General features: G+C 44.1%; 5 protein-coding genes and 1 non-coding gene across 6 annotated transcripts; 4 read left to right on the top strand and 2 right to left on the bottom strand.

Moving 5' to 3' along the window:
- Positions 1-37,483: 37,483 nt before the first annotated feature.
- On the top strand, positions 37,484-39,241 carry LOC125511114. The gene is made up of 2 exons (XM_048676402.1): positions 37,484-37,745; positions 38,999-39,241. Exons 1-2 carry the CDS (start codon positions 37,558-37,560, stop codon positions 39,084-39,086), a joined length of 276 nt encoding a protein of 91 aa, XP_048532359.1. The 5' UTR covers positions 37,484-37,557; the 3' UTR covers positions 39,087-39,241.
- Positions 39,242-41,165: 1,924 nt separating this feature from the next.
- LOC125511113 (splicing factor 3B subunit 6-like protein) lies at positions 41,166-41,805 on the bottom strand. The gene has a single exon (XM_048676401.1). It carries the CDS (start codon positions 41,721-41,723, stop codon positions 41,334-41,336), a length of 390 nt encoding a protein of 129 aa, XP_048532358.1. The 5' UTR covers positions 41,724-41,805; the 3' UTR covers positions 41,166-41,333.
- Positions 41,806-41,959: 154 nt separating this feature from the next.
- Positions 41,960-45,151, top strand: LOC125511112 (peptidyl-prolyl cis-trans isomerase CYP22). The gene is made up of 7 exons (XM_048676400.1): positions 41,960-42,304; positions 42,407-42,430; positions 43,188-43,275; positions 43,538-43,630; positions 44,327-44,359; positions 44,527-44,583; positions 44,793-45,151. Exons 1-7 carry the CDS (start codon positions 42,114-42,116, stop codon positions 44,901-44,903), a joined length of 597 nt encoding a protein of 198 aa, XP_048532357.1. The 5' UTR covers positions 41,960-42,113; the 3' UTR covers positions 44,904-45,151.
- Positions 45,152-47,468: 2,317 nt separating this feature from the next.
- On the top strand, positions 47,469-47,629 carry LOC125511910. The gene has a single exon (XR_007285180.1). It is a non-coding gene; the product is annotated as a U1 spliceosomal RNA (small nuclear RNA).
- An 858-nt stretch (positions 47,630-48,487) lies between these two features.
- LOC125511111 lies at positions 48,488-49,325 on the top strand. Its single transcript, XM_048676399.1, has 3 exons — positions 48,488-48,772; positions 48,850-48,928; positions 49,037-49,325. The coding sequence occupies exons 1-3, from the start codon at positions 48,634-48,636 to the stop codon at positions 49,182-49,184; spliced, it is 366 nt and encodes a 121-aa protein (XP_048532356.1). The 5' UTR covers positions 48,488-48,633; the 3' UTR covers positions 49,185-49,325.
- A 253-nt stretch (positions 49,326-49,578) lies between these two features.
- LOC125511110 lies at positions 49,579-52,604 on the bottom strand. Its single transcript, XM_048676398.1, has 3 exons — positions 52,419-52,604; positions 50,105-50,208; positions 49,579-49,997 (listed from the first exon to the last, which is right to left on the bottom strand). Exons 1-3 carry the CDS (start codon positions 52,600-52,602, stop codon positions 49,719-49,721), a joined length of 567 nt encoding a protein of 188 aa, XP_048532355.1. The 5' UTR covers positions 52,603-52,604; the 3' UTR covers positions 49,579-49,718.
- Positions 52,605-71,471: the final 18,867 nt, after the last annotated feature.

The following is a 71,471-nucleotide window of genomic DNA, read 5'->3' as shown; positions in this document are numbered from 1 at the left end:
AGGTTTTCATGGACGATTTCTCCGTTTATGGATCCTCTTTTGATGATTGCTTAAGCAACCTTGATCGAGTTTTGCAGAGATGTGAAGAAACTAATCTTGTCTTGAATTGGGAGAAATGCCACTTTATGGTTAATGAAGGTATTGTCTTGGGGCATAAAATTTCTGAAAGAGGTATTGAAGTTGATAAAGCTAAAGTTGATGCTATTGAAAGGATGCCATGTCCCAAGGACAGTAAAGGTATAAGAAGCTTCCTCGGTCACGCCGGTTTTTGTAGGAGGTTCATTAATGACTTCTCAAAAATTTCTCAGCCTCTGACTAATCTATTACAAAAAGATATTCCTTTTGTCTTTGATGATGATTTTGTAGAAGCATTTGAAATACTTAAGAAAGCATTGATTTCTACATCTATTGTTCAGCCACCTGATTGGAATTTACCCTTTGAAATTATGTGTGATGCTAGTGATTATGCTGTAGGTGTTGTTCTAGGGCAAATAGTTGATAAGAAATTAAATGTTATTCAATATGCTAGTAAAACTCTAGACAATGCCCAGAGAAATTATGCTACCACTCAAAAAGAATTCTTAGCAGTTGTATTTGCCTGTGATAAGTTCAGACCTTATATTGTTGATTCTAAAGTAACTATTCACACTGATCATGCTGCTATTAAATACCTTATGGAAAAGAAAGATGCTAAACCTAGACTTATTAGATGGGTTCTCCTACTACAAGAATTTGATTTGCAAATTATTGATAGAAAGGGAGTTGAGAACCCCGTTGCAGACAACTTGTCTAGGTTAGAAAATGTTCTTGATGACCCACTACCTATTGATGATAGCTTTCCTGATGAACAATTAAATGTCATAAATGCTTCTCGAACTGCTCCATGGTATGCTGATTATGCTAGTTACATTGTTGCTAAATTTATACCACCTAGTTTCACATACCAGCAAAAGAAAAAGTTCTTCTATGATTTGAGACATTACTTTTGGGATGACCCACATCTTTATAAAGGAGTAGATGGTATTATTAGACGTTGTGTACCTGAGCATGAACAGGAACAGATCCTACGCAAGTGTCACTCCGAGGCTTATGGAGGACATCATGCTGGAGATAGAACTGCACATAAGGTATTGCAACCCGGTTTTTATTGGCCTACTCTCTTCAAGGATGCCCGTAAGTTTGTCTTGTCTTGTGATGAATGTCAAAGAATTGGTAATATTAGTAGACGTCAAGAAATGCCTATGAATTATTCACTTGTTATTGAACCATTTGATGTTTGGGTCTTTGCTTATATGGGACCTTTTCCTTCCTCTAATGGGTATACACATATTTTAGTTGCTGTTGATTACGTTACTAAGTGGGTAGAAGCTATTCCAACTAGTAGTGCTGATCATAACACCTCTATTAAGATGCTTAATGAAGTTATTTTCCCGAGGTTTGGAGTCCCTAGGTATTTAATGACTGACAGAGGTTCACATTTTATTCATGGTGCCTTTCGTAAAATGCTTGCTAAGTATGATGTTAATCATAGAATTGCATCTCCTTATCACCCACGGTCTAGTGGTCAAGTAGAATTGAGTAACAGAGAGCTCAAATTAATTTTGTAAAAGACTGTTAATAGATCCAGAAAGAATTGGTCCAAGAAACTTGATGATGCATTATGGGCCTATAGAACTGCATATAAAAATCCTATGGGTATGTCTCCGTATAAAATGGTTTATGGTAAAGCATGTCACTTACCTCTTGAACTAGAACATAAGGCATATTGGGCCATAAAGAGCTCAATGATGATTTCAAACTTGCTGGTGAGAAGAGGTTATTTGACATTAGCTCACTTGATGAATGGAGAACCCAAGCCTATGAAAATGCCAAGCTGTTTAAAGAAAAAGTTAAAAGATGGCATGATAAAAGGATACAAAAGCGTGAGTTCAATGTAGGTGATTATGTATTGTTATACAACTCTCGTTTAAGATTTTTTGCAGGCAAACTTCTCTCTAAATGGGAAGGTCCTTACGTTATTGAGGAGGTCTATCATTCCGGTGCCATAAAAATCAACAACTTCGAAGGACAAATCCGAAGGTGGTGAACAGTCAAAGAATTAAACATTATATCTCAGGTTATCCTATAAATGTTGAAACTAATATTATTGAAACCGTAACCCCGGAGGAATACATAAGGGACACTTTCTGGAACGTTTTAGACTCCAAAAAGGAATAGGTACGTGGTACGGTAAGTACACCCACTCCAAAATAGTTCTAATGGCAATATTTCTTCGTTTTGGAATATTTAGAAAAATAGGAAAATAAGAAGCAGACTAGAAGGGACACGAGGCTCCCACGAGGGTGGGAGGCGCGCCCTACCCCCTGGGCACGCCCCTGCCTCGTGGGCATCTCGTGCGCTCTCCGGACTCTATTTTCTTGCACGATACTTCTTTTGGTCGGTAACAATTCATTATATAATCTCCAGAAGGTTTTGACCACCGTATCACGCAAATATCTCTTGTCTTTGTTTTGATCTGTTTTCTGTCAGGGTTGTCAAGGCCAGGCATCATGTCGTCCCCCTCCTCCACAATGGTGACAACGATGCTTGGCTAATGAAGATAGAGCTGAAGAGGGAAGAACCTATGGAGATCAACAAGGATGAAGGGATCAAGAAGACCACGGAGGACCAAGTTCCGGTAGTAGAAGACATCCTTCAACTTGATCAAAATCTTCTTACCCCAACTGAGATTGAGGCTTTCAAGATGATTGAGTTAGCCCATATACAAAACAAGTATCTCACACGTGAAAATATTTTGTTGAAGGAGCATATCATCGCACTCAAGGGCATTATCCGCAAGCTGGAGGACCTCATACGCTCGATGTGCGACTATCCATCATCAACAACTCCACCTTCTTCACCAACAAAGAAGAACTGAGTATCTGGTATGGGCACTCCCCTTGGCAACTGCTAAGCTTGGGGGAGTGCCCCGGTATCGTATCACCATCACTTTTATCTTTACCGTTTTTCTTAGTTCGATCCTTTTAGTAATATCTTAATCTAGTAGAATAAAAATTTAGTATGATCTAGTTGTGAGTTTTGCTTTATGATCCCTCTATGTAATCAAGTCCATGAGCTATATAATAAAGATTAGTGTTGATTCAAGGGCTTGATTATTTTGCTATGATCTTGAGGGAATTAAATAAAATAAAAGAGGAAAAAATAGAAAGAAACAAAGAGATCATATGGATCTTATGGAGAGTAATGAGCTCACATATAAAGAGTATGATGAATAAAAGTTGTTGAGAGTTGACAAACATAGTTTTGGTGATCATTGCAATTAATAGGAAGTAATAAAGAAAGAGAGGTTCACATATAAATATACTATCTTGGACATCTTTTATGATTGTGAGCACTCATTAAAGTATGACATGCTAAGAGTTGATGTTGGACAAGGAGGACAACGTAATGGGTTATGTTTTCTTACATTTGAGATAAATTATATTGTCATGGATCATCCAACATGTTGAGATTGCCTTTCCTTCTCATGCTAGCCAATTCCTTCGCACCAAGTAGAGATACTACTTGTGCTTCCAAATATCCCTGAACCCAGTTTTGCCATGAGAGTCCACTACATCTACCTATGGATTGAGTAAGATCCTTCAAGTAAGTTGTCATCGGTGCAAGCAATAAAAATTGCTCTCTAAATATGTATGACTTATTAGTGCGGAGAAAATAAGCTTTATACGATCTTGTGATATGGAAGAAATAAAAGCGACGGACTCCATAATAAAGGTCCATATCACAAGTGGCAATATAAAGTGATGTTCGTTTGCATTAAGATTTCGTGCATCCAACCATAAAAGCGCATGACAACCTCTGCTTCCCTCTGCGAAGGGCCTATCTTTTACTTTCATCTTCTACCTTACATAAGAGTCATGGTGATCTTCACCCTTCCTTTTTACATTTTATCCTTTAGCAAGCACAATGTGTTGGAAAGATCCTGATATATATAGCTAATTGGATGTGAGTCTTCATGAACTATTATTGTTGACATTACCCTTGAGGTAAAACGTTGGGAGGCAAAACTATAAGCCCCTATCTTCCTCTGTGTCTGATTAAAACTTCATACCCATAAATATTGCATGAGTGTTAGCAATTGTGAAAGACTAAAAGATGGTTGAGTATGTGGACTTGCTGAAAAGCTCTTATATTGACTCTTTCCTATTGCTACCTCTTGAGCACTTGCGTTGGTTTTCCCTTGAAGAGGAAAGGGTGATGCAACAAAGTAGCATAAGTATTTTCCTTAGTTTTTGAAAACCAAGGTATCAATCCAATAGGAGGCCACGCACGAGTCCCTCGCACCTACAGAAACAAATAAATCCTCGCAACCAACGCGATAAGGGGTTGTCAATCCCTACACGGTCACTTACGAGAGTGAGAGCTGATAGATATGATAAGATAATATTTTCAGTATTTTTATGATAAAGATGCAAAGTAAAATAAAAGGCAATAAAAATAACTAAGTATTGGAAGATTAATATGATGGAAAATAGACCCCGGGGCCATAGGTTTCACTAGTGGCTTCTCTCAAGAGCATAAGTATTCACGGCTGGTAAACAAATTACTGTTGAGTAATTGACAGAATTGAGCATAGTTATGAGAATATCTAGGTATGATCATGTATATAGGCATCACGTCCGAGACAAGTAGACCGACTCCTGCCTGCATCTACTACTATTACTCCACACATCGACCGCTATCCAACATGCATCTAGAGTATTAAGTTCAAGAGAACAGAGTAACGCTTTAAGCAAGATGACATGATGTAGAGGGATAAACTCATGCAATATGATATAAACCCCATCTTGTTATCCTCGATGGCAACAATACAATACGTGCCTTGCTGCCCCTACTGTCACTGGGAAAGGACACCGCAAGATTGAACCCAAAGCTAAGAACTTCTCCCATTGCAAGAAAGATCAATCTAGTAGGCCAAACCAAACTGATAATTTGAAGAGACTTGCAAAGATAACCAATCATACATAAAAGAATCCAGAGAATATTCAAATATTGTTCATAGATAAACTTAATCATAAACCCACAATTCATCGGTCTCAACAAACACACCGCAAAAGAAGATTACATCGAATAGATCTCCACAAGAGAGGGGGAGAACTTTGTATTGAGATCCAAAAAGAGAGAAGAAGCCATCTAGCTAGTAACATGGACCCGAAGGTCTGAGGTAAACTACTCACGCTTCATTGGAGAGGCTATGGTGTTGATGTAGAAGCCCTCCATGATCGATGCCCCCTCCGGCGGAGCTCCGGAACAGGCCCCACGATGGGATCTCGTGGATACAGAAAGTTGCGGTGGTGGAATTAGGGTTTTGGCTCCGTCTCTGGTAGTTTGGGGGTACGTAGGTATATATAGGAGGAAGGAGTACGCCGGTGGAGCAACAGGGGGGCCCACGAGGGTGGAGGGCGCGCCTGGGGGGTAGGCGCGCCCCCCTACCTCGTGGCCTCCTGGTTGATGTCTTGACATAGGGTCCAAGTCCTGTGGATCACGTTCGTTCTCAAAATCACGTTCCCGAAGGTTTCATTCCGTTTGGACTCCGTTTGATATCCTTTTTCTGCGAAACTCTGAAATAGGCAAAAAAAACAGCAATTCTGGGCTGGGCCTCCGGTTAATAGGTTAGTCCAAAAATAATATAAAAGTGTATAATAAAGCCCAATAATGTCCAAAACAGAATATAATATAGCATGGAATAATCAAAAATTATAGATACGTTGGAGACGTATCACCTATGTTATGATAAATTGCAATTGCCTCAATGACTGAGATTAGAGTTTGCTGGTTCTCAATGAAGTTTGTGATTCATACTTGAAATTGTGATTGAATTGTTACTTTAGCATAAGAGATCATATGACAAAATATATATGTATATGTTACCGTTCTAAGAATGATCATGATGCCCTCATGTCCGTATTTTATTTTTATCCACACCTCTATCTCTAAACATGTGGACATATTCTTCGATTTCGGCTTTCGCTTGAGGACAAGCGAGGTCTAAGCTTGGAGGAGTTGATACGTCCATTTTGCATCATGCTTTTATATCAATATTTATTGCATTATGGGTTGTTATTACACATTATGTCACTATACTTATGCCTATTATCTCTTATTTTACAATGTTTACATAAAGAGGGAGAATGCCGGCAGCTGGGATTCTGGGCTGGAAAAGGAGCAAATATTAGAGACCTATTCTGCACAGCTCCAAAAGTCCTGAAACTTCATGGAAGCTATTTCCAGTATATATAAAAAATACTGAGCGCAAGAAGTTCCAGAGGGGGGCCACACCCTGGCCACGAGGGTGGGGGCATGCGTGGCCACGAGGGGGGCCACATCTTTGATAAACGAGCTAGTCAAGTAGAGGCATACTAGTGACACTCTGTTTTGTCTATGTATTCACATATGTATTATGTTTCTGGTTAATACAATTCTAGCATGAATAATAAACATTTATCATGAAATAAGAAAATGAATAATAACTTTAGTATTGCCTCTAGGGCATATTTCCTTCACAACTGTGGTCAACAAAAGTAATATTAAGACACCTAAACCCCCTGAGCAAGTTAAAGTTGAACCTAATGTTGCTATGGTTAAAGATCTCTTGGCCGATAATATTGATGGGCAGGTTATTTACTTTTGTGATGAGACTGCTAGAATTGCTAAACCTGGTGCTAAAGATAAACATAGACCTGTCGTAGGTATGCCTATTATTTCTGTTAAAATAGGATATCATTGTTATCATGGCTTGTGTGATATGGGTGCTAGTGCTAGCGCAATACCTATTTCCTTATACAAAGAAATTATGCATGATATTGCACCAGCTGAGATAGAAGGTATTGATGTTACCATTAAGCTTGCTAATAGAGATACTATTTCACCAATTGGGATTGTTAGAGATGTTGAAGTCTTGTGTGGGAAGGTTAAACACATCATTCTCCTAATGATGTGATCCCGTTAATCAAATGAAAACTCATGTCTATGGTTAGGGAACATAACCATCTTTGATAAACGAGCTAGTCAAGTAGAGGCATACTAGTGACACTCTATTTTGTCTATGTATTCACATATGTATTATGTTTCTAGTTAATACAATTCTAGCATGAATAATAAACATTTATCATGAAATAAGGAAATAAATAATAACTTTATTATTGCCTCTAGGGCATATTTCCTTCACAACTGTGGTCAACAAAAGTAATATTAAGACACCTAAACCCCCTGAGCAAGTTAAAGTTGAACCTAATGTTGCTATGGTTAAAGATCTCTTGGCCGATAATATTGATGGGCAGGTTATTTACTTTTGTGATGAGACTGCTAGAATTGCTAAACCTGGTGCTAAAGATAAACATAGACCTGTCGTAGGTATGCCTGTTATTTCTGTTAAAATAGGATATCATTGTTATCATGGCTTGTGTGATATGGGTGCTAGTGCTAGCGCAATACCTATTTCCTTATACAAAGAAATTATGCATGATATTGCACCAGCTGAGATAGAAGGTATTGATGTTACCATTAAGCTTGCTAATAGAGATACTATTTCACCAATTGGGATTGTTAGAGATGTTGAAGTCTTGTGTGGGAAGGTTAAATATCCTGCTGATTTTCTTGTTCTTGGTTCCCCACAAGATAGCTTTTGTCCCATTATATTTGGTAGACCCTTCTTGAATACTGTTAATGCTAAGATAGACTGCAATAAGGATATTGTTTCTATTGGTTTAGAGGATATGTCTCATGAGTTTAATTTTTCTAAATTTCATAGACAACCCCATGATAAAGAATTGCCTAGTAAAGATGAAATTATTGGTCTTGCTTCTATTGCCATGCCTCCTACCGATCCATTAGAACAATATTTGCTAGACCATGAAAATGATATGTTCATGAAAGAAGGGAAATAGATGAAGTATTCTTTAAACAGGGACCTATTTTGAAACACAACTTGCCCGTTGAAATCCTAGGGGATCCTCCTCCACCCAAGGGTGATCCCGTGTTTGAGCTTAAGCCATTACCCGATACTCTTAAATATGCTTATCTTGATGAAAAGAAAATATATCCTATTATTATTAGTGCTAACCTTTTAGAGAAGGAGGAAGAGAAATTATTGAAAACTCTGAAGAAGCATCGTGCTGCTATTGGATATACTCTCGATGATCTTAAGGGCATTAGTCCCACTCTATGTCAACACAAAATAAATTTGGAGGAAGACGCCAAACCAGTTATTGATCATCAACGACGGCTGAATCCTAAGATGAAAGAAGTGGTAAGAAAATAAGTATTAAAGCTCCTTGAGGCAGGTATAATTTATCCCGTTGCTAATAGTAAGTGGGTATGTCATGTCCATTGTGTCCCCAAGAAGGGACGTATTACTCTTGTTCCTAATGACAAAGATGAATTCATTCCTCAAAGAATTATTGGGTTATAGGATGGTAATTGATTTCCACAAATTAAATAAGGCTACTAAAAAAGATCATTAACTTTTGCCTTTTATTGATCAAATGCTAGAAAGATTATCCAAACATACACATTTTTTCTTTCTAGATGGTTACTCTGGCTTCTCTCAAATACCTGTGTCAGCTGATGATCAATCAAAAACCACTTTTACTTGCCCTTCGGTACTTTTTCTTATAGACGTATGCCTTTTGGTTTATGTAATGCACCTGCTACCTTGCAAAGATGCATGATGGCTATATTTTCTGACTTTTGTGAAAAGATATGTGAGGTTTTCATGGACGATTTCTCCGTTTATGGATCCTCTTTTGATGATTGCTTAAGCAACCTTGATCGAGTTTTGCAGAGATGTGAAGAAACTAATCTTGTCTTGAATTGGGAGAAATGCCACTTTATGGTTAATGAAGGTATTGTCTTGGGGCATAAAATTTCTGAAAGAGGTATTGAAGTTGATAAAGCTAAAGTTGATGCTATTGAAAGGATGCCATGTCCCAAGGACAGTAAAGGTATAAGAAGCTTCCTCGGTCACGCCGGTTTTTGTAGGAGGTTCATTAAGGACTTCTCAAAAATTTCTCAGCCTCTGACTAATCTATTACAAAAAGATATTACTTTTGTCTTTGATGATGATTTTGTAGAAGCATTTGAAATACTTAAGAAAGCATTGATTTCTACACCTATTGTTCAGCCACCTGATTGGAATTTACCCTTTGAAATTATGTGTGATGCTAGTGATTATGCTGTAGGTGTTGTTCTAGGGAAAATAGTTGATAAGAAATTAAATGTTATTCAATATGCTAGTAAAAAAATCATAAGCAAGCTTTCGGGACGAGACTCCGCCGCCACGAGGCGGAACCTTGGCGGAACCAATCTAGGGCTCCGACGGAGCTGTTCTGCCGGGGAAACTTCCCTCCGGGAGGGGTAAATCATCACCATCGTCATCACCAACGATCCTCTCATCGGGAGAGGGTCAATCTCCATCAACATCTTCACCAGCACCATCACATCTCAAACCCTAGTTCTTCTCTTGTATCCAATCTTTGTATCCAAACCTCAGATTGGTACCTGTGGGTTGCTAGTAGTGTTGATTACTCCTTGTACTTGATGCTATTTGGTTTACTTGGTGGAAGATCATATGTTCAGATCCATTATGCATATTAATACCCCTCTGATTATGAACATGAATATGCTTTGTGAGTAGTAACGTTTCTTCCTGAGGACATGGGAAAAGTCTTGCTATTAATAGTCATGTGAATTTGGTATTCGTTCGATATTTTGAAGAGATGTATGTTGTCAGCCCTGTGGTGGTGTCATGTGAACGTCGACTACATGACACTTCACCATTGTTTGGGCCTAGAGGGAGGCATTGGGAAGTAATAAGTAGATGATGGGTTGCTAGAGTGACAGAAGCTTAAACCCTAGTTCATGCGTTGCTTCGTAAGGGGCTGATTTGGATCCATATGTTTCATGCTATGGTTAGGTTTACCTTAATACTTCAGTTGTAGTTGCGGATGCTTGCAATAAGGGTTAACCATAAGTGGGATGCTTCTCCAAGTAAGGACAGTACCGAAACACCGATCCACCCACATATCAGATTATCAAAGTACCAACGCGAATCATATGATCGTGATGAAAACTAGCTTGACGATAATTCCCATGTGTCCTCGGGAGCGCTTTACATCATATAAGAGTTTGTCCAGGCTTGTCCTTTGGTACAAAAAGGATTGGGCCATCTTGCCGCACCTTATTTACTTTTATTACTTGCTACTCGTTACCAATTACCTTATCACAAAACTATCTATTACCGATAATTTCAGTGCTGGTAGAGAATACCTTGCTGAAAATCGCTTATCATTTCCTTCTGCTCCTCGTTGGGTTCGACACTCTTACTTATCGAAAGGACTACGATAGATCCCCTATACTTGTGGGTCATCAATGGACTCTGCATTATCTCCATCACATCCGAAGCATATCACCTACGCTGACAAAGGCAAAAGCAAGGTATTGGGTCTAGGTAAGGTTGCAATCTCAAAGGATCGACACATGGACAAAGTCATGCTTGTCGAGTCCTTAGGGTTCAACCTCATGTCTGTCTCAATGCTTTGTGATCTTGATATGGTTGTTGTCTTTGGCAAGTATCGTTGTGTTGTGATCATGGAAGCTGACAATTCCAAAGTCTTCGAAGGCTTTATGAGAGGAGATTTGTATATTGTTGATTTCTCTACAGGACCACAACCTGCTACATGTCTACTTGCAAAAGCTTCAGAAGGCTGGCTATGGCATTGGCAACTTGGTCATGCTGGGATGAGGAACTTGCACACGCTCGCGAAGAAGAAGCATGGCATTGGCATCGAGGATGTCAAATTCCTCAAGGACCATTTGTGTGGAGCTTGTGAAGCCGGAAATATGACCAAGGCCAAGCATCCCTCAAAGACCATCATGACTACCACTCGTCCATTTGAATTGCTTCACATGGATCTCTTTGGCCCTACTCACTATGCCACATTTACTAATGATGCATCTTTATATGGCTTTGTCATTGTTGATGATTATTCTCGATATGCATGGGTGCATATCATCACTTACAAAACTGAAGTGCTGGAAGTCTTCAAACGATTTTTCTCGAGGGCTTCAACCAACTTTGGTGTGAAGATCAACCACATCAGAAGTGATAATGGAACTGAGTTCAAGAACACTGGTCTTGATGACTATCTTGATGAACTTGGTATCACTCATGAGTTATCTGCTCCATATACTCCTCAGCAGAATGGCGTCGTGGAGCGCAAGAACATGACTCTTGTTGAGATGGCTTGCACTATGCTTGATGAGTACAATACGCCTACTCCCTTCTGGCCTGAGGCAATTGATATTGTGTGCCACATCATCAATAGGGTATATCTTCACAAATTCTTCAAGAAGACTGCATATGAACTCCTCACTGACAAGAAACCCAATGTGAGTTATTTCAAAGTCTTCGGTGCTAAATGCTGGATTAGAGATCCTCATCATAGTTCTAAATTTGCACCGAAAGCACATGAAGGTTTTATGCTCGGTTATGGTAAGGACTCGCACACCTACAGAGTCTTCAACACCTATCACCACAAGGTTGTTGAAACTGTAGATGTGCGGTTCGATGAAACTAATGGCTCGCAAAGAGAGCACCTACCTCCCGTGACAGATGAAATACCTCCTGAGGAATCCATCAAGTTCAAGACTACTGAGGATGTCATTCCTACCAAAGAATCTGCTGAAGAAGTTGTTCTAGAACATGAAGAACGTCATGTTGATGCACCTGAGGAAGAATGGTGCTGAAGAAAATGCTGATCAAATTCCTCAACGACAACCAGCTCATCCTCGCGTTGCAAATGAAGTGCAGATTGAGAAAATCATCAGCGACATCAACATCCCAGGTCCTCTCACGCGCTCAAGAGCTTTACATTTATCTAACTTTTGTGGGCACTTTGATTTCGTCTCTATCACAGAGCCCAGTAAGATAGATGAAGCATTTCTGGAGCCTGAGTGGATTCAAGCTATGCAAGAGGAATTACATCAATTTGAGCTCAACAACGTCTGGAAAATGGTCAAATATCCAGATCCTCACAAGCACAATATCATTGGCACAAAGTGGATCCACCGCAACAAGCAAGATGAACATGGCCTTGTGGTGAGGAATAAGGCACGACTTATAGCTCAAGGCTACACATAGGTTGAAGGAATTGATTTCGATGAAACTTTTGCACCTGTTGCTAGACTTGAGGCTATTCGCATATTGCTTGCTTATGCTAACCATCATGATATCATCTTATATCAAATGGATGTGAAAAGTGAATTCCTCAATGGTAAGCTTGAGGAAGAAGTATATGTTTCTCAACCCCTAGATTTTGAAGATCCAAAGCATCCTGACAAAGTCTTCAGACTCAATAAGGCCCTCTATGGCCTCAAGCAGGCCCCTCGGGCGTGGTATGATACTTTGAAGGAATTCCTCATGAAGACAGGCTTCAAACCTGGTTCACTTGACCCAACTCTTTTCACTAAATCTTATGATGGTGAATTGTTTGTGTGCCAAATATATGTTGATGATATCATTTTCGGCTGTACTAACCAACGTTACAGTGATGAATCTGCCTATATGATGAGTGAAGAATATCAAATGTCTATGACGAGAGAATTGAAATCTTCTTAGGTCTCCAGATTCGTCAACAGCGCAATGTCATATTCATATCTTAGGAGAAATACCTCAAGGATGTACTGAGGAAATTCGGCATGCAAGATTGCAAAGGAGTCAAAATCCCTATGCCCACAAATGGCCACTATGCACTAATGAAAATGGTATTGACTTTGATCAAAAGGTATACCGCTCCATGATTGGTTCTTTATTGTATTTATGTGCATCTAGACCAGATATTATGCTTACTATTTGCATGTGTGCCCGATTTCAAGCTACACCGAAGGAATCACACCATAAAGCTGTGAAGCATATTCTTCGATATCTAGCTCACACACCAACACTTGGATTATGGTATCCCAAGGGCTCGGCTTTTGATCTCATTGGATATTCAGACTCTGACTATGCTGGTGATCGTGTGGACTGCAAGTCAACATCAGGCACATGCCATTTCCTCGGACGATCTTGGTCTATTGGTCCTCGAAGAAACAGAACTACTTATCACTGTCTACTGCTGAAGCTGAGTACATTGCTGCTGGTTCTTGCTATGCTCAATTGCTGTGGATGAAGCAAACCCTCAAGGACTACGGCGTCAACATGAAGAATGTGCCTCTCTACTATGAGAATGAGAGTGCCATCAAGATTGCTCATAACCCTGTTCAGCACTCAAAGACAAAGCACATTCAGATTCTTCATCATTTTCTTCGTGATCATGTGTTGAAGGGCGACATCTCTATTGAGCATGTGAAGACTGAAGAACAACTAGCCGATATCTTCACTAAGCCCTTGGATGAGAAGAGATTTAGCAAGTTGAGGTGTGAGCTAAATATCTTAGAATCTTCGAATGTCCTTTGAAAAGGACACACATCCTAACACTTATGCAAAATTGATGACTTAGATGTGCAACACACAAAGTAACATTTTTCTTCAATCAATAAAGACTATCCCTCTAAGTGTGAAGAAATTAATGAAGAATTTGATTCTCAGAACCCTACGATAATTGTACGCGGTGTCTGAAATCATCATTCTTATACGGTGGGTCACGCCACCACCAAAAGTTGAAAATCTTCAATCTGAGTTTTTCCTCAACTTTGAAATTCCTCAGTTGTTCTTTTTCTTCAACTTTGCAATGTCTTCACTCTTTCCGATGTTGTTTTTCATTAATTTACTATATTTTTACGAAAATCACTATATTTTACATAGTGTGTTACTAGATTTTGTATGTACCGTTACTGGGGTGTAGAATAAGCTATTCTACGCTCACGCTTAGAATAGCGTTACCCTCTATGCTATTACTTCAGCATTCACTTATTGCTATTACTTCAAATTGCTTGTTCTGCTAAGTGAATGTGATCGGACCCTTCCCCCTCTATGCTAAACTCAACCTAGTCTATTCACAAATTCTTCATGTGCGTTCTCTTTGAAACTCGTTCAAAATCTTCACTGTGTCCTTGTCACCTGAAGAAATTGCGAACAAAACTTTAAACTTATCTTATCTGAATTTTCGGCTTTTGCCGCTCAAACCGTTCCACTTCCACGATATATTATCCTATTCACCCACGATCGCACACGATTGTCACCTCTCAGTACATGGGTGACACATGTCTCGCGAATGAGAAGGGTCAGGGGCACGTTCAACCAATTTCCTCGGGAGAGCAGTTTCTCACTTCGACTATAAATACCCCCTCCCTTCCTCACTTCGTTTTTACTCCGCTCGACCTCACTCCCTCGCTCAAGCTCTCAAACCCTAGCGCCGCCATTACTTCCATTGTCACCAATGAGTAAGAGATTCATTGCCTCGACCTCGTCACCGCCGTACTCACGCCGGCTGCAGATTTCTTCACCCTGCCGCCGCCGTAGCTGTCATCCTCTGCCAAGTTAGGGCGTGGAAGATCTGAACTGACGAGCTTCCAAATCTACACTTCACAGTTCGTCGTGTTCTTCGTCAAGGGTAATTAAAAGTTACTTTTACTTCCCTTGTTGATTCTGGTGTTTTCTTCAAATCTTCAAAAGGTGTTTATTCCTCAACTCTTCACACACTAAACACCTCACATGTCATCGGTTCTTGATCTATTTCTCTAAGCAAATTTTCAAGATTCCTCAATTGTGTGGATTTTCAAATGTGTACAACTCTGGAACCTAAGTCAAAGAACGCTTAGTGAAATTCCTCAAGACTCATCCGGTCAAATTCCTCAAACTTGTTCTTTTTGCAAAAACTTCTAAGAACGCATATGACCTCTCCAAATTCTTCACACCTATACTATGTTCACAGGTACACATGTCCGCTACTGAATCTCTAGGTTCTCATCAACTTAACTCATTTGCAGCGTTCATCGAAGAAAAGTTGCATACCTCTTCAAAGAACTCAATAGTTCAAAACCCTTAGCTGAAGAAAATGGCTGGCAGAAAGAAACCTCAGAAGGGAGGAAAGAAGCTGGAAGTCAACACAACTTTGAGATCCCTGAAGACATTTACAAGGATTATTGCACTCCTGATGAGGCCACACATGGAAAGGAAACCAAGAATGAGCGCAAAGTGCGCATCCAAAGGATAGAGAGGAGATGGGCATGGGAATGGAGAGAGTACAGGTATGTTACTCCAAAATATATGAAGAAATTCGCTCTTCACCCTCCTTGCCCAAGACCTCCATTGGCACCTGGCCAAGCGCGGTGAGGACTATCCTGATGAATGGGCCAAGCGTCAAGCTAAGTTGGCCAGAGTAGCAAAAGAAGCAGTGAGGAAATTCAATGAAGACTCTGCTGCTGCTGCTGCCACTGCTGAGGCCTCTACTAGCAAGCCGAAGAAGGACATGCCTAAGAATCCCACACACAAGCCCAGTGCCTCTTCTTCTTCAATGCCCTCACGACCAACTTCTGCTAAGCCCTCATGGTCAATTACTCAAGCCGCCCCAGTTCCTCAAGTTACAAAATCCTCAGCTCCTCCTTCAAAGTCCTCAGCACCTGCACATCTCGCCTTATGCCAAAGGACAACAAGCATCTCTATTGCCTCAGGAGCCTCTGCAAGTTCATCAGCTCCTCTAAACTCTTCAACTGGCCCCACTCTGCTGAAGACCAAGGCCACTGCAGGACGAGGCACCAGACCAAGTCCTCAAAAGAAGCAGGTCACCTTCCAAATACCGTCCGATGACGACGAAGCTGATGATGAAGAACTCACTGAAATCATCAGAGATAGGCAGCACAGGGCCACTAGAGCCAAAGGCAGTAGTGTGCCATTGATGCTGGATCCAAAGTTGATCCTCGACTTCATCGGATTGTGGCACAAGGACCCCAACACACCTCTGCCTGAGATGAACCTCACTCCTGGTCAAAGTCATGTGTTGACTCACTTCATTGACGAAGAAAAATGGAAATATGAACAGGGGAGGAAGGTGAAGAAAGTGCAGTACAAGAAAGAGCGCTTTCTGAAGCAAAACTTCTTGAAGCTTTCACCTGAAGAACTTGTGGCCCTGCAATCAGAGATCAAGAATCTAAGTGATGAATTTGATCGCTACTATGCTGACTAGCTTGGATCCAAGGTCAGATTTGTCAAGATAAAACTGAAAAATCCACTACCAATGTTGCAGCCCCAACGCAACAAGAATTTCCTCAGGCTGAAGCATCTGCTCAGCCTACTGAAGAAAATGCCAGCATCGCTGATGATAATCAGGCTGCTGAAGAAAATGCTAGTACCAGGGCTGATGACTACATTTCAGCCGTTGATGAAACTGCCAGGGCAACCACTAGTGTTGCGCCTAAAGAAATTGTCAGGCCATCTGAAGCTTCAACCGCTGTGCCTGAAGAAACTGCTTATGCCAGGGCAACTGCATCAGTTGTGCCTAAGAAATGGAACCAATTTCCTCTGCTCCTCCTGCACCTGCACCAAGTCCAATTCTTCCTTCTACATCAGAAGCGAAGAAGACCAAGGCTGCGGAGCGTGCAGCTGTGAAGAAAAGGAAAACATCAACTTCATCAGACTCTTCAGCTCCGAAGAAGATGAAGAAATTGGCCAGCTCGTTTGAAAATCCGATTGATGTTGTTCCAGTCTCAAGCATGCCATCAAAGGAACTCGTTCCTTTTGATGAAGAATATGTGATCCCAAGCGGATCCGATGAAGACATTCCTTCTGCTGCTTCTTTAGAGCAGTTGGATGAAGAAATTGAAGTGGATGCAATCCCTTCAACCCTGGTTGTTTCATCTCCCATGCCTCAGGTTACTGCTGAAGAGGCCGGCCTTGAAGAAATGAGTGGAGAAGATGAGGATGTGGACATTGGGTGCACAACGCCAGTACTGAATGATGACTTTTGGGAAAGTCAGCACCCCAATTCTCCTTTGTTCACTCCTCCGCAACAAATTCCTCAGTCCCCAGTGACTACTAAAGTTCAAATGGGTTCTAAAGAACCACACCCCACTCCATCCATCCCTGAAGAGATTCCAGCCACTAGTGCTGATGACATTGCTGCTGAAGAATTGAAGACCCAGGCTGCCACTGAAGAAGAAACTGAAATTCCTCAGCCCTCGGATCCTGAGATTGCGATTCCTGAGGTTGTGATGCAATTGACTGACACTCCTCACCCCAAGCCAAAGGATCCTTTCTCAAAGAAGCAAAAATTCAAGGCTGATGACTTCTTCCACGAGCATGTTTTCTTCACGGACTACAACCCCTATGACTCTGCTCATCTTAGAAGGAAGCGCTTCTGGACTACCAGCCAAGCAAACTTCTATTCTTCGCCACTTTTCAACAAAGATAAAGTCTTCGACCATGAGCATATTCCACACGTGGACCTGGAATCACTGCCTTGCTACGCGCCAGTCCTCAGTGTTCTTCATGACGCTGGGCTGCTCAACTTTTGCACTGATATTATTGATTGGAATGAAGAGCTAATTCTTCAATTCTATGCAACGCTGCACATCACAGGAGACTTTGAAGATGTGAACTCTTGGGTATTGGACTGGATGACAGAGAATACTCACTACAAAGCACCGGCCTCTAAATTGCTTCATGCCCTGCCTGTCAGTCCTCCCCTTGAAGGCGCTCGCTGCATATATCATGAACCCGAACGTACCGCTCACTACATGCAAGTGTTGATGAAGCCGCTGAAGCCCGATCAAGACCCAAGGACCAAATTCCTCGTGAAGGAATTGCTATTTGTACCTAGAACTGTCTATCGCATTTTGACGAAGACATTGAGTCCAATTAAAGGCCATGATTCAAATGATGAAGAAGTTGTTGGCATCATGAAGAATCTGCTATTCAATATCATACATGGCATTCCCATCAACTACCATGACTTCTTCATGAGGACTCTGGCAAATGTTGCCCTCTCTCCATTTGAGTTGAAGCCTTATGCTCCTTGGATTATGAGATTCCTCAGAACAAGGTCTTCAATCAACTACAAGGCTGATCTTTAGAATCATGTCAGTTACTTGCCCCCCATAGAAGTCCTCAAGCGGACATTTTCCTCATCTGATGAAAAGGGCAAGGCTACTGCTATTATTGATGAAGGCATTCATCCATTGGATGGCCTGTTCCGCAAAGCTGCATCCTACTCCACCAATGATGACTCTGCCACTCATGACTCTGCCGCAAATGCTTCTAAGAAAAATCCTCAAGACACAGCTCCAAGGGTGATGACTGATCGTGAGCTTCTCCTCAGTCTTCACCAGAAGGTCGATCTTAACCACAAACGGGTTAAGCGTCAGTTTCATTCTATTCTTCACAACATGACTGCTACACACAATGCAGTGAAGAAAAACCATTACTACCTCCATGAAGTCTTCGGTCGCACCTGGGTTGTTCTGTCACATCTGTATGGTGAAGATGATCTGAAGCAAATGGGTTTCAAGCAGGACTTTGAATGGTCTCAGCCACCGGCGAAGAAATTCAAGAATACCAAAGTTCCTTCCTTGGTAGCCAGCTCATATTCTTCACCACTCGCGACTGATGAACATGAAGACTTGAACGACACTGCGGCAGGCCCTACTTCAACAACCGACCCCAACAATACTGGCGCTCCTTCATCGACTCAGTGATGATATTCTTCAGGGGCGTTAGTCCTCATTTTTCGTCCCTTTTGGTCGATCGATGACAAAGAGGGAGAAATTTGAGTTAGTCTTCAAGCGAGTCTACTTATATGGGCGTTTTTTCTAAGTTACAACTCTCGTTCTTTTGAAGACTTTGCCAGATCGAGTTGTAAACTTAAAACCCGATGGTGGTCTGATACTTTTGCTATGTTCTTCTGCATGCTTATTCCTCATTTTTGTTAATGCACGCATGCTGAATTACATCAGTCACCATATTTCATCATGCATTTCAAATTCGTCATATTATATGTTAAATGTGTGCATGAATTACAAGATATAGGGGGAGATCTCCATGACTCTACTCTTCAAGTGTGCATTGATTCAAAAGAAAATTCCTCACTATGCACACCTTCAGGGGGATTTCTTCTATATCTTGCAAATCAAATTCCTCAATATCAGTATTTACACTTCATGTGTTTATCACCATTGAAAACTTAACCTATATTGTCATCAATCACCAAAAAGGGAGAGATTGTAAGTGCATCTAGTGCCCCTTAATGATTTTGGTGTATTGAAGACTTATAGGTTAAGGGACTGGTGCGTTTGTGAGTGTACACAGGTCTATAAGTCTATGAGGAGTTTGATATTTATAGAGAAAGTCGACCCCTAAAAATGAAGTTCTTCAACTGAAGACTTTGGATTTCTGAAGACTTTGAAAGTGAAGAAATTGATGTGACCATGAAGACTTGGTATTCATTCGAGGAACATGAAGCGTGAAGACTTCTATTTTCGTAGTTTCATTTTTCTCTTTCTTGAGTCATAGGAAACACCGTACTGTTAAAGGGGGTCAAGGAAATACGAAGGAAAAGTTTCCAAGTGATGCTCAACTCAAAATCCTACACCTACCAATCCCTTCGAGTGAAGCCATTGGAAATCTCATGCAGTTCAGTCAACTTCTTCAATGATAGAGACGAAGTTCTTCTGGTCTCTGAGGAATTTGTTCCGACTGAGGAGTTAGGAATTCGCCAGTGCGGATTGCCTACAAGTGAGGAACATGATAGCCCTGAGGAATTTGATAGTCAAATTTCCGACCGTTGCTGTGCTACGTGCCAGCTGTCCCAAAATATCCTTCCACCTAACGGTCATATCATTGAAGGGCATTTATGTCTTATCATGTCGGGCTGCTCCCTAGGCTGTAAATAGCCGCCCCCTACAACCACTAGCTGGTTGGCTACTCCGAGAGAAACTGACACTTGTGATTTGAGAGCATCCCATCCTCCGAGGACTTTGAGCGAAAATCATGAAGTGAGGAAAACCCAAACCCAAACACCTACAAACCCAAAGTGATTGAGCATCACTGAAGAGATTGATCCTGCGTGGATCTGACGCTTGTTACCTTTGAAGAGTGTGCATCTTCCAGACGGTTAGGCGTCATGGTCTAGAGCATCCAAGAGGAAATTATGGATCGCCGAGTGACCAAGTATGTGATGGTTTGGAAGTCACCTGAAGACTTACCACGAGTAATTGGGCGAGGTCTGTGTGACCTTAGCTCAAGGGGAATACGGCGAGGACTAATTGTCCTAAGCTGTGTGTTCAGGACTGGGTTGAAGGAAATATGCCCTAGAGGCAATAATAAAGTTATTGTTTATTTCCTTAGTTCATGATAAATGTTTATTATTCATGCTAGAATTGTATTAACCGGAAACATAATACATGTGTGAAGACATAGACAAACATAGTGTCACTAGTATGCCTCTACTTGACTAGATCATTGATCAAAGATGGTTAAGTTTCCTAGCCATAGACATGAGTTGTTATTTGATCAACGGGATCACATCATTAGGAGAATGATGTGATTGACTTGACCCATTTCGTTAGCGTAGCACTTGATCGTTTAAGTTTACTGCTATTGCTTTCTTCATGACTTTTACATGTTCCTATGACTATGAGATTATGCAACTCCCGAATATTGGAGGAACACTTTGTGTGCTACCAAACGTCACAACGTAACTGGGTGATTATAAAGGTGCTCTATAGGTGTCTCCGAAGGTGTTCGTGGAGTTGGCATAGATCAAGAATAGGATTTGTCACTCCGATTGTCGGAGAGGTAACTCTGGGCCCTCTCGGTAATGCACATCACCATAAGCCTTGCAAGCAATGTGGCTAATGAGTTAGTTGTGGGATGTTGCATTACAGAACGAGTAAAGAGACTTTCCGGTAACGAGATTGAACTAGGTATTGAGATACCGACGATCGAATCTCGGGCAAGTAACATACCGATGACAAAAGGAACAATGTATGTTGTTATGCGGTTTGACCGATAAAGATCTTCATAGAATATGTAGGAACCAATATGAGCATCCAGGTTCCGCTATTGGTTATTGACCGGAGACGTGTATCCGTCATGTCTACATAGTTCTCGAACCCATAGGGTCCGCACGCTTAAAGTTCTATGACGATCGGTATTATGAGTTTTTGTGTTTTGATGTACCGAAGGTAGTTCGGAGTCCTGGATATGATCACGGACATGACAAGGAGTCTCGAAATGGTAGAGACGTAAAGATCGATATATTGGATGACTATGTTCGGATACCAGAAAGGTTTCGGGAGGTTTCGAACATTTACCGGAGTACCGAGGGGTTACCGGAACCCCCCGGGGAGTATATTGGGCCTAATGGGCCTTAGTGGGAGAAGAGGAGGGGCGGCCAAGGGCAGCCGCGCGCCCCCTCCCCCTTTCCTTCTCTCTTCTCCCCCTTCCTTCTCTCCTACTCCAACTAGGACAAGAGGGAGTCCTACTCCCGGTGGGAGTAGGACTCCCCCCTTGACGCGCCCTCCTCCTTGGCCGGCCGCCTCCCCCCTAGCTCCTTTATATACGGGGGCAGGGGGCACCCCATAGACACAACAATTGATATGTTGATCTCTTAGCCGTGTGCGGTGCCCCCCTCCACCATAATCCACCTCGGTAATATCGTAGCGGTGCTTAGGCGAAGCCCTGTGACGGTAGTTTCATCAACATCGTCACCATGCTGTCGTGCTGACGAAACTCTTCCCCGAGCTCTACTGGATCGTGAGTTCGCGGGATGTCACCGAGCTGAACATGTGCTGAACACGGAGGCGTCGTACGTTTGGTACTGAGGATCGGTCAATCGTGAAGACGTACGACTACATCAACCACGTTGTCATAACGCTTCCGCTTAACGGTCTACGAGGGTACATGGACGACACTCTCCCCTCTCGTTGCTATGCATCACCATGATCTTGCGTGTGTATAGGAAAAATTTGAAATTACTACGTTCCCCAACATGGGTGTCCAGGACTGTGTGTCCTCAGGTTTGAATACCTAGCCGCCCTAACCAGACGTACAACTGTCACAACAGTTGGAAGTGGTCTACCAAATCATTGTCTTCACCAAGCCTACTGGTTCTATTTCCTCAACCCTTCCATTTCCTCATTAATATGTTGTCTGCTTGTTCATATCTGTTCGAAGACTTTGACTGAAGACTTTCTCAGTTTCCTCAGTTCAATTTATTCAGTCTGTTTTTCTTCATACTGTTTATCATGTGTTTACGCTTTCTGTACTCTGTGCTTATTTTTATTTCATCATGATGACCATGCTTAGGTTCTGTTATGTTTGCATCTGAGTACTTATTCCGCTGCAAGTAGTTCTTCGCTTAGGAATTTCCTCACCCTGAAATTCCTCAGTGAAGAATTCATAAAAATCGCCTATTCACCCCCCCTCTAGTCGACTTACGCACTTTCAATAAGATATCGCTCCGGCCCGTCCTTTGCAACAAAAAGGATTGGGCTAACTTGTTTCACCTTAGTTACTATTGCTACTTGTCACTTGTTACAAATTATCTTGCTATCAAAGTACTCGTTACCGGCAATTTCAGTGTTTGTAGAAAATACCTTGTTTAAAACCGCTTGTCATTTCCATCTGCTCCTCATTGGGTTCAACACTCTTACTTATATAAAGGACTACGGTTGATTCCCTATACTTGTGGGTCACCAGGGAGCCATTTCATGAATGGCCTTGATCTTCTCTACATCTATTTCTGCACCTCGGACTGAAACAACAAAGCTAAGAAACACAACCTTGTCGGTGAAAATTGTGCACTTTTCAATGTTAGCATATAACCCCCTGAGAACAAAAACCACGCATCATTTATTTGTTCGACATGTTCGTCCACAGTTTTGCTATGAATCAGAATCATCAAAGTAGACAACTACAAACTTGCCAATGTAATCTCTAAGAACATTATTCATCAACCTCATGAAAGTAGTAGGTGCATTTTTACCCCAAAAGGCGTAAACAACCACTCGCATAAGCCAAAATTTGTTTCGAAAGCAATTTTCCACTCATCATTGTCTTTCATTCTAATTTGGTGGTATCCACTTCGCAAATAAATTTTAGAAAAGATAGTGGAGCCACTAAGTGCATCAAGCATATCATCAAGTCTAGGTATTGGACGCCTACACTTCATGGTTATGTTGTTAATAGCTCGACAATCTACACACTCCAAGACCCATCTTTCTTAGGTACTAAAAGGACCGGTACAACACGAGAAGAAAGAGTTTACCTTACACAAACTTTTTAGTAGATCCTAAACTTGTCGTTTAATCCCCTTGGTTTACTCCGGGTTTGTGCGGTACGATGGACGATTTGTCAATGGTGCTCCTTTGTGGTGGCAATCCCGATGGTACTTCGTCGGTAAACACATCTTCATACCCCCTGCAAAATTGCAAGAACAACACTAGGAGTGGTAGAGGGTAAGAAAACTTTAGAAACAAAATTGTCCTTGTACGAAAGTATGAAGAACGCAGAAACTATAATCCACTAATCCATGCTTTCCCATGCCTTGGTTAATTTGAGTTGTGGAGTTTTGTTTGGTGTTGGATTCTCTCTCTCTCTATGTTGGTGGATCTCACTCAAGTGTCTCTCTCTCTATGTTGGTGGATCTCACTCAAGTCTCTCTCTCTCTCTCGCTCTCGCTCTTTCTTTATCTAATCATCCATTAATATCTCTTTGTTTGTCCAAGGGAGCAAGGATATTAGTTCTCCTTCATATTGGAATGTGAGACGGTTATCACACTACTAATTTGAACATCATGATCAAACAACCAAGGTCTTCCCAACAACAGTTGGCAGGCTTGCATTGGCACCACGTCACACTCCATTTGATCTCGGCACCTCCCATGGTAAAATTGAACAGTCACCAGCTTAATCACTCGAAAAGTTCCACAATCATTGAGCCATTGCATCTTATAGGGACTTGTGTGCTTTATTTGTCTCACCCTAACCTCTCCACTAAATCTGAATTTGCAGTGTTATTACAACTGCCATTGTCAACAAAATTATGCATACCTTGTTCTTGGTGGTTCCACGAGTGTGAAAATATTATACCGCCCTCTCTTCTCTAGTTGCATTAACACTAAGCACTCGCCGAGAAATAAAGCAACCCCCTGGGCGGTCTGAATATTACTTCGGTGACTTGTTTCTTCTTTAGATTCATCATCATCTTGTTCCCCATTATCTTCATGTTCACACCCAGATTCCCATTCACCTTGCTCACTGATGAATAAAACTCTTGTTTCGACACTCGGAAGAAATATGGTCAAGTCCTTTGCACTTCCAACACTCAATATCTCGGCATCGAGATGATGGTACAGGCGTGGGTGTAGAACTACTGGCAGTAGTAGCGACAGGACGCTTGTCAACATTACGAGGAGCTAGTGATCATGCCGAAGAAACCGCAGGTCGCCGGGTGGCAGCTGGTTGAGCCAAATGGTGTGGTGTATGCTAGCGTCAAGAACCACCATGAAAGGCACTCAGTTGTGATCTATGCAATTGTGTGGTGGTGCGTTCTGATATTAACAAACATGGTTGCTCGGCTACACCTTCTTCTCTATGCGCTTTGCTTGCTCAAAATATCTTGTAGAGTGTTATAGGTAAACACTTTACAAATTATGAAATCCCAGTATTAAAAGATCATGCATAAATCTTGCCATCTTTGACTTTCATCATCATAAATTTGGGAACAAACTAAAAGTAATTACAACTCCTTACAATACTCCTCAATTGTGCGGGAGCCTTGGGTGCTGTTGCAATATTTTTTTCGTAGGTCAGTTTGATATTGTGAAGGAACAAACGACGCCCCATGGTCTACTTCATCTCTTCCCATGTACTAATGAGATTATGACCCAACAAAGATGATTCTCCTACAACTGATTCCACCAAGTAAGTGCATAACGAGAAAAACTCAACAGAAGTAAGCTTGACTCTCTTTGGATCAGCGAGATTGTGAATGTGATAAATCAGATTACACTGCTCTTCCCAATCAAAATATGCATATGGGTCTTCCCTTTTTGATTTAAAAGTGTTCACTCATTTTAAAGACATTCTCAATTTTTTTAAAAAACCTGATTTTTATTTTTTTGTGAATTCTATTTTTTTCTAGTAATTCTAAAAATGTCTGCAAAATTTTAAAAAGTTCTCACATTTTCCAGGTGTCCCCTACATAAAAAAATGATCACGAATTTTAAAAAGAATATGAATAAAAAGGTAAAAAAAAAGAGCCGTGAAAAGAAAAATGGAAAGAAGAATAAAAAACCGATAGAAAAGAAAAGCAGTCGAAAGAAATGAAAATATACGTTAGGGCCCTTACGTTGGGAGGCCAGGCCCAGAAGCAATTGTTTTTGGAGAATGACTACAACACCTCGTTTGGATAATCGCAATATATTTCTTTTGCCTAAAAACACATAATCGCAGTATATATAGTTTAGTCCGTACCAGCCTTCCGATTTTGCTAATCGGGAGTTTTCCTCATCTACGTCAGTCGATCGTCTCCTTGGCGAGTAAACCTAAACACGGCAGGTACGCACGGCAACTTGCTATCGCTAACTCCCGCTTTGCCCTAATTCATTCCAGATTATTTTTTGGTTTTGCTACAACGTGATTCTGATTCCACGTACGAGCACTACTTGTCTGAAATTGGAACTTAATTTCTAGTCCTGTTGCTGCATCGTAAAGCCTTCGATTCGAGCTACTGTTGACAAGTTATCGATCGATCTGTTACGAACTTACGATGGTATGATGGTGTTAGAACATTTGATGTAGATTGGCAATGGCGACGAATTGTCCCGACGAGAACGACGGCGTGGCCGGCCATCCCGGCGCTCCACCACCACCACCGGCACAGCCCACCCCGGCGCCGGACCCCAACTCCTTGCCGTCGACGCCGCAGCAGTCGTCCCCGTCCTTTTTCTTGCCACCGCCGTGTAATTATCCGTCGCAACCAGATGAATGGTCGAACATCTCTGCGCTCGACAACGATGACGCCATCAATGCCAGCGTTTTCAGCTATATCGATTATCTTAACCCCTCACTGCCGCCTCTGTTGGACGACACCCCGTTTGCACCCTTCGTGCAGCCGGCGATGCCTCCGCCGTCGCAACAGCTGCATCGTTATCCATCGCAACCAGATGAAGAGTCGAGCATCCCTGCGCTCGGCAACAACGACGCCATGAATGCCAGCCTTTTCGGCGACTCTTATTTTAACACCTCCTCACTGCCGCCGTTGAGCGCCACCCCGCTAGCACCCTCCGTGCAGCCAGCGACGCAACTGCCGCACTACATCCAGCAGCTACCAGCCATGGCGACCATGGGAGAAACTCAGTACTGCTACTCCGAAGCCGCTCCAGAGCACGCCGTACTCCCGGACGCGCCACCACCGCCGGCAGCTGAAACCACCAAGCCGGCCGGAGGGCGGCGCCGCGGCCGGCCTCGTGGCAGCACCGCAAAGTCCAAGCCCAAGTCGAAGGTCGCCAACACCGCCTCTGCAGCTGGGCGCCGGCAGCAAGAAGCTGCTACCGCGTCTGCCATCATCGCCCGGCAGGAAACCGTGGGCGCCGGCAGCGCGGAGGTGGAGGAGGAGCAAAAGGTGGTGGAATACGCGGACACGAACATCCCGGGCGTCCGGTTCAAGCCGACGGACCTGGGAATAGTTTGGATTCAAACTATAGTTTCAGTTTGGTTTCCTATTGGGCTGTCATTGGATTGGACAAAGTAAACTGAGACACTACGTTAATTCAATTTGGTCTGGGCTGCACCTATTTTTGGGCTGGATTGGTTTGGTCTGGACAGAGAACAATTGGTCTCAAACAGTTTCAACCCATAGTCTGAAACCAAATCCAGCGACCAAATCGTACTAGCAGCCTCGATGGTCGACGGCCACCACTAGGGGTCGATGGGCTGCAGCTGAATCTCTCTGCAGGTAAGACGCCGCTGCCGGTGACCAAGCCTGCCAAGGCCAGGGTTGGAACTTGTTGCCCGCCTATATGGGTGCTACGCACCAGTGCACCCGAGGTTAGCCGGCGTGTCTGCTACTTCGCTGACTGCAGCAAGCTGCGTCAACAGCCACGTTGTTCCCCCGCAAAAAAAAAGAAAAAAACAGCCACGATGTTCATGCATGCATAAACAGCCACGGTGTTCAGTGATGGCAAGTAGTATTCATGCATCAGGATTCAGGAGCTATCCACGTCCGCATGTGCGAATGTCCATAGTTTGAAAATTTGGACAGAAACCAATTATAGGAAATGGGCTGGATTGGTTTGGTTTGAAAACATGAGCAGTTCAGTTTGGTTTGGTTTCTAGCACTTATAGTTTGGATTGGTTTAGTTTGATTGGTACACGTGTACATGTATGGATTGGTCTGGATTTGGTTTGGATTACAAACTTTTCCCAGGTCACGGACGCGGAGATCATCTGGTACCTGGAGAGGAAGTACCACGGCCACCCGTTGCCCGTCAACTTCATCAAGGAGTTCGACGTCTTCGAGGACCATCCCGACACGGTCCAAGGTAATTAATCAGGCACTCCGCACTCGTATTTTTTGGTATATTTTGATCATGGTTAATTAATTAAGGCTTACACGAATTGGAGTACAAAAACTTGTGATACTTCATCAACTCTGCATCTTTTTACAGAGAAGTACGGGGAGAGCCAGGAAGGGGTATGGTACGTGTTCTCATCCAGGGACCGGAAATACAAGAACGGCACCCGGCCAGTTCGGTCCGTCGGGACGGTGGGCTTGGAAATCCAGCGGCAAAGAGGAAGATGTACTAGACAAGAATAATGTCAAGATCGGGAGAGTGAACACTCTCACATTCAAGCTCGGCCACCAGCCAAAGGGGACGTCCACCCCCTGGAGGTTGAAGGAGTACCGCATGGAGAAGTACCAGGAAGACCCTAATCCCTCCTCCATGCTGGTAACCTTTTCTCTTTTTTTTCTTCTCTTTTGCAATTTGATTCGTCTACCAATGTGGTATAATTCGGAGGTTCATAACTAAGAGATAAACGCACCATTGGTCAGCGAACTCTCGCGAGATGAGCACATTGGTCACACAAGTGTCAAAACGTGGAAAAGTGGTCAGTTTGGTTTGTTTTATGAGCAAATTGGTCAATATCCCGTTTCGAGCCGTGACGGGGCCGACGTGGCTGGCTGACTCAGCTTGGGCCCACTGTCAGTTTTTTGTCCTTTATGCAATGCGGCCCCGTCAGTATTTTGGGTTGGGTTTTTTTGCAAATAGTGCATCCCCTCCCCAGTCAAAATCCTGTTAGCCCGATTCGTGCCAAACCCTAGCATTCTTCTCACTTCATCCTCTCTTTCGATCTGCCGCAGCCGTCACTTTGCTCGAGATGGAGCAGTTCGAGGGAGAGAGCTGGCGGCCGGAGAACAGGGAGGGGAGTGTCTTCTTCCCGGCGGAGTGCTGGAGGCGCGGCGAGCCGGAGTTGAGGCCTGAGTACGGCCGCTGTGTGCTCCAGCGCACGACGGGGATGTACCGGGTGGAGGAGAAGTTGCGTGGTCGTGCACTGGTGGGTACAGTGGAAGGGCACCGGCCTCCCGTGTCGCCGGCACAGGTGGTTGCTGCTTTGGAGTCGCAATGCGGCCTCTCCCGCGACCACATCATGGTCAAGGTATGTTCCCCTCCGGCGGATTTTCTTGTGCGGTTCCGGTCTGGCGAGGATTGCACTCGCGTGCTCATCAACCACTCCCGTAAGCTTACCGCCGGCGGAGCGACGATCCAGTTTAGCCGTTGGCACCGTGGGATGGGTGGCGAGGCGTCGTCTTTGAAGTTTTTAACTAGGTTGAGCTTAGATGGGCTGCCGCAAGAAGCATGGGAGGTTGATTTTGTTGGCAAGCTCATAAGCAATCTCGGCGGCGAACTCGTGAAGATGGTGAAGCCAACTGATCGTTGTTTCATCGTTGTTGAAGCGTGGATGAAAAATCCTAACAAAGTGCCCAAGTTATATGAAGTTGAGCTGCCAGAACCTGACCTACCACGAGATTATCCTACCTCAGACTCTGACGGGCCAATTTCACCACCTTCCAGTCAGCTGACACTCGAGAAGCCAACAATTCTGCATGTTGTGAAGATCCATATTCTGAAGGTTATAGATCGGAGCCCAATATTAACAGAGTTGCCGCCTGCTTACGATTACGACGATGATTCCAACAGTGCTCGTTGTCACACTTTTAGTTGCTATCCTGGTACAATTGATGGAGCAGAGAGGGCATACATTGGAGGTGGGCATGGATTTGCAGGTCCAGGGACAGATGGCCGTGCAGGTGGTCTTTTCAAGATGTAGATGCAACATCTGATATATGTATCTGCTGTGTTCTATTGTGGTATTGTAGCCTTTGTGTTTAAGAACAAGTGTACCCAGACCTGATGTAACCAGTTTGTTGTATCCAGACCTGCTATTGTTGTATCCTTTATGTTGTGGTTTATCTCTCATATGCACTATGCTATTTATGTGAAATGAACTAGTTCACAATTTGTGTTGTCAACCTACATGCAGTATGCATTTAGTGTGGAAGAAAGTAGTTGATATGCAGTATGTAACATAACAGAGTCAGAGAAGATACTAGTACACTCTTGCAGAAAAGATGACAATTCAATTCTCAGCAATGCTAGCTAGAAGATGACAATTCATTTAAGGCAGGATAGCAGCAGTTATCATTTTGTCATGTTAACAAACCAAACTACCAGGTTAAAGTAGCTACATTTCCAAGCCTGTAACACTACCAAAAGTAAAGCAGTTCCCAACAGACAGAATTACAAAGCATTTCCAAGCCTCAACACTGAATTACAAAGCATGATATCAGTCTTGTGGGGCTGATTGTGTGTTGTTGATCTCTTCTTCATCCTGTTCTGCCATGCTTCTTGATCTTCCTCCTCTTCTGCCTCCTCTTCTTCCTCCTCTTCCCCCTCTTCTTCCTGCTCTTCCTCCTGCTCTGCCTCCTCTGTCTCCAAACAGAAGAAATTGAAACCCTCCTGCACTAGATGTTCCTGCTGCTGCACTGTTGCTAGTGCTGCCTCTTTCTCTTCTTTGATTTGCACCCCTCCTATTCACTGCACTAGCTGCAGTTCTAGCTACTCTTCTTCTTCCAGACCTATCCCTTGTTTGACCTCTGAGCTGATCAGCTGTTACTGTGCTTCTCCTTGGTGGTGGAATATTTGCTCTATATTGTGCAACAAAACCAGATTCCAGAGGGAAAGGCTCAATATCTTCAAATACAATCTTTGGTGCCTGGAATATATAACAGAGTTGATTGATCAAAACATGAAATACATAACAAAAGCAGAACATCAAGTGTTGCATTTTGTGAATTCACCTCATGGGCCAGCTGAGATATCATAGATTCTTTCACATTGGAAGGATCTTTCCTGGGATCTAGTTCTACATGATCAATGTGCTGATCAAAAAATTAAACATTGTATTAGTACTTCTTATGCAAAACATCAAACATTAAATAGTGTGCTGCTTATTACCTGTAGTATCTCAAGTATATCAGCATCTCCATTCTCATCAACAATTGTGGGACCTCTGTTTGTGTTAGGAATGGAGATTGGCATGCCCACTTTCTCTTGCACAGTTCTTCTTCTCTTTCTCTTTGGTCTTTGTTGATCTTGCACCTCTGTTGGTTCTTGTTCTACTTGGGTGTGAGATTCTGCTGCTTGTGCTGCTTGTGCTGCTTCTGCCCTTGCAATCTCCTTCAATCTAGGGCATCCTTTCCTGTTATGACCTTCATAACCACAATATCCACAATGAATAGTGACCCCATGTTTGGTCAACTTTGTACCATCCTCATTTTCTTCAGGACCTTTTCTTCTTTTTTTGCTTGATGGTCTACCAACAACCTTCTCATAGAAGGGTGGTTTTACTACTGGGGCATTAACATGCTCCCATTCAGATTTATCTCTAACAGGCTTCACTACTGGACCATAAGCTTGCATAAAAGCATTAAGAGAATAGCAGCTAGATACCATTTGTTCAGGTTTTATTCTCTCATGTCTGCAACAAGCTATTGCATGGCTGCATGGAATGGCAGTTAACTGCCATCTTCTGCAAGTGCAAGCTCTCATGTTTAGCTCTACAATGTAACTAACCCCATTGCTCAAAACTTTGAAAGTTGACCTTCCATATTCAGTAGCAAAGCAATTTGCCGCATAATCTGCATTTTTCTGAACTTTCTGTCTTATCTTTGGACAAATCTGACCAGTCCACTTCTGAGCCTCTTTCTGCATCTTGACATATCTTGTGCCTATCTTGCAAGCAATGTTTTCTAACATAGACAGGATAGGCAACTCTCTAGCTTCTAATATCCACCTACATGAGCAGTACTAAACATTAGTAATAGACATTTAATAAGCAGAAGTACTTAGATGTAGAAAAAGATTAGTAGTATATAATTACTTGTTGAAAACTTCACATGAATTATTTGTAAGAATGTCACACTTGACAAAATCACCGAAGAAAGCTCTGCAATACTCTGAGGGTTTCTTTTCATCTAACCAAGCATGTGCTTCTGGACAATCAACCTTGAACCTCTCCATGTTTTGCTGCCACCTTGTAGTGTTGCTTGACCTAGCACATGCCCATAGGTGGTTCTTCACTATCTCTCCCTTGTGGAGCTGGTTCAAGTTCTGGTACAAATGTCTAACACAGAACCTATGTTCAGAGTCAGGGAATATTTCTCTGACTGCTTTAATCAAACCCTGGAACACAAGACAATATGTATATGGCATGTCCATGTATAATTTGTTAACATACAATTAGATATGTTTCAAACAGAACACGACACAGATGAAAGCACACCTTCTGTTTATCACTCATTATAGTGATTGTTGATGTGTTGATGATGTTCAGATCAGTTTTCAAAGTAGTAAGAAACCACTTCCATGAAGCATGCCACTCCACCTCTACTACAGCTAGTGCAATTGGGTATATGCAATCATTGGGATCTACTCCAATTGCTGTCAGAATCTGTCCTCCATACTTGGTCCTTATGTGAGTTCCATCTAGGCAAATTATGGGCCTGCATGACAGTAGCCATCCTCTTTTGCATGCATCCAGACATAAGTATAGAGTGCTCAAAGTTTCACCCATCCTCTTCAAGTAGAAAGTGGTGCCTGGGTTTGCTCTCCTTAGCTCATGTCCATAGTCCCAAAGCTGTCCATATTGGGCCTCCTCATCTCCTCTAATCTTTTTCAGACAATATAACCTGGCTCTTGCTAGCTTAAATCTATTGGGCTTCATGTTGTACTTCTTCTGCACTTTGTTTTGAAAAGCAGTCAAATTCATCTTTGGGTCATCTATGAAATCTTCAACAAATTTTCCAGCTAGCAATGGAGCTGTTAGTTCTTTCACTTCCCACACCCTCTCACAAGTATGCTCTCCAACATATGTCTTTATCAGCATGCACTCAACTCTGGTATCTTTAACAACAATCATTCTCCAAGGGCAGCCTTCAACACATTTTGCTTCAATTCTGGTAGCATTGTTCCTTGTCTTCTTTATGTTTACTCTGTTCTTCACTATGTACATGGACAAAGCATTTCTTAATTCTGCAGGGTTTGAAAAGACCATGCCAAGTTTAAATGTTGGGTCTTCCATGTCTGTCAATTTGTTGAAAGCTGGGAAATCAAATTTTGTCCTGTCTTCACTCTCTGGGAGCTCTAATTTCTCTGTAGCAACAACATCTGGATCATCACCATTTGCATCTTCTTTCACAACTTTCCTAGTTGCAGCTATTATGTCATCTGGGACAGAAGTGTCAACATTTTCATCAAATAAGGTGTCATCTCCAGCTTCAAAATCATAGTCAGAATCTGCAAAATCTGGATCAATACTTGAGTCTGATGCATAGCCACACTCTTCTTCTTCACTCTCAACAGCATAATCTTCTTCTTGCATAGCAGCAAAATCTTCTTCTTGCATAGCAGCAAAATCTTCTTCTTGCATACCAGCTACTTCTTCTTTAACAGCAGCAAATTCTTCTTCTTGCTGTACAACCTGAGGAAACATATTCTCCTTCCCTTTCTTTTCCATGTAAAATTCTTCTTTCACAAAATTAGTACTCAAGTTCCTCCTAGCAGGTATGGATCTATTGTTGTTGCACAAATCTTGATATCCACCTGACATCATGTTGAACATTTGCTCACTGAATGTAGGCATCAGATTGCTAGCTGGTATGTCCTGTGACTGAAATTCTTTCTTGCAAGGACTTATCACTTTAGGTAGCTCAACTGGTTGCAGAAGAACATCATCCCAAAGTTGTTTGTCCAGAACATTATCATGATCAACATAAACATGCACATTGTGGCCACCTCTTGCACAAGCTGAATCTGCCATAGATAATGCATGGATTTCTAAGTTAATCTCCCTCAAACCATCTACTACTGTTTTGCCTAGATCCAACCAGTACGATGGAAATCCCATGGATGGCAAAGCATATCCTAGTTGCTTGATCATCCAATCAACCAGAGCACAGCAGAATGTACCCTTGTCACAGCCATCAAAAACATCTACTGATTCCTGCATGTAAACACGGTTCGATCCAACACCACAAAACCATCCATTGTGATGTATTACTAAGCTAAATAAGTCACTACAATCCCCTGCATTGCAAAAAAATTACAAATTCATCTCTTTACTGACAAAAAATCCCTAATTTTGAACCTAAAATCATCCACTTATCTAACAAAATATCCCCAATTTTTAAACCCTAGCTAACACATCCGAGAGCACAAATGAAGGGGGAAAATCAGTTTGGCTTCTTACCATACTCGGGTGCATCATCCCAGGGAAATCGCCGTCGAGGAAGAAGCTCAGCACTAGCGCGACCACCGGCATCAACCACACCGACAACGGCTTCACCACAAACACCGCCGCCGCCAGTACCCGCAGATTCGTCAGCCGCCGCGGCTAGTGTAGGGGGGGCGGCTGCCTCGCCATCCTCTCCGCCGCCGCAACCTACGGAGACAGCCAACGGGGTTGACATTGCCGCCGACGGGCACCCAGCCGCCGTCAAGGTCGGCCGGTCGGGGTTTGGGGGTGGAGTGCGCAGTCGGGGATCGGTACTGAATATGTTTTTCTTTCTAGGGGTTTTCTTGCAAATGTACACCGCTGACTCACAACGCCACGTGGGCTACGCCAACGACTGAAAAGAAGAGAGTGACCCGTTTGCTCATAAAGCAAACCAAACTGACCCGTTTTCCACGTTTTCAGACTTGTGTGACCAATGTGCTCATCTCGCGAGAGTTCAGTGATGAATGATGCGTTTATCTCCATAACTAATTTGCGTACAATTCACACAAAAAACTAATTTGAGTATGAAAAGTATGTGTTTTTCAGCGGCACAAATTTTCGTGATTTTTAATCCTCCAGGACGTAACTGAGAGACGTGACATTATTTGGTTTTTGCCTTTTCCATTGTCGTGCTTTAGAAATCCTACTACTAATTCAGATAAGCCCTGAGAATTTTACATATACTCTCTCCATTCGAAAATACTTGTCCTAGAAATGGATAAAATGGATGTAACTAAAATAAGTCTAGATTCCATTTAATCCATTTCTAGGACAAGTATTTCCGGACGGAGGGAGTATCTTTTTTACATGAATTGTAGTACATATTTAATCCTCATGCACTCGATCATATTCCTCGAGTTTAACCGCACCGCTGAAAAGTTGTTCGCTTTGCTGCAGCTTGACCCGTGGGTGATCTGCAAATTGTTCCGTGCTAAAGATCCACCAGCACGCCAGCATGATTTGCCTGTTCAGTCGGGAGATCAACCAGATGAGGGTGATGAACACGCCAGCGAGGTAAATGGCCGCGGAGGCGAAGACGGGAATCAGCCACCGGATGGCCCTGAACTAGAGCTGGGCATGGAAAACTGCTACTTCTCACTTGATGACTTTACACATGGAGATCCCAAAGATCAACGATCGTCAGAGCGATTGGAGAAACCAATAGAGGTTTTTAATCTGAATATGTGGATGGTAGTTAAATTTAATTTAATTTAGTTGGCAGTAGAAGTCATAGGATATCCTCTTTGTTCTTTTCCTGCATTTCATGGTCGGTCCATTTGGACTATGTGGCAAATGAGCCTTGATGAAGTCAGCAAAGGCTTAAATTATATCGCGTGTTCTTTTGGATCATTTGTAGTATCAACGTTACCTGCATTACATGACATTAACTATGCACAACTCAAAGATCAAAACATGAAAAATGTATGAGTGCACCGTCTTGCTATTCCTAGGATAAACTGTACCAAAGAAAAAAATATACCTTTTGTCCCATTGTCACCGTTGAAACAATAGGCACGAACCCTCTCTCCCTACGTATGTCGCAGCATAAGTTCAACACATGTGAGCCGTTTATCTTGGCTGCATCCAACGGTTGTGAGTGCTTCTAAGGGAGGTGGGGAGAAGAAAACCCTAGCCACTCCACCCTTTACGATGGCATTGTGAATTTGAGAGAGTGGGAGAGAACACAAGTGCACACACAACCTGTGAGAGGGAGGAAGAAGAAGGATAGATGACCATTCAGGTTTGTTGCATTTGATTAGAGGTGTTCAAGTTGGTGATTGAAGGCTCAAACGGTGTTTGATTGGCACCAAACTTGGTAAGATCATTCCTTACTTTGACCACTTCAATTTGATTAGCTGGTTTGAGGATTGGGTCAGTGGAGCATCTAATTTGATAGTGGTTTTGTTTGTCTGGACTATTGCAGTTTCATCACAAAGTAGTTTTGGGAAACAAACATATTGGGTAGACAACGATGTCTGATTGAGCTTAAATATTGAGAGGAATCTCAAGGACTCGTATGTGTATTTGTCTGCCAAAATTGGTGTTGCTTGGTTAAGAGTCCAAGAGCGGCTTGCAAAATACAAAAGGGCGCAGAAGCCGTGTAAATTCTGTTTTGCTGAAATATTGCCTCTTTGTGGTTTTTGTTGCTTTTTCGGTTGCAAATGTGGAGAGCAGGTTGTAAATCTCTAAGATGTTCTAGAGAAAACTTTGTACTCGCATTATTTTCATAGTGAAGTTGTGTGGACCGGTTGGTCCTCATCCGTGGTTTTTACTCCTTAAATTGAGTAGGTTTTCCCATGTTAAATACCATGTCACATGTGCATGTTGTTTGTGTTATCTTGTTGCTTACTTGTTGGTTGAAACTATCATCAAAGTTCACTACAAGTGGAGGGGATTGATTAGTGTGCATATTCATCGTGCCGGTGAATTGTTGCATTGATTGTTGTTGTTCATTGTCCATCAAAGTGGGGTATAACAACGGTGCAGCCGCACCCGCAACACAACAAGATCTCCTCGCCTCGCCCTTATTATGGTGGGGCTTCTTCGTATGGTCGAGAGGCGTGGGGAGGATCGTGTGTCCCAAAATATGGGCTCCGGATATTTCTAATTACTATTGTTTTATTGTATATAACGATATTAACCGTGTGTGCTACAATTACAATTACAATTTCACTACGCGCTTCTAATTCTACGAATGCTATAATGTTGGAGTAGAACATCTTTCGTCCAAATCTAAGTAAATGATAAAAATTACAATCATTATAAAAAGAATTATGCATATATGTATTATTGTGTGTGTGTGTGTGTGTGTGTGTGCGGGCACGTGCGCGTGTGTGCGTGTTTATTTTAGTATCCTACCATCCTCAAATATCTGGATGTATTACAATACACGATTTTTTTGTGTAGCTTGCAATTCAGGGTAAATCATAAAATTATACGCACATATACATTACATCCTTATGTGTGTGTATATATATTTTCAGTTCTTTTTAAACTAAAAGGATTGATTTTAGATTTTTTTTAAATAAAAGGACTCCATGTAGCTCGGCCTCCAAAACACCCAACTCCACGGTTGTTTAAAATTATTGCATAAACTACATGCAATTTAGTAAAATAAACTACATATTAAATGTAACCCATTTTTTGAGTTTGTTTATATAGATGTAACTCAAAAAGTATCATACTAAACGATGCACCATGCGTTCTTGCAGGAATCTTGCTAAAAGAAATACATAAAAGTTGATAACAACATCTAGAACTAATGTGAAGAAAATGTAAGATTAAAAAATGATATAAAATACAATGAGTATAAGAATAGAAAATGTGAATTTGTAGTTAAAAGAATGACATTTCCAAAAAAAATGTAGAGGGTGAACTTCATGGGTATGATGCAATCGCCCAACACATGTATTGTGAATACAAAATATAATTAAAAAAACTTATGAATAACTTGCATAAATTGATGATGTGACATGGTTGCCCGTAATTTATGATTTGCATGCATGACTTCATGGTTGGGTGTCTAGAAAAAAAATAGGCAGTGGGTTATAGTAGTATCTATTTAGAAATAGAAGATTCTGTGGACGGGCCTGGGCCTGTAGTATCCACCCGGCCCATCTACGGATCCACGGAACGCAACCCTAACCACGAATACGAGAAGGAGGACGAGGAGCGGACACGCTTCCTCTGCTTGGAATCGGATCTGGTGCGAGGAGGAAGAGGAAGATGAAGGTCCGCGCATCGGTGAAGCGGCTGTGCGGCTTCTGCAAGGTGGTGAAGCGCCGGGGGATCGTCTTCATCCACTGCACCTCCAACCAGAAGCACAAGCAGCGCCAGGGCTTCTCCACCATCGCCGCCTGCCTCCCCCCCCCGCCCCCGCCGCCCGCCTCCGCCTCCGCCGCCGCGTTCGCCGAGTAAGAAGGCTTCCCCGCCCCCCTCTCTCGCTCCACGCGGTACGGTTTGTCTTTTATCAATCGTACCCGCGAAGCAGCGCGGGCTTGGTCTGGTCGTGTGCTCGTGATTCGTAGGACAAATTAAGGTTGCGAGTTAGAGCTAGTGATGATGGGATTGAATCTTATCCTGGTCCCTAAAGAGGCGCGATTGTGAGCATGTTTGATATCCAAGTGGTGAACAATTTTGGATCCAAGCCAACAATTCATACTTACACAAGTACCGCCTCACAAACCATTTCTAGTATTTTTCACTAGAAGAATGACTGACCTCTCTTTACAAGGCAACACTAGCCGATAAAAAATGAGCTCAGCCAATGGTTTCAGCCTGGATGGTAAGCTAACTTTTCCAACTTAGCCACTTAGTGGTTAAGTTGAATTATATGGAAATCTCCATTTGCGATGTTCACAAGTTTGTGTTGTGAAGCAACTTACCTATTTGTCCCATTGCATATTTGCCTGTGGCTTTTGTTTAGTGATTCCAATTTTAAATTCATTTGCTCCAGTTGGCATGGTTTCTGTTGTGTACCTGTACCCGTCCTTGAGTGATAATTTTATGCTGCATTTATCGTACTTTATATGGTATGATGATCTTCATACTAAATTGAAATATTAACAAGGGGCAGGAGAGTAGAGCTTCTGTCAAAACGTAACAGCTTGGCTCACCACAGGCTGCCTTTGCCCTTTGCTAACAGTTTCTTTATAGTGTGTAGAATAATACTGCATGTGCTGTTAACCGATTTACCTACATGTCTCATTGCATATTTTTCCTGTGGGCTTTCTTAAGTGATTCTGATGTTAACTTCACTCGTTGCATTTAGCATGGTTTTTGATATGTACCTGTGCTTGTCATTGAGTGGTATTTTCATTCTACATTTACTTAGTACTCCCTCCGTTCGGAATTACTGATGTAACTAGACGTATTTTACTTCTAGATACACCCATTTCCGAAACAAGTAATTCCGAACGGAGGGAGTATGTGTTATGACGATCTCCATAGTAAGTTGAAATATTAACATGGGCCAACGACGGTGGAACTTCTGTCAAAACATAACGGTTGCTAATAGTTGATTAGTTTCTTTAGGGGTAAAAAAAATACTGCAATACACTTCTCCTGTTGGGTCCATGTCCTGAATTCTTATTGGTTAATCATTTGTTCAGTAGGACTTATCCTGTAGCCTAATTTGACACTTGATGTTCTCATCTTTGCTTTGTAGGGCTTCCAAGGTGGCCCGTCAGGAGATGTCAACGAAGTTCAACTGGCCGCTGGGTCTAGCTGCCGTGCTCAAGAATGGTGACAAATAATCAGATGATGAATACTAGCTAGTCACTGTTTTGATATCAAGTGGAGTTTCCAGTTGAGTAATTCCTGTAAGAAAAATAGAACATCATTGTGTATCCGATGTCATTGGTTAAACTGTTCGTTTCATGGAATAATATTGGCATACACTATTACTCTCTCTTGATATGTTTTATTCATACAATGCTGCTTTTACTTAACTCTCCTGGCCATCTTGCCGAATATGTTCCATTGTATTTTCGCTGCATTGCTAATAATACCAGGGTGTGCCACCTGTATGTTGCATCAGGAGTTACTGAAATCTAAAGAACTTGCAGATAAGAGGACTCTGTTGTTTCTTTCTCTCTCTTCCAAATCAAGCAGTTCTGGTTAAATTTCTGCCGCTGTTCACTTTCTGTAAAGCCGTGGTTTAGTGGCACAAACTGTAGTTCCTGACATATATCTAGCTTGCTAGCCATTTCACGTGCTGGGGTGGGGTGGGGTGGGGTGGGTAGTACAAAGACTCTGAAGCATCTGGTGACAAAAACTCTTAGACTTGAGCACGTTTTCTTCATACCATTACTAATACCTCCAGATCTAGCCATGGCTTTGAACCAACCAGGTAGCTTCAGGGCATATCTCCACCCTAACTCAAGTTATGCCTTTGCCACAGGAAATTTAGAACTTTTGTAATGCCTTTATCATATGAAATTTACCAAATAAATGCCCATTTTTTGTTGTCGAAGAACAAACTAGTGAAGAACTTCAACAACAGAAGCTCTTTTCATCTTCTGAAACTATAATGGTAACCAAAACTCCGGCCAGCACCCTTGGTGCAAACAAGCTATGAAATCTACAAAGCGTGATTTTTCGAGGCAAGCAAGCTATATCTACCAAGCATAACCTTGAAAAATCTATTATACATCTATTCAAGCAAATTGGGAATCATGCCTCTTTATACAGACCAAATAGACAGTACAGTTTCCCAAATACTCCCTCCGTCCCATAATATAAGAACATTTTTTACACTACACTAATGTCAAAAACGTTCTTATATTATGGGACGGAGGGAGTAGAAAAGTTAAAGCATTACTATACTAGAGTAAATTACATGTAACTGGCATCACACCACTAGCTGGTCAATGGAAGAAGACACAAGACAGATACTCTAGCCGGCCAATGGAAGACAGCGTTGCCGAAAGTACTAATTCAGATGTAGTCTTCAAATTCAAGATTGTCCACAGGCTCCTAAAATCACACTTTACAAATCAAGAAACAGTGATCCCACGATGCACGTAATTCAAGACAGTTCGTCGACTCCTAGACCCACACTACCAATCCAGAACAGACTGATCCCCACAATGCACATAACTGTTACAAATTTACAACAGTAAGATATATACTAATTTGCTACCAAAATCCAAGATTTCAGGATTGTGAGTCCCCTCAAGATCATTCTCTGCAAATTTAAGAAACAGCCATCCCACAATGAACATGACAGATCCAAGTAAACTAGAGGAAAGCAGGCTTGAACTAGACAAGCCATCATCGCTTAAGAAACCCGTGAAAAACACTATTGCATAGCACAATCAGCACTAGCAAACCATAACAGGGTAAGATCACATAGCATGAGCACTAACAAACTACACTGGCATCTAGTCACAGCCAATGAAACATATATTGGTACATGGTAATAAGATAAACAAAAGTAACTCATCCCTGGAGTCATATCTTTCACTGAGGGAGCCCCAGATGTTCAAACAAGCAATAATCATATATTGATACACAATAATTAAATATACACACCCAACATAACAAACACACCACAGCCTTATAAGCACACAGCAAGAACACGAGAGCAACACCAAAGTGCAAATACACCCACCTAAATCAGTACTAGTAATTTGTAACATCAAGCAGAACAGATCCTCGCTATAGCACATATTTGATTCTCTAAATAGGTTCCAGTTGCTTAATGTATCTGAGCAATCATGCACATATCACAATTTTCAAGTGAATAACCCTGTTTAACATATCATCGACATCCACAGCATATAGATATACCTACTAATCAAAGTATCAAATTCAAGTTACACAAGAACACAGGACAACCCAAGTAGATGCTATCAATCAGAGTCATGTTCATCATATCAATATGGAACCACCGCAAACACAAACATACCGCGGCAAGCACAGATTACAGGACCGATCTCCGATTCAACAGTTTCTCTCGACGATTTCTAACTAGAAAAACACGGGCAGGCATCCATGGTTCAGGCGTCGTTGGCGGAGGGGGTCTTGGATCCGACGCCATACTTCTCCTGGAGCCTGGTGATCTCGTCCTCCTTCTTCTTGATGTCCGTCTTCTTGGACATCCTGTTGAGCTGCGAGTAGAGCACGATGAGGTAGCGGTTGGCGACGTTGAAGCCCGAGAGGTGGTCGACGGCGTTCTTGGCGTCGTAGATGTCCTCGTACACCACGTACGCCGTCCCCCGCGTGTCCTTGGCGTTGCCCAGCCGGATCTGCCGGATCGCCCCGTACTTGCCGAAGATGTCGTACATCTCCTCGCTCGAGATGTTGAACGGCAGGTTCCGCACGAACAGCGCCCGGTTCACCTCCGGCGGCAGCCTCGCGTTCCCCTTCCTCAGGCTCGCCGCCGCCATCTCCGCCGCCGCCTAGGGTTTGGTCTGGGTCTGGTTGGGGGCTCGGTGGTGTCTGGACCAAATCGATTTGGGGGTAGTTTCCTCCCTCCTCTCCTCCTTATTACGGGGGACATATCTTACCGACCTCGGAACGGATAGCCGGCTGACGTGTGGGCCCGGACGCCGAAGCCGGACCCACATGGCGGTGAGACATGTCTGAGCCTAGGGACTTTCGACTCCCGAACGTTCAGGACTCTTGCACGAATCTTGGCGCATATTGGCCCGCCTCCGTCCTCCTAGCGCGCCGCCGGCCTCTCCCTCGGCTGAAACTCGAAGCTCTTCCGCGCCCCCGCTCGCCCCCCGAACCTTCCAGAAGCTTCCAGAGCGCAGTTGCCCCGAGAGCCGAGCGGCATGGCGTCGGCCATCTCCGCGGGGCCCACGCCGCCGGCCGCGGCGCCGTCGTCGGTGGAGTGGCACCAGCGGCCGCCGAACCCCAAGAACCCGGTGGTGTTCTTCGACGTGACCATCGGGTCCATCCCGGCCGGGCGCATCAAGATGGAGCTCTTCGCCGACATCGTCCCCAAGACCGCCGAGAACTTCAGGTAGCTGCACCCTCGCCGCCTCGCCCTTAAACCCTAGGTTCCGTTTAATTCATCGCTTCTGCTACTGACGGATCTCTGCTCTGTTTGTTCTTTTGGTCGCAGGCAGTTCTGCACTGGCGAGTACAGGTGAGGACTAGATGCATGCCCGGCTGGTTATTGTAGTTGCCGATAGTATGCTTATTTCTGTGGCTAATTCTGCAACCCTGAATTCCTGTCCCACTTAAACATTTAGCCTCCTTGTGTGAGTGTTGCGAAAGCTTGTGTTAGTATATATCATGGGTAACTTTGTTAAATTAACTGGGGGATTAGTTGGTGCCCAAAGTCCATAGAAAGAACGAAGAAGGACGAATTTCTGGCTTGACATGCACTCTACTTCCCACTGTTTGTTATGATTGATGGGCAATTTTAGCTTGTAGAGTGCAAGCACTTTGGAGCATTGTCACTTGAGCATTGGGTGATGCACTGATGCTTGCTCCTCGCTTTATTTTTTCTTGTGGTGCCTTAGTGTTCTGTTTTGTTCTACTGATTGTTGGGGTAGTGGAAGGGTGTGTGTTCGGATCTGTAGTATAATGTACAGAAAGTTTAGGTGGGCGCATAAATTTGGGCTGAATGTCTTCTCCTTTTGCACATTTGGTTGAATGCTTTTTTGAATATGTAATTGCTACTTCTTACATTGATGGTCATGACATTGGTGGGAACATTGGTCTAAGTAAACACAGTTTGAGTGTTCCTTTTGGTAGTGGACAGTGGTTGTTATTTATTTCGTTCAGGAAGCTATGTAAATAAAACAATTACTTGCAACTGCAAGTCTGCAATTTTGGATGGTTGCATTAGTATTTTTATTTGGTATGCAGCTTGCTTAGTTTCAACATGCTGACTGCAGGAAATCAGCTATTCCACAGGGGTATAAGGGTTGTCAGTTCCATCGAGTGATCAAAGATTTCATGATTCAGGGAGGTGACTTCGTAAAGGTTTGTGCATCTAATAGCTCCATGCATCAACAGCATAAATTAACATAATCTTTTAGGCATGCTGTTTTGGACTGTGGCATTTATGTACATTGATGCGACTGAACTTGAGCTGTTGAATTATTTAATAATATGGTGCATCTTGCTTTGAGCCTATATAGCTTATGGTGATTTAGTTTTGAGTGACCAACCGTTCTAGAGTAATCCCTGCTCAGAACGGAAGTCTTTTTTTTTTGTATAACTAAAGTTTCTTAATGCCCTGTAGGGCGATGGCAGTGGATGCATATCAATCTATGGCACCAAATTTGATGATGAAAATTTCATTGCGAAGCATACTGGGCCTGGCCTGCTCTCCATGGTATTACATTTCTCCAACTCATTCTCTGAATTGAAACTGATGCCAGATGTTACTTTGCTGATGCCATGTTCATTTGCAAGAGATCTACTGTTTGGGCAAATTGTCTTGGTTATGTTTGCATAAAATTTTCTTTCAACTCCATGTATTTTGTATCTTCTCGTGTTTTATCAGTTCTCTTCTATTCCATGTACCTTCTGTGTGGGACTTATGGTAACTGAGTGATCAGAAGAAAATACTCAAATTAGCAAGCCTCTTTTACATTGGCAACCTTCAAATGGTGTACATAATTATGGAGATACTGTGCACAGTAGAAAGTGAACCGTCTAAATTTGACATATATAGGTGTCGAAACATGTATGTTCTTTAAGTTCACTTTCAACATTCACCTACATCAAAACAGACCAAAGCAATCTCATGGCAATGTATTATTTTAAGTCATGGTGAATGGTGATGTGTTTCAAAATCTCATTTTCTGGAAGTATTGATTTATTAATCCTCATGGGTACCTTAGGTTTGCTGTTTAGCTGGTTTTACTCTAGAACAGTTATGTTGCAGTATAAAATATAAATTACTAGTGTTTTGTTTTCCTTTTTCAGCAGTGTCTTGCACAATCATAGGGAATATTCATTAATTCGTTTAAGTTTTTTTAGTTCCATCTTCTGGATCTAAACAGCTATCCTCAAATTTTTTTCACAGGCGAACAGTGGAGCTAACTCTAATGGGTCTCAGGTACTTTCATATTTTTAACGGTTGCATCTTTCCCTTATCTGTTCATATCTGGATTTCCCCTTTTTTGTCTATACCGCCAATCTCCAGTTCACATATTTTCCAGTCAGACTATTACTGTATATATCTTTTAGATTAGTGAAATCTTATTTTCTACTGTGTGTTTGCAGTTCTTTTTAACTTGTGCAAAGTGTGAGTGGCTGGACAACAAGCATGTGGTTTTTGGGGTAAGAGTGCTCGATTTTAATGTCTTGTTGTTTGGTACCAGCATTTGAACAACATGTATGGTACCAGTATTATTTTGCAATTGACAAGTAAATATGTGCCTACTACTAACATGAGGAGACAATGAAACGGATCCTTGTGTGCTAAACTGTAAGGTATCCTCTGCCTTCTGATGGTAGTAACTAACCAACGCCTTGTTATGCTATTTCAGAGGGTGCTGGGAGATGGTCTGCTCGTGCTGCGGAAGATTGAGAACGTCGCGACTGGACCAAACAACCGGCCGAAGCTTGCCTGCGTGATAAGTGAGTGCGGTGAGATGTAGCTTGCTTTTTGAGCGCGGCATGTCCTAGCGCTGCCTTGACATGGATGAAAGTACTGAATCACTGGAAACAGATTGGAGTCTAGAGCATTGCTGTATTAATCTACTTATTGTGACTTGTGGGCATGCGGAATTTGGACTCTGACAAACTGGCAACATGTATCTGTATCAGCCAATGCTGTAGAGCCTTTAAAAAAACGTGTATGGTGTTGAATAATATTCAAAGCAGGAGATGTGGTTTCATGACTTCACTGCCGCTAAATTTGTTGAATATGTAGCCCCCAATTTGTCGTTCAATCAATCATATTCGCTCTGATATACCACCAGACAGTTTTGTTTTTTTGAGCCCTGTCACTATGTTTCAACTGTTCCGGGGTATAACAGAATGAAGATGTTATTTTTCTGATGGAACAAAATGAAGATGTTTGCGATACCAGGAACAAAGTCCAGTAGAGAAATACTATATCCATCGAGTCATCTGTCAATATGATATATCGACGCAATGCAAGTGGGCTGCCACGAACAAACGAAATACTAAGATACTCTATCAGAAGTGATGATGGATGTCCTCGTCACCACATCATGCGGCGGTCAAACCGCAGATTGCAGCATGAACTAACCAGCGCCAAAATCCTTCCCTGCTCCCGGCTGGTATGAGTACGTGTCTCGGTGTAATGCCACCACGTCGTGCGCGCTCCAACCAGCGTGCATGCCGTCACGTCGCGCTAGCTCGGGCGTTCAGCTTAAAACACTTCGAGGACTCGCTGCCGTCGAGCTCCTAGGGTCTCTCTCTCGGCCACCTCCTCCTTGGGTTCCCGCGCCCCAGCTCGCCACGCCATGCCGCGCACGACACCGTCGAGCCCGCTGACGGCGACGCCGCCGCGCTCCCCGACGGCCACCAGCCGCCTGGCCGTCGCCCCGGCGTCCCCGACCACCCCGCAGTGCGCCATCCCGGCCTCGCCGCGCACGCCCCCGGCGCCGTCCAGGGCGTCCACCCCGCCGCCGACCACGCCGCGCACGCCGCGCCCGGAGATCACGCTCAAAGAGCCGTCGTCCACGCACGAGAAGCGCGCGCCCGCGGCCGTCCGCGGCCCGCCGTCACGCGCACTCCGCGCCATCCGCGCGCTGCTCCGCTCCTTCCCCATCATCGCGCCGGCAGCGTGCCGCCCGGCGTCGGCCCTACCCAGGCGCCACGGCAAGCCGCACGACGGCCACGCCGGCGGCCGCGCGCGCGTCACCGGCACCTTCTACGGCCACCGCCGCGCCCGCATCGCGCTCGCCGTGCAGGAGCGGCCCGGCAGCCTCCCCACCCTGGTCCTCGAGCTCGGCGTGCTCACGGGGAAGCTCATGCAGGAGATCTCCGCCGGGGGCCACGTCCGCATCGCCCTCGAGTGCGAGAAGAAGTCCAAGAAGTCGCCCGACGCCGGCGAAGGCGGCGGGAGCGTCAGCCTGCTGGAGGAGGCGATGTGGACGGCCTACGTCAACGGCCGGCGCGTCGGGTACGCGGTCAGGCGGGAGGCCACGGACGGCGACCTCGCGGTCATGCAGCTGCTGAGCACCGTGTCGGTGGGCGCCGGCGTGCTGCCCGGGGACGTGGTGGACGAGCCGCCCGGCGGGGCGGCGGACGCGGACGGCGAGGTGGCGTACATGCGCGCGGGGTTCGACAGGGTCACCGGGAGCAAGGACTCGGAGTCGTTCTACATGGTCAGCCCGGACGGGGACGGCGGCGCCGGCGCCGGCGGTGGCACGGAGCTGAGCATTTTCTTTGTCAGGGTGTAGAGGGAGACCGCGTTGCCGTTGCCGGCGGTAGGAGTTGTTAGTCGTCGTTGTTTCTTTTCTTTTCGGCAGACGTGGCTACCTTCGTGTAACAAGTGTGTGACGCTGTGTTTGTGTTGGTGCATTATTGTGTGACCGCGAACAATCTTGTATGTATCGACTTGTGTAAACGGAATCTATACAGAGAAATCATCATCCTACAAATTCCACCGAAGATAACTGGATTCTCCATGAACAATACTCCCTCCGTTCACAAATGTAAGATGTTCTAGTAACTTTTTCTGAGTCAGATGTATATAACACCCAGGTATCAGCCGGTTTGTGCAAACTTTTGGGTGCAACAGGCCGAAAAGAGGCACCAAAGGTGCAGCGGTTTCTTATGCGGCCATGCACATTAAGAGCAAAAGTAAGTGAACAAAATACGAGTACGAGAGACTTAGGGCAATAGTTTTTTTTAGAATCAAGAGCAACAGTCTTTTTGTAGCAGCTCAAGAGCAGTAGTAAGAGACCAGAACACTGGGAAAAAAACCTTTTTTTTTAAGACAACACTGGGAAAAAGCTGGTACGGCTCTTAAGGCCCACACGCCTATCTCCCGTCATTCAGCCCATGTAGGAGCAAGGTCAAGCCCAACGAGACGTAGTACCTCCCGGACTGCGCGCCTCCCTGGCTCCCTTCACGGCTTCACGCCCGCCGCTGCTGCTGCGCTTCGGTTTTTAGTACCACCTCGCTCAGCGGAGAGCATCGAGCGGGGGAGGTGGCTATAAGAGGGGGGCGAGGTGCAGCGTTGTTCCATACTTACCTGGACGGGGTCGACGGGCGATCAAGAAGGCCCGTGGCCTGGGTCAATGGCCCACATTGCACTTGGTGGGTGCGTTGGCCCACCATCTCCCCAAGTGGGAGAGTGGACGTCATAATTTGTGGTAGAGGGGGTACGCGTTCGCGCGGCCCCTGCCAATTCTTTGAAATTAAATCTTGGTCCTCTGTTTGGCTCGCTTACGAAGGATTATGTTTTACAATCCAGTCCCTTGTCTGGTTGTTGCACATCGAGAGGGAGCCGGCAACGTGTTCTCTGAACGGAGGAAAAGAAGATTTCACTATGGGCTGGATGGAGGGTTCTGAACTTCTGATCCAAGTGCATGTAACATCCGAATCTTGTGCTGTCAGAGGTTGTATATTCTGGTGTTCTTCACCTCCCGCTTACAACTAAGTAAATTTTGGGAACAAACTCACTTCTGCGCTACTAGATAGGGATGAATGAAGTCACTGCAGTCTTGAGCTTATTATAACCTGACAGTTGAGACAGAGACAAGCACCCCGAGTCTAGCTTTAGCCTGAAACTAAGTGAAAGACCAACAACTTCACAATCATACGTGTCACCAACCAAGTTTACTAGCTACCAATTCTCTGCGGTGAGCTGAAAAAACAACACTCCACAGAACTCGTATATTCTGGCCCTCTTTACCTTAATATTACAATCAAGTAAAATTTGGCAAGAACTGAACCTCTACACGTGTGGATAGACCCGATTGAAGCCACTGTCAGTTGAGGCACCCCACACAGTTTGGCATTTCGCCGCGACAAGTTCCTGACACGATACCTTGGCTCTAGTCTCATTTGCTTAGCATGAAACTGATTGAACGGCCACACAGTTTAGAATGTCTCCACCAAGAGTTACTACCAACATGCCAAAAGTAACTGTGGCATCCAGTGTTGATCAGGAGATGTGAGCTGGGTGGCAAAAGAGTGTATACATCCGTCGGCCGGTAGTTTGACCAGTGTAAATGTGAATTCAAGAACTTAAAGCTGCCACGGAAGGGAAGATAGCACGGCTGGCTGGTGGATAAGGTGAGTGCTACGCGGGCGAAAGGTGAGGGAGTGAGTGCTATAGGGTGCGTGGTGCATGAGGCAGGAGAGCTCTTTCCCTCCTCCACACAGAACAACCCAACAACGATCACCATGGCTCTCAGGGTTGCTCCGTCGCCGCTCCTCGCCTCCGGCGGCGGTGCCACCGCCTTCGCCACCCCGCTTACGCCGAGGAAGAGAGGCGCCGGCCTGCTCCTCGTAAGCAAGCGCTCCAGAATCTCGGCGCAGCTCGGTACCCACGATTCCTCCTCAATCTCTCTTATGTTGCATTTTGTTTTGAGTCCATATACGCTACGCGTGTATATGCAGGTGGTGGTGGTGGTGGTGGAGATGGAGAGACCAAGCCTGACGGCAAGAAGTTCATCACCAGAGAACAGGAACCGGAGCAGTAAGCAAGCCTGCACCCATCAGCTCTCATGATCCATATTATGAGTTCATCTATGTGTGGTCTGTGGTCAATTGGTGTGGATAAAATGGATGATGATGGATGATGTAGGTACTGGCAGACTGCTGGGGAGAGGAAGGGGGAGAACCCCATGATGACGCCGCTGCCCTATATCGTCATCTTCGGCTTCTCCACCCCCTTCATCATCCTCGCCATCGCCTTCGCCAACGGATGGATCAAGGCGCCCCTCATCCGCTGAGCTCCGGTCGAGCTATCCTCCTCCCCCCTTCCAGCGAGAGAGATGACTTGCTTCCATTCTATAGAGATTGCTGTAAAGCCGTATGTAAATCATTTCTTCAGAGATCTTTATATAGTGGAGTCACCAGCTGCTCTGCACTCATGACTGCATCTGGTTCTGCATAGAAGCGAAAGCCCTGTGTTTGTTAAGATTGTGAGCACTTTCAACAGTTCAAGATCGGTCGATCAAGCAATTGAGGAAAAATATAGAATGGCGTCGGTACCAGCAACATCAAATTTCAACAAGGAGGCAAAGAATCTACACATAAGCACATGCCGCCGCTACAGATTCATCTCAAGTCAGACATACAACAAACAACTAAACCACATTCTAGCAAGATTCATGAGATTCTGCATACCATAGAATACCATTGGCTATTTCTCCTCATAAACTTGCAGATAACAAAGACATGTTTTTCGGGCCTAGCCAGTAGCCCACAGCAGTATACAGTTAAAACTTTTGCGCAAACGGACACATCATATGGCAGCCACCTAGCTAGCGTGGTTTCCTATCAAACTCAGACTCACGACAGTGTGGGTCAAGCCAGTCGCGACGAGAACTCTTCGCCATGCCCCTATTATCTGTTGTTACAGCCCCCATGAGCTCTCTTAGGCTTTCCACCTTGTTCTCCTGAGCATTGCCACTGGATTTCCTATCTGCCTCCTTCAGCTTGTTTCTGAAACTCTGCTTGCGGCCAACTGTGTTAAGTTGCTGCTGCTTTGCTCCTGATGGTGGCGCCCCATGAGGTCCCAAGTATATCTTCTCCTCTTTTGCCTGTTCATTCAAATACGAGTTTACACCACTGTGCTAGCCAAGTGGTTGTTCAAGTTACATTTACTGATCTAACGAGGGACATTGCGGCGAAAAGATCTGTAACTCGCCTGTTGAGGTTCAGGATCCCTTGCTTTGGGGACACTGTGTGTAATAACATCATCATCATCATCATCTTGAATAGTCACATCAGGAATAACAAATCCATCCGCATCTGTAATTGTACCATCGACATTATTAAAAGAACTCAAATAAACCTCATGTTTTGAATGTAGCAGTTGGCACATGTATGTTTGATTTTAATACGTAGAATAAATATGTGCAGAACAGCGTCCCTGCATCAGTGCCACCTTCCACAAAAAACTCCATGATATCAAGTTTCATGAGATATACTATAGTGCAAGCAAGTCACTACCATAACCCGGTACAAGGGAGTTAATAGCATATAAGTCTCTTAATGATTATCATTAATGAACATCTTAAAGCGTGTCAACGCTTTAAGAAACAAAAACAATCTTAAGTAAAAATTACTCGCAAAGAAATGGAATCTAGTTTAGGTATCTCTGTGACCAAATACTGATTAGAAAGCTATGACGTACATGAACAACTTGTGATTATCACTAGATTATACTAATAGCACTCCTTTTTCCAATCAATTAGGATTGTCTACATTGCCTCCTGTCATATAGGAAAGGGCTCATATTTAAGCATAAATCATCATGAGATTCAAATCTTACCCTTCAGTTGGCATCACTGATCACTCGTACTATTATAGTATTATCAGAAAGAGTCATCAAGGTGAACCAGAAGGGACTCCTCATAACGCACCAAGATATCAAGATCGATGACTCAATGCTAATAAACTTGGCATTGACTTGGTACTAATGTGCGACAAATGGAGGCATATATTTTGTGCAATCTTTTTTACATGCTGCTCTCTTCTAACTAGCAGATGTTTTAAAATTTTACTATAACCTAAGCAGTAAGCAAAATATCGCCCAAAGCAATAGTAGGCTTTTCCGTTCCACCTCAAATTCCTCAAAACTGTTCCAACACAACTAGTTTCCAACCAGTTTGTGGTATATTAATAGCATTCCTATTTCCATTCAATGAAGATTTTCTACCATTTTTTCCCGAACCTTGTGCAGATTGTCTACATTGCCTCCTGTAATAGAGGAAAGGGTTCATATTTAAGCATGAATCATCATGAGAAGAAAATTGTACCCTTCAGTTGCCATCACTCCTATTATTATATTATCAGAGAGAGTTGTGAAGGTAAATCAGGAGTGACTCCTCATAACGACCAAGATATCAAGACCGATGGCTCGATGCCTTCCACCTCAAATTTCTCAAAATTGTTTCAAGAAAGCTAGTTTCAACCAGTTTACGGGTATTGTCCCATAAAGGTAGGCGTATAACTTCAACACACCAGGTCTGTTCAAGAAGGGCATGCTTGCTACAGTAATTGACCTATGTCCCAGGCAACTCCCCGATGATACGATGGGTACGAGCAAGAGAATAACAGTCAAGAAAGGCATCACGCATCTAGATTGAACTCCTCTTCAAGACAATCATGGCAGAAGAACATGAGTAGGATGCGCTGGGGGCTTTAGCAAGCTAGAGGCGCAGCAAGAAACAAGGGCGCGGAGCAGACACGGGTGGTAGTTGGTTACCACACTCGTCGTCGGAAGCAGATGCGTCCAGGAGCGGCGAAACGCTTCCGCCGCCGACGGTTTGATATTGGGTTGGTATTTATGTGCAGGGCGGAGGGGACGCTTCCACTTGTCCAGTGGCTCCATACTACTCCCTCCGTTCTGAATTACTTGTCTTAGATTTGTCTAGATACGGAGGTATCTAGCACTAAAATGAGTCTAGATACATCCGTATCTAGACAAATCCAAGACAAGTAATTCGGAACGGAGGGAGTAGTAAACTTGGTACTGGGTTGGTATTTATGTGCGACAAATGCAGTCATATGCTTTGTTTTCTTCAAACTAGCAGATGTTTTTACATTTTATAACCCATAAAAAAGCAGTAAGCAATTCCACCTTAAATATCTCAAAATTGTTCCAACACAACTTGTTTCAACCAGTCTGGTTGACATTGCCCCATAAAGATAGGCATATAAGTTCGACATACCAGGTCGGTTCTTCAAACCTAATTAGCACGACTGCTGTGACTCGTCAAAAATGATACAGTAACTGATCTATGTCCCAGGCAGCGATTCCCCGATAATACACGGATGGGTACGAGCTAAGAGGATATCAGTCAAGGAAAGCATCACGCATCTAGATCGAACTCCTCTTCGAGACAATCACGGCAGAAGAACAAGAGTAGGACGCGCTGGGGGCTTCAGTTAACCAGCTAGAGGCGGAGCAAGAAACAAGGGCGCGGAGCAGAGGCGGGAGGTAGTTGGTTAGTTACCCCACTCGTCGTCGGAGGCGGAGGCGGAGGCGTCGAGGGGCGGCGGGGACGCTTCCGGCGGCGAACGGGCGGGGGCGGGGGCGGCCGCCATGGAAACCGGAGCGGCGAGGAGGATCCCCCTCCCCCTCCTCCAAGGATACCTACCTCTCGGTTTTGGAATTGGATTCCGATTCCAGTGCTCCATGTCGCCAGTCTGGGGATTAATAACGCATACCGACCATAGTACTGGGCCAGCCCATTTTGCGGGTCTTGCTGGCATCTGGCTTTCGTGTTCTGCTCTCCCATTTTCCTTTTCCTTTCTTTTTTCTTTTTTCTTTTTTTCCTGTTCTAGGGTTCCCTCGTTTTGCGGAAAAAACAAGCGAATGCTTTTCTCAAGTGCAGGGGAAGATAAAGATCAAGTTGCTTGATGGCACAATCAGAATTGCATTTTAACATTTTTATTCTGAAAAGCATAACACTTTTAAACCGTGAACATTTAAAAATATATGTGAACATTTTATTCAAACAAGAGCATTTTTCAATCACATGATTTTATTAAAATACACGATCATTTTTAACACTAAGACAAACATTTTCTCCAAGTATATGATTTTTTAATGTTGTAATACACATATGAATAAAAAAATTAAAAAATCTCAATTAATTATTTTTATTATTTGGATATATGACCATTCATTTTCCCTTAGTACTTGTATTTTTAATAAATTTAAGTTGAATGACATAGTGATGCTTTGTGGCTCGATTAGAAACACACCTACCACGACATACTACATATTATAAAATAGTACACCACTTTGATTAATGTTGTGTTTCATAGCAATCACCGCTTTCTGCCCCTCTAGCATTCCTAGTCTAGCTCCGCCACTCGTAGCAATGCACTGAGCACTTTGCTAGTTCCTCTAATGTAGTATAGACTTTTAACTAAGTTTTAGTGAGAATGATTATCATGAATCACAAAACATGGAAAAATGGGCATTTATATCCTATCTAGTGTGGCATGAAAGAACTATAATCGATTAATGTTGAAACGTCATCAACAAGTGAAACCTATAGTTGTCACCAGCATGAGGGGGCACCGTTGAGGGCTTTCAACACACCCTAACATCCACACTTGGTCACAGGCTCCACAACAACCGTAGCTGAAGAGTGAAGCCGAGAAAAGACACGGGAGCCAACCAAGTAGCTCCGACATCCAGGAAAGCTCTAAATCTGGGGGTCACTCCCTCAACTAGGTTCAATGAGAAGGAGCTATTATCATGTGCATGTGAAGGATGAGAAAACACCACTTGAGAAATTTGGGAGGGGGGAGGGCGAGATACGAGGAAAGAAATACATGCTCAACGCCTAAATCAAGTTCCTCCAAACGGGGAGGAAGTAGACAAGAAGAACCATCAAGGATTGCCAAAGGAATAAATAAAGGAAGAGGGAGCACAACTTTGGAAACTAGAGAAACCAATGGTAGGTGATTTAATTTAGGAGTAAAATAAATAGTAACATATGCACGTCATCGACTAAGGGTGCTACCACCATGACTGCCTCGCCAAAGACAAACAAGAGCAACAAGGGATAAAAGAACTAGATCTCAAAGATCTATACCAAAGGGACTTGGGCTACCCCCCGTACCCCTCGAGAAAGGCAATCACACGTACGTAGGGTTTCCCAACTAGATTTCACCAAAGGGTTGGCAGATTGAATTGAAGGACAAAGGCGAACATTAGGCGAAGGCCGGCGACGAGAACTTCCTAACTTGAGAAACTTCCATAAATGACATAATCAAGGAACAAAAAACCTAACTACACAACTAGGGGGGCAAGGAGTCGCCCTAATCACCACCGGTGAAAGCCAAGAAAGAGGGTGAAAAGATTGATATAGTTGACTAGAGGGGGGGTGAATAGGCAACTAACAATTTTTAGCTTTTCTTTACCAATTTAAACTTTGCATCAAAGTAGGTTGTCTAGATATGCAACTAGGTGAGCAACCTATATGATGCAACAACAACAAGCACACAACCAAGCAAGGGATACAACACAATATAAGCTTGCACAAGTAAAGGCAAGAGATAACCAAGAGTGGAGCTAGTGGAGACGAGGATGTGTTACCGAAGTTCATTCCCCTTGAGAGAAAGTATGTCTCCGTTGGAGCGGTGTGGAGGCACAATGCTCTCCAAGAAGCCACTAGGCCACCGTATCCTCCTCACGCCCTCACACAAAGCGAGACGTCATGATTCCACTATTGGTGCCCTTGGAGGCGGCAACCAAACCTTTACAAACAAGGTTGGGGCAATCTCCACAACTTGATTGGAGGCTCCCAACGACACCGCGAAGCTTCACCACAATTGAACATGGCTCCGCGGTGACCTCAACCTTCTAGGGTGCTCAAACACCCAAGAGTAACAAGATCTGTAAGGGATTAGTGGGGGGAATCAAATTTCTCTTGGTGGAAGTGTAGATCGGGGCCTTCTCAACCAAACCCTAGAAAATCAACAAGTTTGATTGGCTATACTTGGGAGAGAGATCGGGCGGAAATGGAGCTTTGAGCAACAATGGAGCTTGGGGAGGGAAGAGGTGGTCAACTTGGTGAAGAAGACCCCCCTTATATAGTGGGAGGAAAGATCCAACTGTTACCCACTTAACCAGCCCGTGACATACGGTACTACCGCACACACTCATGGTACTACCGCATAGGCACACGGTACTACCGCTCGCGCGACAGGGGCCAGACGAGGCCCTGTTGAAGGAAATATGCCCTAGAGGTAATAATAAAGTTGTTATTTATATTTCCTTATATCATGATAAATGTTTATTGTTCATGCTAGAATTTTATTAACCGGAAACTTAGTACATGTGTGAATACATAGACAAAATGGGTGTCACTAGTATGCCTCTACTTGACTAGCTCATTAATCAAAGATGGCTAAGTTTCCTAGCCATGGAGAAGAGTTGTCATTTGATGAATGGGATCAGATCATTAGAGAATGATGTGATTGACTTGACCCATCCGTTAGCTTAGCACTTTGATCGTTTAGTTTGTTGCTATTGCTTTCTTCATAACTTATACATGTTCCTACGACTATGAGATTATGCAACTCCCGAATACCGTAGGAACACTTAGTGTGCTATCAAACGTCACAACGTAACTGAGTGACTATAAAGATGCTCTACAGGTGTCTCCGATGGTGTTTGTTTAGTTGGCATAGATCGAGATTAGGATTTGTCACTCCGTGTATCGGAGAGGTATCTCTGGGCCCTCTCGGTAATGCACATCACTATAAGCCTTGCAAGCAATGTGACTAATGAGTTAGTTACGGGATGTTGCATTATGGAACGAGTAAAGAGACTTGCCGGTAACTAGATTGAACTAGGTATTGAGATACCGACGATCGAATCTCGGGCAAGTAACATACCGATGACAAAGGGAACAACGCATGTTGTTATGTGGTTTGACCGATAAAGATCTTCGTAGAATATGTAGGAACCAATATGTGCATCCAGGTTCCGCTATTGGTTATTGACTGGAGATGAGTCTCGGTCATGTCTACATAGTTCTCGAACCTGTAGGGTCCGCACGCTTAACATTCGGTGACGACCGGTATTATGAGTTTATGTGTTTTGATGTACCGAAGGTAGTTCGGAGTCCCGGATATGATCACGGACATGACGAGGAGTCTCTAAATGGTCGAGACATAAAGATTGGTATATTGAAAGGCTATGTTTGGACATCGGAATGGTTTCGGATGAGTTCGGGCATTTACCGGAGTACCGAGGGGTTACCGGAACCCCTCGGGAGTGTATGGGCCTTATTGGGCCTTAGTGGGAGAGAGGAGGGGGTGGCCAAGGTGGAGGGCGCGCCCCCCAAGCCCAATCCGAATTAGGTGGGGGGCCGCCCCCCTTCATTCCCTCTATCTCCCCCTTCCTTTCTCTCCTACTCCAACAAGGGAAGGGGGAATCCTACTCCCACCGGGAGTAGGACTCCCCCCTTGGGCGCGCCATGAGAGGGCCGGCCCTCCCCCTCCTCCACTCCTTTATATACGGGGAGGGGGCACCCCATAGACACACAAGTTGATTGTTTTAGCCGTGTGCGGTGCCCCCTCCATGGATTTCCACCTCGGTCATATCGTTATAGAGCTTAGGCGAAGCCTTGCGCCGAAAACTTCATCATCGCCGTCATAACGCAGTCGTGCTGACGAAACTCTCCCTCGACCTCAGTTGGATCTAGAGTTCGTGGGACGTCACCAAGCTGAACATGTGCAAATTGCGGAGGTGCCGTACCTTCGGTGCTAGGATCGGTCGGATCATGAAGACGTACGACTACATCAACCGCGTTGTCATAATGCTTCCGCTTACGGTCTACAAGGGTACATGGACAACACTCTCCCCTCTCGTTGCTATGCATCACCTAGATGGATCTTGCGTGTGCATAGGAATTTTTTTGAAATTACTGTGTTCCCCAACAGTGGCATGCGAGCCAGGTCTATGCGTAGATGCTATATGCCCGATTAGAACACAAAGGAGTTGTGGGCGTGGGTATATACATATTTCTTGCCGTCACTAGTTGATTCTTGATTCAGCGTTATTGTTGGATGAAGCGGCTCAGACCGACATTACGCGTATGCTTACGCGAGACTGGTTCTACCGACGTGCTTCGCACACAGGTGGCTAGTGGGTGTCTATTTCTCCAACTTTAGTTGAATCAGATTCAATGAACAGGGTTCTTTCTGAAAATCAAAAAGCAATCACTATACCGCGTTGTGGTTTTTGATGCGTAGGTAATAACGGTTCTTGCTAAGCCCGTAGCATCTACCTAAACTTGCAACAACAAAGTAGAGGACGTCTAACTTGTTTTTGCAGGGCATGTTGTGATGTGATATGGTCAAGACATGATGTTAAATTTTATTGTATGAGACGATCATGTTTTGTAACAGAGTTATCGACAACTAGCAGGAGCCATATGGTTGTCGCTTTATTGTATGAAATGCAATCGCCATGTAATTGCTTTACTTTATCACTAAGCGATAGCGATAGTCATAGAAGCAATAGTTGGCGAGACGACAACGATGCTTCGATGGAGATCAAGGTGTCAAGCCGGTGACGATGGTGATCATGACGGTGCTTTGGAGATGGAGATCAAAGGCACAAGATGATGATGGCCATATCATATCACTTATATTGATTGCAATGTTTATCCCTTATGCATCTTATTTTGCTTAGTTCGGTGGTAGCATTATAAGATGATCTCTCACTAAATTTCAAGGTACAAGTGTTCTCCCTGAGTATGCACCGTTGCAACAGTTCGTCGTGCCGAGACACCACGTGATGATCGGGTGTGATAAGCTCTACGTTCACATACAACGGGTGCAAGCCAATTTTGCACAAGCGGAATACTCGGGTCAAACTTGACAAGCCTAGCATATGCAGATATGGCCTCGGAACACTGAGACCGAAGGGTCGAGCATGAATCATATAGTAGATATGATCAACATAGTGATGTTCACCATTGAAAACTACTCCATCTCACGTGATGATCGGACATGGTTTAGTTGATATGGATCACATGATCACTTAGATGATTAGAGGGATATCTATCTAAGTGGGAGTTCTTAAGTAATATGATTAATTGAACTTTAATTTATCATGAACTTAGTACCTGATAGTATTTTGCATGTCTATGTTGTTGTGGATAGATGGCCCGTGCTGTTGTTCCGTTGAATTTTAATGCGTTCCTAGAGAAAGCTAAGTTGAAAGATGATGGTAGCAATTACACAGACTGGGTCCGTAACTTGAGGGTTATCTTCATTGTTGCACAGAAGAATTACGTCCTAGAAGCACCGCTAGGTGACAAACCCGCTGCAGGAGCAACACCAGATGTTATGAACTTCTGGCAGAGCAAAGCTGATGACTACTCGATAGTTCAATGTGCCATGCTTTACAGCTTAGAACCGGGACTTCAACGATGTTTTGAACGTCATGGAGCATATGAGATGTTCTAGGAGTTGAAGTTAATATTTCAAGCAAATGCCCGGATTGAGAGATATAAAGTCTCCAATAAGTTCTACAGCTGCAAAATGGAGGAGAATAGTTCTGTTAGTGAACATATACTCAGAATGTCTGGGTACCACAACCACTTGACTCAGTTGGGAGTTAATCTTCTTGATGATAGTGTCATTGACAGAGTTCTTCAATCACTGCCACCAAGCTACAAGAGCTTCGTGATAAACTATAATATGCAAGGGATGGATAAGAAAATTCCCGAGCTCTTCGCAATGCTAAAGGCTGCGGAGGTAGAAATCAAGAAGGAGCATCAAGTGTTGATGGTCAACAAGACCACCAGTTTCAAGAAAAAGGGTAAAGGGTAGAAGGGGAACTTCAAGAAGAATGACAAACAAGTTGCTGCTCAAGTGAAGAAGCCCAAGTTTGGACCTAAACGTGAGACTGAGTGCTTCTACTGCAAAGGGACTGGTCACTGGAAGCGGAACTGCCCCAAGTATTTGGCGGAGAAGAAGGATGGCAAAGTGAAAGGTATATTTGATATAAATGTTATTGATGTGTACCTTACTAATGCTCGTAGTACCGCCTGGGTATTTGATAATGGTTCCGTTGCTAATATTTGCAACTCGAAACAGGGGCTACGGATTAAGCGAAGATTGGCTAAGGACGAGGTGACGATGCGCGTGGGAAATGGTTTCAAAGTCGATGTGATCGTCGTCGGCACGCTACCTCTACATCTACCTTCGGGATTAGTTTTAGACCTAAATAATTGTTATTTGGTGCCAGCATTGAGCATGAACATTATATCTGGATCTTGTTTGATGTGAGACGGTTATTCATTTAAATCAGAGAATAATGGTTGTTCTATTTATATGAGTAATATCTTTTATGGTCGTGCACCCTTGATGAGTGGTCTATTTTTACTAAATCTTGATAGTAGTGATACACATGTTCATAGTATTAAAGCCAAAAGATATAAGTTTAATAATGATAGTGCAACTTATTTGTGGCACTGCCGTTTAGGTCATATTGGTGTAAAGCGCATGAAGAAACTCCATGCTGATGGGATTTTGGAATCACTTGATTCTGAATCACTTGATGCTTGCGAACTATGCCTCATGGGCAAGATGACTAATACTCCGTTCTCCGGAACAATGGAACGAGCAATAGACTTGTTGGAAATAATACATACTAATATATGCGGTCCAATGAGTGTTGATGCTCGTGGCGGGTATCGTTATTTTCTTACCTTCACAGATGATTTGAGCAGATATGGGTATATCTACTTGATGAAGCATAAGTCTGAAACATTTGAAAAGTTCAAAGAATTTTAGAGTGAAGTGGAAAATCATCGTAACAAGAAAATTAAGTTTCTACGATCTGATTGTGGAGGTAAATATTTGAGTTATGAGTTTGGTCTTCATTTGAAACAATGCGGAATAGTTTCGCAACTCACGCCACCTGGAACACCACAGCGTAACGGTGTGTCCGAACATCGTAACCGCACTTTATTGGATATGATGCAATCTATGATGTCTCTTACTGATTTACCACTATCGTTTTGGGGTTATGCTTTAGAGACGGCTGCATTCACGTTAAATAGGGCACCATCGAAATCCGTTGAGACGACACCTTATGAACTGTGGTTTGGCAAGAAACCTAAGTTGTCGTTTCTTAAAGTTTGGGGCTGCGATGCTTATGTGAAAAAGCTTCAACCTAATAAGCTCGAACCCAAATCGTAGAAATGTGTCTTCATAGGATACCCAAAGGAGACTATTGGGTACACCTTCTATCATAGATCCGAAGGGAAGATATTCGTTGCTAAGAATGGATCCTTTCTAGAGAAGAAGTTTCTCTCAAAAGAAGTGAGTTGGAGGAAAGTAGAACTTGATGAGGTAACTGTACCTGCTCCCTTATTGGAAAGTAGTTCATCACAGAAATCAGTTCCAGTGATTCCTACACCAACAAGTGAGGAAGCTAATGATGATGATCATGAAACTTCTGATCAAGTTACCACCGAACCTCATAGGTCAACCAGAGTAAGATCCGCACCAGAGTGGTACGGTAATCCTGTTCTGGAGGTCATGTTACTTGACCATGACGAACCTACGAACTATGAGGAAGCGACGATGAGCCCAGATTCTGCAAAATGGCTTGAGGCCATGAAATCTGAGATGGGATCCATGTATGAGAACAAAGTGTGGACTTTGGTTGACTTGCCTGATGATCGGCAGGCCATAGAGAATAAATGGATCTTCAAGAAGAAGACTGACGCTGATGGTAATGTTACTATCTATAAAGCTCGATTTGTTGCGAAAGGTTTTCGACAAGTTCAAGGAGCTGACTATGATGAGACCTTCTCACCCGTAGCGATGCTTAAGTCCGTCCGAATCATGTTAGAAATTGCCGCATTTTATGATTATGAAATTTGGTAAATGGATGTCAAAACTGCATTCCTTAATGGATATCTTAAAGAAGAGTTGTATATGATACAACCAGAAGGTTTTATCGATCCAAAAGGTACTAACAAAGTCTGCAAGCTCCAGCCATCCATTTATGGACTGGTGCAAGCCTCTCGGAGTTGGAATATACGCTTTGATAGTGTGATCAAAGCATATGGTTTTATACAGACTTTTGGAGAAGCCTGTATTTACAAGAAAGTGAGTGGGAGCTGTGTAGCATTTCTGATATTATATGTAGATGACATATTGTTGATCGGAAATGATACTGAATTTCCGAATAGCATAAAAGGATACTTGAATAAGAATTTTTCAATGAAAGACCTCAGTGAAGCTGCTTATATATTGGGCATCAAGATCTATAGAGATAGATCAAGACGCTTAATTGGACTTTCATAAAGCACAGACCTTGATAAAGTTTTGAAGAAGTTCAAAATGGATCAAGCAAAGAAAGGGTTCTTGCCTGTGTTACAAGGTGTGAAATTGAGTCAGACTCAATGCCCGACCACTACAGAAGATAGAGAGAAAATGAAAGTCATACCCTATGCTTCAGCCATAGGTTCTATCATGTATGCAATGCTGTGAACCAGACCTGATGTGTGCCTTGCTATAAGTCTAGCAGGGAGGTACCAAAGTAATCCAAGAGTGGATCACTGGGCAGCGCTCAAGAACATCCTGAAATACCTGAAAAGGATTAAGGATATGTTTCTCGTTTATGGAGGTGACAAAGAGCTCATCGTAAAAGGTTACGTCAATGCAAGCTTCGACACTAATCCGAATGACTCTAAGTCGCAAACCGGATACGTATTTTTATTGAATGATGGAGCTGTCAGTTGGTGCAGTTCCAAATAGAGCGTCGTGGCGGGATCTATGTGTGAAGCGGAGTACATAGCTGCTTCGGAAGCAGCAAATGAAGGAGTCTGGATGAAGGAGTTCATATCCGATCTAGGTGTCATACCTAGTGCATTGGGTCCAATGAAAATCTTTTGTGACAATACTAGTGCAATTGCCTTTGCAAAGGAATCCAGATTTCACAAGAGAACCAAGCACATCAAGAGACGCTTCAATTCCATCCGCGACCAAGTCAAGGAGAGAGACATAGAGATTTGAAAGATACATACAGATCTGAATGTTGCAGACCCGTTAACTAAGCCTCTCTCACGAGCAAAACATGATCAGCACCAAGACTTCATGGGTGTTAGAATCATTACTATGTCATCTAGATTATTGACTCTAGTGCAAGTGGGAGACTGAAGGAAATATGCCCTAGAGGCAATAATAAAGTTGTTATTTATATTTCCTTATATCATGATAAATGTTTATTATTCATGCTAGAATTGTATTAACCGAAAACTTAGTACATGTATGAATACATAGACAAAATGAGTGTCACTAGTATGCCTCTACATGACTAGCTCGTTAATCAAAGATGGTTAAGTTTCCTAGCCATGGAAAAGAGTTGTAATTTGATGAACGGGATCACATCATTAGAGAATTATGTGATTGACTCGACCCATCCGTTAGCTTAGCACTTTGATCGTTTAGTTTGTCGCTATTGTTTTCTTCATAACTTATACATGTTCCTATGACTATGAGATTATGCAACTCCCGAATACCGGAGGAACACTTAGTGTGCTATCAAACGTCACAACATAACTGGGTGACTATAAAGATGCTCTACAGGTGTCTTTGATGGTGTTTGTTGAGTTGGCATAGATCGAGATTAGGATTTGTCACTTTGTGTATCGGAGAGGTATCTCTGGACCCTCTCGGTAATGCACATCACTATAAGCCTTGCAAGCAATGTGACTAATGAGTTAGTTACGGGATGTTGCATTATGGAACGAGTAAAGAGACTTGTTGGTAACGAGATTGAACTAGGTATTGAGATACCGACTATCGAATCTCAGGCAAGTAACATACCGATGACAAAGGGAACAACATATGTTGTTATGCAGTTTGACCAATAAAGATCTTCGTAGAATATGTAGGAACCAATATGAGCATCCAGGTTCCGCTATTGGTTATTGACCGGAGATGAGTCTCGGTCATGTCTACATAGTTCTCGAACACATAGGGTCCGCACGCTTAACGTTCGGTGACGATCGTTATTATGAGTTTATGTGTTTTGATGTACCAAAGGTAGTTCAGAGTCCCAGATATGATCACGGACATGATGAGGAGTCTCGAAATGGTCGAGACATAAAGATCGATATATTGGAAGGCTATGTTTGGACATCTGAATGGTTTCGGGTGAGTTCGGGCATTTACCGGAGTACCGGGGGGTTACCGGAACCCCCCGGGGAGTGTATGGGCCTTAGTGGGCCTTAGTGGGAGAGAGGAGGAGGCGGCCAAGGTGGAGGGCACCCCCCAAGCCCAATCCGAATTGGGTGGGGGCCGGCCCCCCTTCCTTCCCTCTCTCTCCCCTTCCTTTCTCTCCTACTCCAACAAGGGAATGGGGGAATCCTACTCCCACAGGGAGTAGGACTCCCCCCTTGGGCGCGCCATGAGAGGGCCGACCCTCTCCCTCCTCCACTCCTTTATATACGGGGGAGGGGGGCACCCCATAGACACTCAAGTTGATTGTTTTAGCGGATCCCCCCTTGGGCGTGCCATGACAACATGGCCACAGATTTCCACCTCAGTCATATCGTTGTAGAGCTTAGGCGAAGCCCTGCATCAGTAACTTCATCATCGTCGTCATCACACAATCATGATGAAGAAACTCTCCCTTGACCTCGGCTGGATCTAGAGTTCGTGGGACGTCACCGAGCTAAACGTGTGCAGATCGCGGAGGTGCCGTAACTTCGCTGCTAGGATCGGTCGGATCGTGAAGACGTATGACTACATCAACCACGTTGTAATAATGCTTCCGCTTACGGTCTACGAGGGTACGTGGACAACACTCTCCCCTCTCGTTGCTACGCATCACTGATGACCCACAAGTATAGGGGATCTATCGTAGTCCTTTCAATAAGTAAGAGTGTCGAACCCAACGAGGAGCAGAAGGAAATGATAAGCGGTTTCCAGCAAGGTATTCTCTGCAAGTACTAAAATAAGTGGTAACAGATAGTTTTGTGATAGGATAATTTGTAACAAGCAACAAGTAACAAAAGTAAATAAAGTGCAGCAAGGTGGCCCAATCCTTTTTGTAGCAAAGGACAAGCATGGACAAACTCTTATATAGAGAAAAAGCGCTCCCGAGGACACATGGGAATATCGTCAAGCTAGTTTTCATCACGTTCATATGATTCTCGTTCGGTACTTTGATAATCTGATATGTGGGTGGACCGCTGCTTGGGTACTGTCCTTACTTGGACAAGCATCCCACTCATGATTAACCTCTATTGCAAGCATCCGCAACTACAACAAAAGTATTAAGGTAAACCTAACCATAGCATGAAACATATGGATCCAAATCAGCCCCTTACAAAGCAACGCATAAACTAGGGTTTAAGCTTCTGTCACTCTAGCAACCCATCATCTACTTATTACTTCCCGATGCCTTCCTCTAGGCCCAAATAATGGTGAAGTGTTATGTAGTCGACGTTCACATAACACCACTAGAGGAGAGACAACATACATCTCATCAAAATATCGAACGAATACCAAATTCACATGACTACTAATAGCAAGACTTATCCCATGTCCTCAGGAACAAGCGTAACTACTCACAAAGCATATTCATGTTCATAATCAGAGGGGTATTAATATGCATATAGGATCTGAACATATGATCTTCCACCAATTAAACCAACTAGCATCAAGTACAAGGAGTAATTAACACTACTAGCAACCCACATGTACCAATCCCGGACTTAGAGACAAGAATTGGATACAAGAGATGAACTAGGGTTTTGAGAGGAGATGGTGCTGGTGAAGATGTTGATGGAGATTGCCCTCCCTCGATGAGAGGAGCGTTGGTGATGACGATGGCGATGATTTCTCCCTCCCGGAGGAAAGTTTCCCTGGCAGAACAGCTCCGCCAAAGCCCTAGATTGGTTCCGCCAAGGTTCCGCCTCGTGGCGGCGGAGTTTCGTCCGAGAAGATGGATTATGATTTTTCCCATTGAAAGACTTCATATAGCAGAAGATGGTCATCGGAGGGCCACCAGGGGGCCCACGAGGTAGGGGGGCGCGCCCTCCACCCTCGTGGGCAGGGTGTGGCCCCCCTGGTGAACTTCTTGCGCTCAATATTTATTATATATTCTAAAATTGACTTCCGTGAAGTTTCAGGACTTTTGGAGCTGTGCAGAATAGGTCTCTAATATTTGCTCCTTTTCCAGCCCAGAATCCCAGCTGCCTGCATTCTCCCTCTTTATGTAAACCTTGTAAAATAAGAGAGAATAGGCATAAGTATTGTGACATAATGTGTAATAACAACCCATAATGCAATAAATATCAATATAAAAGCATGATGCAAAATGGACGTATCAACTCCCCCAAGCTTAGACCTCGCTTGTCCTAAAGCGAAAGCCGAAATCGAAAAATATGTCCACATGTTTAGAGATAGAGGTGTCGATAAAAATAAAATACAGACATGAGGGCATCATGATCATTCTTAGAACATCAACTTATATAATTCTTGTCATATGATTTCTTATGCTAGAGTAATAATTCAATCACAATTTCAAGTATGAATCGTAAACTTCATTGACAACTAACAAACTATAATCGCAGTCATTGGAGCAATTGCAATTTATCATAACATAGGAAAGAGTCAATATATAAGAGCTTTTCAGCAAGTCTACATACTCAACTATCATATAGTCTCTCACAATTGCTGACACTCACGCAATACTTATGGGTATGGAGTTTTAATCGGACACAAAGAAAGATAGGGGCTTATAGTTTTGCCTCCCAACATTTTACCTCAAGGGTAATGTCAACAATAATAGTTCATGAAAACTCACATCCAATTAGCCATATATACCAGGATCTTTCCAACATACTGTGCTTACCAAAGGATAAAATGTAAAAAGGAAGGGTGAAGATCACAATGACTCTTATGCAAGGTAGGAGATAAAAGTAAAATATAGGCCCTTCGCAGAGGGAAGCACAGGTTGTCATGCGCTTTTATGGTTAGATGCACAAAATCTTAATGCGAAAGAACGTCACTTTATATTGCCACTTGTGATATGGACCTTTATTATGCAGTCTGTTGCTTTTATTTCTTCCATATCACACGATCGTATAAAGTTTATTTTCTCCCACACTAATAAGTCATACATATTTAAAGAGCAATTTTTATTGCTTTGCACCGATGACAACTTACTTGGAGGATCTTACTCAATCCATAGGTAGGTATGGTGGACTCTCATGGCAAAACTGGTTGGAAGCACAAGTAGTATCTCTACTTGGTGCGATGAATTTGACTAGCATGAGAGGGAAAGACAAGCTCAACCATGTTGGATGATCCATGAAAATATAATTTATTTCAAATGTAAGAAAACATAACCCATTACGTTGTCTTCCTTGTCCAACGTCAACTCTTTAGCATGTCATATTTTAATGAGTGCTCACAATCATAAAAGATGTCCAAGATAGTATATCTATATGTGAAGACCTCTCTTTCTTTATTACTTCCTATTAATTGCAACGATGACCAAAACTATGTTTGTCAACTCTCAACAACTTTTATTCATCATACTTTTTCTATGTGAGCTCATTACTCTCCATAAAGATCCATATGATCTCTTTTGTTTCTTTTTATTTCTTTCTCTTTTCTTTTATTCACTTAGGATCATGGAAAAATAATCAAGCCCTTGACTCAACACTAATCTTTATTATATATATAGCTCACGGACTCGATCACATAGAAGGATCATAAAGCAAAACTCACAACTAGATCATACTAAGAACTTTTATTCTACTAGATCAAGATATTACCAAAAGGATCGAACTAAGAAAAACGGTAAAGATAAAAGTATGGTGATACGATACCAGGGCACTCCCCCAAGCTTGGCAGTTGCCAAGGGGAGTGCCCATACCCATGTGATTATGTCCCTCTTTTCGGGGATGGTGATGTGATATTCTTGGTGATGATGCCCCTCAGGATACGATTCTCCTCCTCGAGCTTGTTGACTAGTTGCTTGAGGTCCATTATTTCCATTCAAAGTTTTCCTGTAACAGCCAAAGCTCCCTGCACCCAAGGGTGCTGCATAGCCGCGGGAGAACCAGTGACACTCTTTTTCATATTCTCATAAGAAAGAAATCTAACATTGGAAGGGATAACCGAGTTTGGAATAGCCGAGCTCTGCAGTTCTCCCATTGTGAATCCAGCTCGGAAGCGGGAAGTGACTTCTTGATCCTCTTCCATGGCATCTATCCTCTTCAATTCAGCCTCCATCTCTTCCTCCGTTGCTGGCCCAAAGAGGTCAACATTGTTGTCTGTCATTGATCTCGGTGCCGGATGAGACACCCGGTGTCGGTGTCAAAACCGGCGGATCTCGGGTAGGGGGTCCCGAACTATGCGTCTAAGGCGGATGGTAACAGGAGGCAGGGGACACGATGTTTTACCCAGGTTCAGGCCCTCTTGATGGAGGTAAAACCCTATGTCCTGCTTGATTAATATTGATGATATGGGTAGTACAAGAGTAGATCTACCACGATATCTGAGAGGCTAAACCCTAGAAGCTAGCCTATGGTATGATTGTCTGTTGTCCTATGGACTAAAACCCTCCGGTTTATATAGACACCGGAGAGGTTAGGGTTACACAAGGTCGGTTACAAAGGAGGAGATACACATATCCGTATTGCCTAGCTTGCCTTCCACGCCAAGTAGAGTCCCATCCGAACACGAGACGAAGTCTTCAATCTTGTATCTTCATAGTCTAACAGTCCGGCCAATGGATATAGTCCGGCTGTCCGGAGACCCCCTAATCCAGGACTCCCACAGTAGCCCCTGAACCAGGCTTTCAATGACGAGGAGTCTGGCGCGCAGTATTGTCTTCGGCATTGCAAGGCGGGTTCCTCCTCCGAATACACCACGGAAGAATTTGAATATAAGGATAGTGTCCGACCCTGCAAAATAAGTTCTACATACCACCGTAGAGAGAATAATATTTCCACAAATCCAATTTGCTGACTTGTTTTGGCAACACGACATTATGTCACGGCCCGGTGATTATTCGAACCGTTTCCTTTAACTAGCCCCGCACATAAAGCGAGGCAGTTTTTTGACATGTCTTGTCAAAGCAGAGATCGTGTCCCCTTATCACGGGATTCTCATCAATACGGGTGTGGGTAACCCAACTGCGCCATCGATTATGGCGCTTGGGGGATAAGCGAGTTTTACCAGGCTAGTGGGGACGCATAGTTTCGTCCGCCCATATAAAGGGATAAGGATTTACCTTTTCATCCACGCCTTCTTCCTCCTTTGCCCATCCGTTTTCGCACACTCGAGCTCCAGCGCCCAAGTTCGCATTTCCCACCTCGACCTTCTCCAACCATGTCCGGAGCGGGAGGCAGGTGGATGGTCTCCTCCGTCACGGACCCGACGACATCGCGCACCGGCTCCAGGAAGAGGGGCAGCTCATCCCCACCCCCAGGCCCCATGAGAGGGTAGTGTTCCTTACCCATTTCCTCCGCGGACTGGGATTCCCTCTCCACCCATTCGTCCGGGGGCTCATGTTCTACTACGGCCTGGATTTCCACGATCTGGCCCCGAACTTCATTCTCAACATCTCGGCATTTATCGTCGTGTGTGAGGCCTTCCTCCGCATCAAGCCCCACTTCGGCTAATGGCTAAAGACTTTCAATGTCAAGCCGAAGATAGTGAGCGGCCGCCAGGCGGAGTGCGGAGGCGCCATGGTGGGAAAGATGCCCAACGTCACATGGCTCGAGGGATCCTTCGTGGAGACCATAAAGGGGTGGTAATCGGGGTGGTTCTACATCACCGAGCCGCGTGACCCTAAATGGGTAGCGGCCCCCGAGTTCCGATCTGGCTTCCCCACACGGCTCACCTCCTGGCAAGAGAAGGGCCTGTCCTGGGGTAGTTCGGGAGAGCTGACTGGACTCCAAACATGTATTCAAAACATGGTGAACAAGAAGCTCAAACTCGACAACGTAGTCCAGGTCATGCTCAACCGCCGGATCCTCCCATGCTAACAACGGGCCTTCAACTTGTGGGAGTTCGACCCGACACAGCACCGAACTCTGAACATGCTCTTCGACACAACTCACGAAGATGCCTGGAGGGTGCTATTCAAGAGCGCCTAGGTTCCCCCTCCCACTACTGAGGATCGCGGATTCAGCGCAAAGCGCCAAGCCAGCGCGGTAAGCTGCTTTACCTCTTACAGGATACCTGTTTTTCATAGTTTGACTCCATGCGGGATCTAAACTCCCGTACCTTTGACAGGACTGGCAGGAGACGGCCGGACAGATCGACTGTCCGGCTCCTTTGCCCGAAGGCCTAGCAGACACCCTCCTGGCGAAAATGCTGACTCCGGCTCCATACACGGTGCCGGAGAAGACCAAGAAGGCCAAGGGAACCCGAAAGAGTTCCCGACGCCAGGCGTCATCGGACTCATCGTCCGAGGACTCTATGACGCAATCCTCCCCCCCCGAAGACGAGGGGGCGGAAGAAGATGCTCCCCCTCTAGATGGAGGAGACAAGAAAAGGAAGGGTGCCCCAACTAGGGAGGCCGAGGGGTCCAAGAAGGGAAGGACTCTCCTTCCGGACAGCTCTACCACCGCCGTCGACGGCGAAGATGAGTGGCTGCCCAGGGCAAAGCCCCTGGGGAAGTCATAAGTATTCGGATACCAGAGTAACTCATAGCATTCCTTTGTCGCACTACTTCACCTAACGCCGAATATGATTATGCAGGCCGCCCCGAGCCCATATCGATGTATCATCGGACGGCTCCCTGGGCTCGTCGGATATGGATAGTGATCCAGTTCCGACCGCCACCTCCCCTCATCCTGCGGACGCCGCCGAGGTCCTGTCTCAAGAGGCACCGGGTCAAGGGGAGACAGTCCCAGAGGCACCTCAAGGCGGCCTCCCGGACTCCGGGAGCAGAGGGGACAAGGCCCCTGAGGGCTTTGAGTTCGATCCTCAGCCGAACACTGCGCCGGAACCTCCAGTGGTTCCGGACTTGGGCAGGCGGCCTCCTTCTAAGAGGGGCAAGATGCCTGTACCGGTGACCTCTGTCCATCCAGAGGCGCCGAATAATCTGCTGGAAGCACTTCGCAGTGCTTCCATCGATGAGGAGCACCGCACTATTATGAGTGCGGTGATCCAGAAGGTTCAGTCCGCCAAGAGCGGATTGACTGAAGCTTGTGCCAGCCTTCTAACAGGCTTTGAGGTAAGTGTTTAAAATATAGGAAAAATATTACCGCATAGACAGTAGCCCCTGATGCTCTGTTCGGTGTTCACAAAGAAAAGCCGAACAGAGGATCAAACAATATCGCGGGAGTCTAATATAAGTATGTTAATATGCATATGCAGGCTTCACTGCTGGCGTCCACCGCACTGACTGCGGAGGTCGCCGTACTGAAGCAGGACCTTAAAGGGTCCCAAGACGAGCTCGGCCTTGCCAAGAGGCAGCTCGAGGAGAACAAAGGTAAGTAGTACCTAGTCTATGGATATGTATAAAAAGAACGCGATTGCAAAATGACAGGATCATCATGAATTTTCCAGGGCCATGACCGAAGTGGCGACCCTAAAGCAAGCGCTGTCCGAGGCCAAAGATAAAGCGGCCAAGGAGCGCACCGAGCGAGAAAAGCAAGAGGCTTGGGTGGGCGAGGTGCAGGAAGAGCTCCAGGCTCTCGTGACGAAGCACGAGGCGTTGGAGCTTGACTCGAAGACGTGGGAGTCTGAGCTTGCCGCGGCCCTCGAGAGCACAAAGAGTGCCAAGGCCGAAGCCCAAAAGGCCCTCCAGGAGATCGACGCAATGAAGAAGATAGCGGCGGGTAAGGCATTCTATATGCAAAGCAAGCATGTAAAAGTAAATTGCCGATTACTTACCCGAATCCGGAGCTCTCCAGGAGCATTCGTAGATTTGCCCCGCAGCGTGTCGGATGCCGCGAAGTTTTACTGGGCCGAGGATGGAAGCTCCACGGAGAAGTTGTTCTAGGCCCAGTATACTGGGACCGAACACCCAGTGTCTGTGAGCGACCAGCTAAAGCAGCTGGTCGAGCTGCACAAGGCGGCCGAACAGGCCATGAAGGGCTTTATAGTCCGGCTGTGGCCTGGCGACGCCCTTCCAAACAGCTACTTCGGCCTGGTGAGGCGGCTTGTGGATGCCTGCCCGCGGCTGGAGGTCATCAAGCGATCCGTCTGCATCGAGGGTGCACGGCGAGCTTTCACCCGTGTGAAGTTGCAATGGGTCAAGCTAGACACCGTGAAGCTGATCAAGGAAGGGCCGCCGGAGGGCAAGGAGCATCGTAACTCCGAGATGTACTACGAGGGTGTTCTGAAGGGTGCCCGTCTCATAGCGGACGAGTGCACGAAAGATGTAATATTTGAGTGAAACTTGCTCATGTGATCCTATATGATGGAAACTTGTTTCATATGCGCTATGCAACGCTTGTTTGAATTTAAAATATTACCTTCTGTTTGGTTCTTTATCCAATCTGAGAGATGGCTAGTCCTCGGCTTCTACCCCCATG

The sequence above is a fragment of the Triticum urartu genome, chromosome 5 (assembly GCF_003073215.2).
Source record: "Triticum urartu cultivar G1812 chromosome 5, Tu2.1, whole genome shotgun sequence".
Classification (NCBI taxonomy): domain Eukaryota; kingdom Viridiplantae; phylum Streptophyta; class Magnoliopsida; order Poales; family Poaceae; genus Triticum; species Triticum urartu.
The sequence above is the reverse complement of the archived record's forward strand: the minus strand, read 5'-3'. Positions and strand labels throughout refer to the sequence as shown.

Bases quoted from the DNA above. Each gene is read 5' to 3' on its own strand.
- LOC125511112 (XM_048676400.1), top strand. From the start codon at position 42,114: ATGGCGTCGGCCATCTCCGCGGGGCCCACGCCGCCGGCCGCGGCGCCG. The intron at 42,305-42,406 runs GTAGCTGCACCC...TTTTGGTCGCAG, and splicing joins AAGACCGCCGAGAACTTCAG to GCAGTTCTGCACTGGCGAGT. The intron at 43,631-44,326 runs GTATTACATTTC...TTTTTTTCACAG, and splicing joins GGCCTGGCCTGCTCTCCATG to GCGAACAGTGGAGCTAACTC.
- LOC125511111 (XM_048676399.1), top strand. From the start codon at position 48,634: ATGGCTCTCAGGGTTGCTCCGTCGCCGCTCCTCGCCTCCGGCGGCGGT. The intron at 48,773-48,849 runs GTACCCACGATT...GTGTATATGCAG, and splicing joins CAGAATCTCGGCGCAGCTCG to GTGGTGGTGGTGGTGGTGGA. The intron at 48,929-49,036 runs GTAAGCAAGCCT...TGGATGATGTAG, and splicing joins AGAGAACAGGAACCGGAGCA to GTACTGGCAGACTGCTGGGG.
- LOC125511110 (XM_048676398.1), bottom strand. From the start codon at position 52,602: ATGGAGCACTGGAATCGGAATCCAATTCCAAAACCGAGAGGTAGGTAT. The intron at 50,209-52,418 runs GTAACTAACCAA...GTACAATTACAG, and splicing joins CGCCTCCGACGACGAGTGGG to ATGCGGATGGATTTGTTATT. The intron at 49,998-50,104 runs GCGAGTTACAGA...TTGAATGAACAG, and splicing joins GGGATCCTGAACCTCAACAG to GCAAAAGAGGAGAAGATATA.
- LOC125511114 (XM_048676402.1), top strand. From the start codon at position 37,558: ATGAAGGTCCGCGCATCGGTGAAGCGGCTGTGCGGCTTCTGCAAGGTG. The intron at 37,746-38,998 runs GTAAGAAGGCTT...TTTGCTTTGTAG, and splicing joins TCCGCCGCCGCGTTCGCCGA to GGCTTCCAAGGTGGCCCGTC.
- LOC125511113 (XM_048676401.1), bottom strand. From the start codon at position 41,723: ATGGCGGCGGCGAGCCTGAGGAAGGGGAACGCGAGGCTGCCGCCGGAG.